We start from the raw sequence: 60,948 nt of genomic DNA on the forward strand, positions 1-60,948 counted from the left end.
GGCCTCCCTGAAGTTGAAATAGTGGTCATGTGTGTTGTGTGCAAGGTTCAAATGAAAGGAGTGTAATTGGCTAAGTAAACTCTTGCAAATCAGGTAAATCCCATAGGTTAACCAGGGAACCCCCATATGGTTTGAAAATTGGTTCCACAAAACATTTTCAACACACCAAATAGTTGTTAAATTTTAAACTGTGTGTGAGGATTTGGCAGTGCATGCAGGTGTGTGTGTGTGTGTGTGTGTTTGTGCGGATGTCCTTCAGCCTCTCTGAGTCAGCAGACAGTGTGTCCCACCTGCTCTTCCACTGTCATGCTGATACTGGCATAGCTGAGTCATCCTGGAGTATGGCCATGTTGGTTATTCACAGCAAAGTGGCAAATCACATCAACAGAAAATTAAGGATTCTGTGAATGAATGACCTGAGTGAACGAGGTTGATACATGTACCAGGTATTCCTGTCAGGAGGCTGCACATATTTATTATGATTTTAATAGGATGTTTTACATTGTCCTGTCAGAAGAAATCTGTCATGTAAATAATGCTTCCAAACAGCAGAAACACAATCTTGAACGTACATAAATTACGCAACAGGTTGGCTTTGTGGTTTCAGCATTTCTTCATTGACAAGTAAACTTGATGGGTTAAAATAGAGCCACAATGGAGTAGCTGTTTCATATGAGCAAATCAGTAATTGCCTTTGTCACGTAGAAACCCAATTTCACTATATTCATATGGGCTATTGTGATGAGCATTAGCGTGGTTGAGAATAACCATCATTTCACCTTATATTAAATTCTCAGGATGAAATACATTTGGAGGGAGGATGTGTAAAATGGGAAACTGTGACTCTGAGAATTCCGGTCGGTCTGTTTAAGTCTGACTAAGACAAAGCCAATCCATCATCACGGGAATCTAATTTCCGCTCTTTGTCCGATGCAAATGAACAATGTTCCCAATCACCGTTGTCTTGCCAATACTCCAGGAGAGGTGGGAAAAATGTCAGACCATCCGTCTTCTGTTTAGTAAATAGCGTGGGTGTTCAACACGAGAGCTCACATCTCATCTGCATAACTGAACAGACACAACATTTGCTCTCTGTTATCACAAGTACTTAGTTTATCTGCTAAAGATGCTATTTAATGTTCATTTCAGAAGTAGCTCATCTTAGAAGAGAAATCTGCACACTTCTATTGCTAGTAACAGTGTTGTTTATTGAAGAAATAGCCAATCTGAAATACATTATGTCATCTGTAAATGACAATTTAGAGTGCATTTTTGAAAAGCTCTGTACACATGATCTGTGTCATGCTCCGCCTTGTAGACACATCACAGAACAATATGAAAGAGCTGAGCAAACGTGTCTTCCTGCTGAAAATATACTGATATCATAATTTCCCAAGAATTTTCCAGAGGGCGGCGCACCCCTAATTGCTTAAAAGGATTGAAATAGAAGTTGAATGAATTATGCAGCCGTGCCACAGACAGGAGATTTCAGATATAGAGATATGTGAATAATAGCAACACACTGGAGATCCAGAGAGACAAATACACACACAGTTTGAAAACACAAACTCCTCCATATACTGTACAAGCAAATACCGTACTAATAGGGTATGACATCTCCTTGGTCTTCTGTCTTCTCATTCGTCCTGTTTTCATAGGTTTGTAGGGTACAATGCAACTTATTCCGAGGACACTGTCCTATGGTGTCAAGTAATGATGGATGAATAATAACAAAACATCAATTCTGAAGTTGCACATACAGTTGGTAAAGCCAATGTCTTGTTTTTCAGCCAAACAAGCCAAATACTCCAAACATGTTGTTTAGACTGTTAACACACACCCCGACAACTAGGGGGGTCGTGTTTTACAAGGCTTCTCTGAGCCTGAAAATCACATTAAAAGTACTTTGTATACAAATGATGTTACCTTAAAGTTAAAAGTAGGGGGTTGTTATAAAGCTGTTGAAGAATAGGAAGGGCTCTTGAGAGTGGAGTTAAGTGTACTTTTACTACAGTAGATCTCTAAAGGAAATATTACCATGATGAATCAGCCAACCAACCCCAAAGCTGCAGTTGGAATTGCAGTAGAAGCCATCTGTAATGTTTCATGAACATAAAGAATTAACGAGGATTCTTGCGTACAAAGATCATTTGATTCTTTCTGGATTCTTTCTTTCATATGTTTGCTTTGCTTTATACTGTAATATGAAACAATTTAATTATAATTCAAAAATATATATTATTTGATAACTGTTGTTTTTCTTGATTAGCCTAGAGGTTTGTAAAAGCAGCTACTATCTTTTTGGAAGTCAATTCTAGATCTGTTGTACTAACACTCAACCAACATTATCCTAAAAAAGGTAGAGGGAAACTCAATAATAACTAAATCATACCAAAAAAACTATAAGCCACATTTTTCCTCATTGTTTCTCTGTACTCTCTCTCACTCTATCTCAGACCAGTAGGCTGCGTGGGTAAAATCACTGAGGAAGCCAAGACAGTAAAAAAGACATTTTACAACCTATGTTGTGATAATTGAGTTGTTTGCTCAATAACCAATTAGTCACCGTGATATACAAATAAGTTTGAGTTTATTTACTCTTGCTCTCAGATAAAACTGAAGAAATGCTGAAATTACATTACTAATAGTTGCAAAACAATAATTTTAAAATGCATAACACATAATACGTGACATAAATAGAATATTGAACAATTGAAAAAAAAGGACATTTTAATGATGGTGTCACGAATATTACCGAAGGTGGCTCCCCTTCTTGTTCGGGTGGCGCTCAGCGGTCGTCGTCGCCGGTCTACTAGCTGCCACCGATCCTTTGTTCTGTGTTCGTTTGGTTTTGTCTAATTGGTTTCACCTGTTCATTGTTTGGTTGTTAGGGTGGGGTTATTTAAGTTCGTTTAGCCCGCTTCTGTTTGTGCGGGCTTGTTCTTCTGTATTTGTGAGAGGTATTTCACATCAGGGTACTATTTTGTTTTATAGTTACACCTGTGTTGGGTATAACTATTTTGTTCCTGTGAATTTTTGGACATTAAAGTGTGTTTTTTCCCGCATCCTTTGCTCTCTGCGCCTGACTCCACACCCATTCACTCATTGAGCGTTACAGATGGAAATGTAAATATTAAAATGTGATTTAAAAAATATATAATTTTGGGGTGAACCATTTAAGAGCTAGAGTTATTATACAGTCTGATAGCTGTGGATAGAGTGGCGTTTCGCAGGTGATTCGTACGGGCAGTTAAACAGGACAGTTTGTGGCTATTTCTCAGGAGCCCGGTGGTGCAGTTACATCTTTTTGGAGGGAGCAGGTCATTCAGTGGATGGTCAAGAATGTGCATGTCCTTCAGGCTATGAAAACAAAAAGAAAGCAAAAAGACAAGTCACACAGTGGCTGAACAGTGGCTGAATAAATTCGACGACACATACACTGCCGTTCAAAAGTTTGGGGTCACTTAGAAATGTCCTTGTTTTTGAAAGAAAAGCTTTTTTTTGTCCATTAAAATAACATCAAATGAATCAGAAATACAGTGTAGACATTGTTAACGTTGTAAATGACTATTGTAACTGGAAACGGCTGATTTGTGACGGAATATCGACAGTTGAAGTCGGAAGTTTACATACACGTTAGCCAAATACGTTTTACATTTAAACTCAGTTTTTCACAATTCCTGACATTTAATCCTAGCAAAAATAGTAGAGAGAATGATTTATTTCAGCTTTTATTTCTTTCATCACATTCCCAGTGGGTCAGAAGTTTATATACACTCAATTGGTATTCGGTATTATTGCCTTTAAACTGTTTAACTTGGGTCAAACGTTTCGGGTAGCCTTCCACAAGCTTCCCACAATAAGTTGAGTGAATTTTGGCCCATTCCTCCTGACAGAGCTGGTGTAACTGAGTCAGGTTTGTAGGCCTCCTTGCTCACACACGTTTTTTCAGTTCTGCCCACAAATGTTTTATAGGTTTGAGGTCAGGAATTTGTGATGGCCACTCCAATACCTTGACTTTGTTGTTCTTAAGCCATTGTGCCACAACTTTGGAAATATGCTTGGGGTCATTGACCATTTGGAAGATCCATTTGTGACCAAGCTTTAACTTCCTGAATGATGTCCTGAGATGTTGCTTCAATATATCCACATAATTTTCCTTCCTCATGACACCATATATTTTGTGAAGTGCACCAGTCCCTCCTGCAGCAAAGTACCACCACAACATGATGCTGCCACCCCGGTGCTTCACGGTTGGGATGGTGTTCTTCGGCTCGCAAGCGCCCCCTTTTTTCCTCCAAACATAACGATGGTCATTATGGCCAAACAGTTAAATTTTTGTTTCATCAGACCAGAGGACATTTCTCCAAAAAATACTATCTTTGTCCCCATGTGCAGTTGCAAACGATAGTCTGGCTTTTCTATGGCGGTTTTGGAGCAGTGGCTTCTTCCTTCTTCCTTATGTTGATATAGGACCCGTTTTACTGTGGATATAGATACTTTTGTACCTGTTTCCTCCAGCATCTTCACAAGGTCCTTTGCTGTTGTTCTGGGATTGATTTGCACTTTTCGCACCAAAGTACGTTCGTCTCTAGGAGACAGAATGCGTGTTCTTCCTGATCGGTATGACGTGTGTGTGGTCCTTTGGTGTTTATACTTGCGTACTATTGTTTGTACAGATGAACGTGGTACCTTGAGGTGTTTGTAAATTGCGAGGTCTAAAGCTTCTTTTTTTTCTGAGAACCATCTAAAGTCATGATATAATTTTTGGGAATATTCCAAGCTGTTTAAATGCAGAGTCAATTTAGTGTATGTAAACTTCTGACCCACTGGAATTGTAATACAGTGAATTATAAGTGAAATAATCTGTCTGTAAACAATTACTTGTGTCATGCACAAAGTAGATGTCCTTACCAACTTGCCAAAACTGTAGTTTGTTAACAAGAAATTAGTGGAGTGGTTGAAAAATGAGTTTTAATAACTCCAACATAAGTGTATGTAAACTTCCGACTTCAACTGTACAAAGGTGTACAGAGGCCCATTATCAGCAACCATCACTCCTGTGTTCCAATGGCACGTTGTGTTAGCTAATCCAAGTTTATCATTTTAAAAGGCTAATTGATCATTAGAAAATCCTTTTGCAATTATGTTAGCACAGCTGAAAACTGTTGAATACTGAATACAGCTGAAGACCTTTCTTCTGAAACTCGTCAGTCTATTCTTGTTCTGAGAAATGAAGGCTATTCCATGCGAGAAATTGCCAAGAAACTTAACATCTCGTACAACGCTGTGTATTACTCCCTTCACAGAACAGTGCAAACTGTCTCTATCCAGAATAGAAAGAAGAGTGGGAGGCCCCATTGCACAACTGAGCAAGAGGACAAGTACATTACAGTGTCTAGCTTGAGAAACAGACACCTCATAAGTACGCAACTGGCAGCTTCATTAAATAGTACCCGCAAAACACCAGTCTCTGCCTTTTAGGCAGAGTTCCTCTGTCCAGTGTCTGTGTTCTGTTGCCCATCTTAATCTATTCTTTTTATTGTCTGAGATATGTATTTTTCTTTGCAACCCTGCCTAGAAGGTCAACATCCCGGAGTCGCCTCTTCACTGTTGACGTTGAGACTGGTGTTTTTTGGGTATTATTTAGCAAGCTAGCTATTGTGAGACATCAACACAAGCAGACCAGAAACAGACACGTTTTTCTGAAAATGACGCTTTGCTTTTTGCTTGCTCTTTTGGTCCAGACAGCATCAGATACATACACTTGTGAATTGACGGAAAATTATGAAAACACATAGATAATTATTTTATAATTGTAATTTTTTTATTGGAAACAATTAGGTAATACACGCCACTGTCTCAGACTATAGCAGAGGGATATTTATGAGACTCCGATCTGATATATCTTCCTAGAAGCCACACATTCACACATACACACACACACACACACACACACACACACACACACACACACACACACACACACACACACACACACACACACACACACACACACAGACCTGGGAGACAAACTGGAAAATTGAAAGATAGTGGCGGCACTGTTGACGCTGAGGGATGAGAAAGCAATAAAGCTGCACACACACACACACATACCACCCCCACCACATCAACTGAGGTGCACCCCTGATCTAATCAAAAAGTGACAACTGGGAGAGAGAGGGAGGGATAGCACAGAGCCAGGAAAGGGGAGATACACTTGTAATCAGTGAGAAGGCAGTGGGTATTAAGTGGCGTTTTAAATGTGTTTAATCCAGATGATAATTGCTGGTGATTGACGAGCCTGGGTGTGTGTGTGTGCATGTGATTGGGTAATCTTAATTGCATGCATGATCCAATGTTACAGTATTTTTTTATCCTTGGTCATTCTTACAGTTTCAAACTGCATGACAAGGTGAGGAAGTGAGAGGAAAAGAGAGACCGAGAAAGAACAGGGGGGGGGGGGGTCCCCTTCATATTATGGTCAGTTAGGTGCTTGTACATTTCCACACATATGTAAGATGTTAATTTGATTACCCTGTTGCAGAAGAACTTTCCAGGAAATGTAAAACTTGTAGTGTATTTTAGGTTTAAAAAGGCTTCAGAAGTTTGTTTCCACTTTACAATTTCAGGCTTAATTTCCCCTTACAAACAATGTATCAACCCCTACAAAGATGTCAATTAATTATAATACACATTATAATTAACATTTCCTGTTGCTACAGGATTATTTTCCTGCTGTAGCAACCTGACTCAAATTAAGATCCTGCATCTGTAGCCCCTAAGATGTTCTCTCTCTGTAATTGCTGTCCCCAGTTATAATAATTAGTATATTGTAGCTGGGCTGCGCTGGGTTGTATTGAGCTGTCTTCTATTGTTATACCTACTGGTATAATGAAGACTAGCATTAGCTAATGCTAATCTTTCAATTAGCAGGTCATGGAGAATTGTGTGTGTGTGTGTGTGTGGCTACTGGTGTATTTCTGAAGGTGCCAACCTGTCTCTGTTCTCCAGATCTTTTCAATGAGCTTTCATGTGTCTTTACAGGAGTCAGTGACAGGTTTGAAGGATCAGTGCCTTATTCATGACTAAATGCTTCAAGTGACAGGCATAGACAGATAATTCGAGTTCGAGACATAATGCAGAGATTATTTTGACTTCAAAACATTAAGGAATGAAGTACAGTCGAATCCTCATAAGTGCACATTGGATACATTCCAACTCACTGACTGGACTTTAGCAGGGTCTTGCTGTGTACAGTTAATAATGAGAGACACAGACAGCAGGTGAGAGAAATTTGGCTTGTCATCTAAAACACTCTCAAACTTTTACAGATGCGCAATCGAGAGCATCCTGTCGGGGATGTATCAAACACTCTCAAACATTTACAGATGCGCCTGCGAGAGCATCCTGTCGGGGATTGCCTGATATGGCAATTGCACCGCCCTCAACCGCAAGGCTCTCCAGAGGGTAGTGCGGTCTGCACAGTGCATCACAGGGGGCAAACCACCTTTCCTCCAGGACACCTACAGCATCCGATGTCACAGGAATGCCAAAAATATCATCAAGGACAACAACCACCTGAGCCACTGCCTGTTCACCCCGCTATCATCCAGAAGGCGAGGTCAGTACAGGTGCATCGAAGCTGGGACCGAGAGATGGAAAAACAGCATCTATCTCAAGGCCATCAGACTGTTAAACAGCCATCACTAACATAGATAGAGAGGCTGCTGCCAACATACAGACTCAAATCTCTGGCCGCGTAAATAAACTTAAAGATAGGGCTGACTACTGCCCCCTTTGGAGGAATTGCGTGCCCATAGTAAACAGAAAAAGAAATCTGTCAAAAATTGCTAATATATGCATATAATAATAATTATTGAATAGAAAACACTCTAAAGCTTCTAAAACCGTTCAAAATATGTATGTATGTGAAGCAGAACTCTCAGGGCAGCCATTCTCCCAAACTCTCTCTTGCCATCATGAAAGTTGGGCCAACTTTGACGTCATCGCCCCCACCCTTCCCAACCAGCTAGGGATCTGGGAACAGTTCCTGTCTCTTCAGCGCGATGTCTCCTTTCAGTGGGGCCTCTCATTGTGAGAATCTCGCGCTCCCTCGAGCTTTGGCGGGCTGAAACCTCCGGGTCACGCGAAAATACATGTACTTTCATGCGCGCGTCTGGTCCGGAGCTCTCTTTCTTCCAGGATTGACCAAACGATTTCGGTTTGTCTGTTCGAGCTAAGGATTGTGTTGCATGTTTAGAACATGCTAAAGCTTGATTCTGCACTTAGTTTGACCAGTTTAGTCGACATATAATATGTAATTTTGAAGTTTAGATGCGCATCCACTAGAATTTTGGCTGCATTTCAACCGGAATTTGTCGCGTTTGATAACCTAAAGACACAGACTTGAAAACCAAACGCAGTTTTTGGTAAGTATAACTCCTTCCACGTCTTCTGATCGAAGAACATCAAAGGTAAGGGAATATTTATGTGTTAATTATGGGTTTCTGTGGACTCCAAGATAGAGGAGACATAATGCTAATTTCTGAGCGCCGTCTCATATTATAGCCTAGTGAACGAATTCTGTAATGTTAAAAATAAATGTAACACAGAGGTTGCATTAAGAAGAAGTGTATCTTTCTATCTATATGTAGAACATGTATATTTAGTCAAAGTTTATGATGTGTATTGCTTGTTATCTGATGTTATCTGCCGGAGCTATCATCATTTCTCCAGACATTTGAGTAGCATTTTGTGAACATGCCGTCATTGTAAACAGAGATTTATGGATATAAATAGCATATTATTGAAAAAAACATAAATGTACTGTGTAACATGTCCTATTACTGTCATCTGATGAAGATTTTCAAAAGGTTAATGATTTCTTTTTCTTTTAATCCTGCGTTTGTTGATTGCATTTTTTGGCTATTCAAATTAGCTGTGTCTTTGGTGGTGGTTTGACATAAATATGTGCTATGTTTTCGCCGTAAAACATTTTAGAAATCTGACTTGCTGGCTAGATGAACAAGGTGTTTATCTGTCATTTGAGCTATTGGACTTGTTAATGTGTGGAGGTTAAATATTTCTAAGAATATTTTTGCATTCCGTGCGCCACCGTTCCAGCTGAACGTGGGAGGGGTCGTTCCCAAAAGGGAACCCTACCCCGTCAACAGGTTAAAACGTCTTGTGGCTAGGGGTTCCGCTAGCGGCACCCCTCAACAACATTCCGCTGAAAAGGCAGTGCGCGAAATTCAAACATATTATTTAGAAATATGTAACTTTCACATATTAACTTCTTGTTAATCTACCCATCATGTCCGATTTCAAAAAGGCTTTACAGCAAAAGCACAACATATGATTATGTTAGGTCAGAGCCAAGTCACAAAAACACACACAGCCATTTTTCCAGCCAAAGATAGGAGTCACAAAAAACAGAAATATAGATAAAATTAATCACTAACCTTTGATGATCTTCATCAGATGACACTCATAGGACATCATGTTACACAATACATGTATGTTTTGTTCGATAAAGTGCATATTTCTATCCAAAAATCTCAGTTTACATTGGCACATTACGTTCAGTAATGTTTTGCTTCCAAAACATCCGGTGATTTTGCAGAGAGCCACATCAATTCACCAAAATACTCATAATAAACGTTGATAAAAGATACAAGTGTTCTTCACAGAATTAAAGATAGACTTCTCCTCAATGCAACTGCTGTGTCAGATTTCAAAAAACTTTTATGGAAAAAGCACACCATGCAATAATCTGAGTACGGTGCTCAGAGACCAAACCAGCCAAATAAATATCCGCCATGTTGTGGAGTCAACATTAGTCAGAAAAAGCATTATAAATATTTACTTACCTTTGATGATCTTCATCAGAATGCACTACCAGGAATCCCAGTTCCACAATAAATGTTTGATTTGTTCGATAAAGTTCATCATTTATGTCAAAATTCCTCCTTATTGTTAGCGCGTTTAGCCCAGTAATCCATCTTCATGAGGCGCGAGCACTAGGTCCAGACGAAAAGTCCAAAAGTTCCGTTACAGTCCAAACGATGTATAGAATCAATCCTTAGGATGTTTTTAACATTAATCTTCAATAATGTTCCAACCGGAGAATTCCTTTGTCTGTAGAAAAGCTACCTCTCACGTGAACGAGCGTCACGAGCTTGTGGCACTCTGCCAGACCACTGACTCAAATAGCCCTTATGAGCCCCTCCTTCACAGTAGAAGCCTCAAACAAGTTTCTAAAGACTGTTGACATCTAGTGGAAGCTTTAGGAAGTGCAATTTGACCATATAGACACTGTTTTTGATAGGCCAAACTTTGAAAAACTACAAACCTCAGATTTCCCACTTCCTGGTTGGATTTCTCTCAGGTTTTCGCCTGCCTTATGAGATCTGTTATACTCACAGACATCATTCAAACAGTTTTAGAAACTTCAGCGTGTTTTCTATCCAAATCTACTAATAATATGCATATATTAGCAACTGGGACTGAGTAGCAGGCAGTTTACTCTGGGCACACTTTTCATCCAAACGTGGAAATGCTGCCCCCTATCCCAAACAGGGAGGTATCACTAGTCACTTTAAATAACGCCACTTTAATCATGTTTACATTTCCTACATTACTCATCTCATGTATATACTGTATTCGACACCATCTACTGCATCGTGCCTATGCCGCTCATCCATATATTTATATGTAGATGTTCTTATTCATCCCTTTACATTTGTGTGTATTTGTGTGTATAAGGTAGTTGTTGTGAATTTGCTAGATTACTTGTTGGATTTTACTGCACAAGCATTTCGCTACACTCACATTAACATCTGCTAACCATGTGTATGTGACCAATATAATTTGATTTGATTTGAGATGCCCAGTAGACAGCTCCTGATTCTTCCTGATCATGATTTGCTGCCCCTGTTAGGAAACATGATGGACGCTAACACATTGAACTATCATGTCCTGTCCTCTTAGCCCCTCCTATCTTTACTAGATAGACCAACCCAATTTCCTTTATAAAAAAAAATTAAAGTCTTGATTGCGTGTGTCTTTACACCCTAGAGTGAATACTTGGTGGAAGCAAGCAGCTGTGAATAATGTTTAATAATATTATACCAACTCTGCACAACTCTTAGGGCAACATACTGTGTTTGCATTGTTTCTGTCAAAATTGCTCAAGCTTAGTAAATTCAGTTGGGAATCATTGATGGACAGCAATATTCAAACCATATCTCTGATTTTCAAGCAAATTAAGTCAGGACTGAGAGTGGACAACTCATGAACACTCAACACCTATTGGAAAGCCATTCTAGTGTGTCTTTGGCATACGTTTCTTTTGTAGTTGTGTTGCTGAAAAAATAACTAGGTTTTTCCTCTAACTTTTTCCCTAGGCTTTGATACCTTCGTAATTATTTTCATCCTGACAATTTCCCCCATCCCTGCCAATGACAAGCATACCCATAACATGATGCTGCCACAATACTTGAAAATACATAGGGTTTCACTTTGTGTTGTATTGGATTGGGGACGTACTTGTGAACATTTTTTTTTTAAGTTTAAGCATCAGCCAATCAAAGGCTACATGCTAGCTGTTCCCATTACATAACCTGGCCCATTTAGACCAATGCTATCCTCACGAGGTGGCCATGATTATATGCGGTTCAAATTCCATAACAGACAATTAAAATCATTGACATAGTTGAACGTGCTAGAACACTTATCCATGAGACCGTCCTTAACAGAGGTCAAACGGCACCATCTGCTAATAAAGGCTACTAAAGCACACACCCATTTTCACTGGTGATTTTCACCGTTTGCAGCTAGTAAGTCGGAAGTTTACATACACTTAGATTGGAGTCATTAAAACTCGTTTTTCAACCACTCCACAAATTTCCTGTTAACAAACTATCATTTTGGCAAGTCGTTTAGGACATCTGCTGTGTGCATGACACCAGTAATTTTTCCAACAATTGTTTATAGATGGATTATTTCATTTATAATTCACTGTATCACAATTCCATTGGGTCAGAAGTTTACATACACTAAGTTGACTGTGCCTTTAAACAGCTTGGAAAATTCCAGAAAATTATGTCATGACTTTAGAAGCTTCTGATGGGCTAATTGACATAATTTGAGTCAATTACAGGTGTACCTGTGGATGTATTTCAAGGCCTACCTTCAAACTCCCAGAACGACAGTAAAGGACCTTGTGAAGATGATGGAGGAAACAGGTACAAAAGTATATATATCCACCGTAAAATGAGTCCTATATCGACATAACCTGAAAGGCCGCTCAGCAAGGAAGAAGCCAATGCTCCAAAACCGCCATAAAAAAGACACACTAGGGTTTGCAACTGCACATGGGGACAAAGATCAAACATTTTGGAGAAATGTCCTCTGGTCTGATGAAACAACAATAGAGTTGTTTGGCCATAATGACCATCGTTATGTTTGGAGAAAAAATGGGGAGGATTGCAAGCCGAAGAACACCATCCCAACCATGAAGCACCAGGGTGGCAGCATCATGTTGTGGGGGTGCTTTGCTGCAGGAGGGACTGGTGCACTTCACAAAATAGTTGGCATCATGAGGAGGAAAATTATGTGGATATATTGAAGCAACATCTCAAGACATCAGTCAGGAAGTTAAAGCTTGGTCACAAATTTCGAGTCTCATAGCAAAGGGTCTGAATACTTATGAATAAGGTATTTCAGTTTATTTTTAATACATTTGAAAATATTTGTAAAAACAGAGAACAGAGAACAGAGAACAAGCCCGCACAAATACCCAGCCGGCCTAGTGCCCTTAAATAGCCTACAAACAAACACTAACTCAAAACAGGTGTACCCAATTAAACCCAATAAACAGAAACAAACGGAAAGGGAATCGATGGCAGCCAATAGGCCGGCGACGACAACCGCCGAGCACCGCCCGAACAGGAAGAGGCACCATCTTCGGCGAGATTCGTGACACATTCAAAAGATTAGGGAACTGACCCTGGATGTATGACGTAATGTCGTGTCACATTCATAGCGTGTTTTCGACTCTGGTCGCTTGCCCTCTCATCACCGACCATTGCCATGTGCCCTACCATTGCTGTCTGTCTCTTCGTGTCATCCTTACATAAAAAATGACTGGTCGCTCATAGTTAGGTTGCTGAGTTAAACAGACACACTCACTGAAACACAAAGTATAACACACAGTAACTGTGGAAACCCTGATAATAGCGTCTGAACGTTTAGGTGTGTTTCCATGGTGATGAGGTCATGTCTCCCATGGTTGTACACAACAGGGCAGTGTTATGTAAGTGGTGGGGATGGGGGTTGAATACAACATAGGCAACATGGTGCAAGGCAAAGCAGTGGAAAGAGAAACTTGTGTGTTTGTGTGTGTGAGCATTCGTGTGACCTAACAGTAGAGATGAATTAGGATTATAATTGATGTAGGGTGCTAAAAGTGTTTAAGATATATGTCCATATTTGGCCTGTCAATCTGCCTTATTGTCGACTCCCCACAGTTGCCCGTTCAGTGCGCATACAGCACTTTTCACGACTTCATGCAGCTATCAAACACAACCTTTCAGTACATACTGACTCAATGAGGGTTGATACATACTGTAAATCCATGGTACATTTGCAATCCTTTTTATTTTTATGATTCATTCACAAGTCTGGATGTGGTACTGTATTTAACTGGTTTCAAATGTATAAGAAAATATTTAGATGGTGGTGGTAATGTATCAAACTTAACCCAGAATCCATTAGATCAAATTGGTTATCCTCGCATTGTGATAGCTACTGTAAGTGATCAAATCCAATACATTGTATATATGCGCTGGGGTCTTGCATTATATTTGTGCAAGCAGCCCCTCTAAGACATAGGCCAGCGGCGTGTTCAGTATGACTGAGCGGTGTGAAATGCTTAATTAGACAGAAACAAAACGGTCCTGTAGGCCTAGTGGATGACCAGTTGAAAGACATTGTGATTATGGTGGCCCAGAGGGTGATTGTGTAGGGTGTGTTGCACTTTGATACTTTTGCGATTTCAAATGGTCACACCCATATTGATCAGGCCACAAATTGCCACATCCACCAAAACGGGTGCAAACATACACTCTTAGAAAGAAAGTGCTATATAGAACCTAAAAGGGTTCTGTGGCTGTCCCAATAGGAGAAACCCTTTGAAGAACCCTCTTTAGTTCCAGGTAGACATACACACACACACCGACGCACAAAAACAGACACACACACACACAGTCACACACGCACACAAACAAACCAGGTATGTAAGTGCTAACGAAGGCATGTTGCAATGTAGACAATCGCAGTCTTTAGGAATTGTCTTATTTTCTTTGAACAATAGTGCAGTTATGAAATCTATGCCATCCTCTTCGGCCTCCCAGCCTGTTGATGTCTATGTAAGTACAGGATAGACAGATAGACACGGTGTGTATGGTAGTCAGGTAGGCTGACAGAGACACAGCTTGCAGGCAGTAGTGAAGGCAATCCCAGTAGGGCCCACTACTGGTGCATTGCAGTAGGACCATTGCAGTAGGCAGGCAGTTCGGCCCTGCAGAGATAGTGGCAATAAGCACAACACAACACTCCCCTCGCCTACGCCACCCACAGGTTTGCGTTTTTGCGAGTACAAATAATTGTGTGTGATGAACAAAAAAAAATTGTGTGTGTGTTGGGTTGGAGAGTGTAGAGGTGTATGTGTGTTTCTAACTGTGAGTGAGTGAGTGAGTGAGTGAGTGAGTGAGTGAGTGAGTGAGTGAGTGAGTGTCTGTGAGCGTGGGTGGGTGGTTTTTATTTGAATTTATTTGATCCGATGCCATCTGAGTAAATACATAATGTGAGCCCATTACCCATGGCAGCAAGCTGTATTATATAGTGTGTTATGAAAACACACACACAAACAAGTTGACCATAGAAAGATATTGATCAGATAAGCCTCTGAAAATCATATCATCCTCGGTCAAGCAGAGGTGAGATTGATCATCATAAGCTCTTATCTGCTCTGTGTAGCTGTGTTGGTCCTGGATCGATGGGTTAAGTGCATAAGTGCTGAATACCTCTGTTGTGGTTCCTTCTGCTGAGGTGAAATAGTCGCTCGCTCTATCCTTAACATGAATCCATGCACTCCTACACACAAATACAAATATAGTGCCAGTGTATGGTGTGTGTGGGACCAAACAGAAGAATCTCCAGATTAGTATTTAACATAAAGACACTTTATTATCTTATGCATACATCTCCTGATATGATATTTATAGATATAACACCAGTACATCAAAAATAATAACTGTCATTGTTTTATATATATATATATCTATATATCTAGAAAACTAAGAAGATATACACTACTCTTGACTTATCTTATTTCTATCTTAGTTCTATCACCACAAATGTATCAAGTCACAGGGAGGCGAGGTTATACAGCAGTCCGTTAGTAGTAATGAAATGTGTGTATGTGTGTGTGGCCCCGCACATATCACATGAATTGAGGATAGGATTTTGATATGTTTGCTCCACAGCCATTGTCATATGAGCAGGTTGAAACCAACGTTTGTGAATTTCAAAATGTATAATATGGGTCAATATGATGCAATCTTCTCAGTTGAACTTTGACACAAGGTTTATGTACTGTACTGTAACACTGGTTGGAACTTCACACAAAGCTGAAAGGGGAACAGAATATTGCACTGTATTATGGAGAGCATGTGTTGGTCTGTAAAGGGCCCATGGCCTACAAGTCTTGTTCCTTTCTCTTTCATCAGGTTTCATTCTCAAAGGAGGTAGGACTATTCTGTTGGCAACAGACAGATTATCATATCTCACTGACAGCAATATTCATTTGGCAATCATGGAGTGTTTGGCTTTGCCTCTAAAACCATAATGTTTCCTCTATTTGAAGTCAAGAAGGATCATGGCTGAAGTCAGAGTCACCCTCGTCTTTCATTCTTTCTTTGTATCTTTCTGCCCGTCTCTCTTTCTCTCTCTTTATTTATCTTGAACTTTCTCTACTGCAACTGTCTTTATACTGTTTCTCTCTCTCTCTCCCCCTTCCCTTTAGAGACTCTGGTCACAGCAGCATGTATGACTGAGGCTTGTGGTGGTCAGGAGGCATCAAAGCTGAAAGACAAGAATGGAAAATGGGTATTACCATTACTGTGTATGCATGTGTGCGTGCCAGTGTCCATGCGTGTGTTTGTGTTTGTGCGCATGTGTGTGTGAGCCTGTGCTCAGCAGAATGAGGAGAGCAAACCTCTCTAGGTAACCTGAGGGCTGATATATTCGGCCATTAAAAGTGCTTCATCATTAAATATTAACCCAGCCCATCACTCACCCTACAGGCAGCACATTAAGACTGGGGTCAGAGCAGAGGGAGCCCAAATACAAGCACACGACTACACGTACACACACACACACACTCAAGACACATGAAATTGTCCATTGTCATCAATCTCTTTCCCAAAAATATTTGTGCAGTATGCCTGTGAGCGAGCGTGTGTTTGTGTGTGTGCATCAGTGGTGGCTGGTGGGAGGAGCTATAGGAGTACGGGCTATTTCAAATGGCGGGAATGGAATAAATGCAACATAGTCAAACGTGGTTTCCATATGTTTCATGTGTTTGATACCATTCCATTCATTCCATTCCAGCCATTACAATGAGCCCGTCCTCCTATAGCTCCTCCCACCAACCTCCACTGGTGTGCATAACTGTGTATATATGCCTTACCTGTCCCAAAGCTTCACACTCCTACAGGTGTTGGTGCAGCAGCCAGCAGATATGAGAGCTGCAAACCACATCAATAAATATGATACATAATTTATATGACCAAGGACAAGCACAACATCCTGATGACAATAATACAAGCAAATAATAGAATAGAACATATTGAAAAGAGTATTGTTGTAATGTCTGTTAAATGACTAAATTGTTACGGTACAAGACAATGGGGAGTCTTGATTCCCACAGTATATCCATGTGTGTGTGTGTGTGTGTGTGTGGCCATAACAGTGAGTCATTGTAGTAATGACAGTCATTAGGTGGAAACCAACCAACTAATTCAAGTGTTTTGTAATATAGCAGAATCACTTACAATGAGAGGGTCTGCTGGTTTAATTAGCTTATAATGATAATCTTAATTATGCTTGATATACTGAGTAAGAAGAACACACAGACAGACACAAACACACACACAGTGCCCTCTGACACAGTGCCCAAAGGTGTGAAGAACATCTGTGTTACACAAAGGTGTGAAGACCCACAGTGAAAGGCTCAGATGTGTGGTTGGGGCATAAATTAAGTGGATGTATGAGAGTGATGTTACTCTCAGATCTCTCTCCATGTCTGTTACAGCATGGATGACCCCAGCCTCTGGGCGCCACTTCCTGTTGCCCATCATCCTCTGCTTCAGTGTCTGTCAACATAGCACTGTGTATCTGCCTGGGAGTAAGAGACGAAGCGGTCTTCTGGTCATTCGCACGAAACTGAAAGCGCATTCGCACGAAACTGAAAGCACGAACTACGGCTTTTAACCAGGGCAAGGTGACCGGAAACATGACCGAATACAAACAGTGTAGCTATTCCCTCTGCAAGGCAATCAAACAAGCATCAGTATAGAGACAAAGTAGAGTCGCAATTCAACGGCTCAGACACAAGAGGTATGTGGCAGGGTCTACAGTCAATCACGGATTATAAAAAGAAAACCAGCCCCGTCGCGGAACAGGTTGTCTTGCTCCCAGACAGACTAAACAACTTCTTTGCTCGCTTTGAGGACAATACAGTGCAACTGACACGGCCCGCTACCAAAACCTGTGGATTCTCCTTCACTGCAGCCGACGTGAGTAAAACATTTAAACATGCTAACCCTCGCAAGGCTGCAGGGCCAGACGGCATCCCCAGCAGTGTCCTCACAGCATGCGCAGACCAGCTGGCTGGTGTGTTTACGGACATATTCAATCAATCCTTATCCCAGTCTGCCTTTCCCACATGCTTCAAGAGGCCCACCATTGTTCCTGTTCCCAAGAAAGCTAAGGTAACTGAGCTAAATTACTACCGCCCCATAGCACTCACTTCCGTCATCATGAAGTGCTTTGAGAGACTAGCCAAGGACCATATCACCTCCACCCTACCTGACACCCTAGACCCACTCCAATTTGCTGGGTCTAGACGCAATCGCAACCACACTGCACACTGCCCTAACCCATCTGGACAAGAGGAATACCTATGTGAAAATTCTGTTCATCGACGACAGCTCAGCATATAACAACATAGTACCCTCCAAACTCATCATCAAGCTCGAGATCCTGGGTCTCGACCCCGCCCTGTGCAACTGGGTACTGGACTTCCTGACGGGCCGCCCCCCAGGTGTTGAGGGTAGGTAACAACATCTCCACCCCGCTGATCCTCAACACTGGGGCCCCACAAGTGTGCGTTCTGAGCCCTCTCCTGTACTCCCTGTTCACCCACGACTGCGTGGCCATTCACGCCTCCAACTCAATCATCAAGTTTGCAGACGACACTACAGTGGTAGGCTTGATTACCAACAACGACGAGACGGCCTACAGGGAGGAGGTGAGGGCCCTCGGAGTGTTATGTCAGGAAAATAACCTCACACTCAACATCAACAAAACTAAGGAGATGATCGTGGACTTCAGGAAACAGCAGAGGGAGCACCCCCCTAACCACATCGACGGGACAGTAGTGGAGAGGGTAGTAAGTTTTAAGTTCCTCAGCGTACACATCACGGACTAACTGAATTGGTCCACCCACACAGACAGCGTGGTGAAGAAGGCGCAGCAGCGCCTCTTCAACCTCAGGAGGCTGAAGAAATTCAGCTTGTCATCAAAAGCACTCACAAACTTTTACAGATGCATAATCGAGAGCATCATGTCGGGCTATATCACCGCCTAGTACGGCAACTGCTCTGCCCACAACCGTAAGGCTCTCCAGAGGGTAGTGAGGTCTGCACAACGCATCACCGGGGGCAAACTACCTGCCCTCCAGGACACCTACACCACCCGATGTCACAGGAAGGCCATAAAGACCATCAAGGACAACAACGACCCGAGCCACTGCCTGTTCACCCCGCTATCATCCAGAAGATGAGGTCAGTACAGGTGCATCAAAGCTGGGACCGAGAGAATGAAAAACAGCTTCTATCTCAAGGCCATCAGACTGTTAAACAGCAACCACTAACATTGAGTGGCTGCTGCCCACATACTGACTCAACTCCAGCCACTCTAATAATGGAAAAATGTATGGAAAAATGTATCACTAGCCACTTTAAACAATGCCACTTAATATAATGTTTACATACCCTACATTACTCCTCTCATATGCCTACCATCTACTGCATCTATACCATCTACTGCATCTTGCCATGTTTATGTAATACATGTATCACTAGCCACTTTAAAAACAAACCAGTTGATTGCAATGAAACCAAACATGACTGGAAAAGTCATGTTTCGTGTGTGTATTTACATCGAATGTGTCGTCGAAAATGGAATGAGACGGAATTCACGATACAAGCGGTTCACAAAATGTTTCGTGTTAGGCTATAAAAATGGATTTTATCAAACAAAAGACCATTCATTGTGTAACAATGAACATTGGGATTGCAAACAGAGGAAGATCGTCAAAGGTAAACAATTTATTTTATTGCAGTTTGTGATTTTGTTACGCCTGAGCTGGTTGAAATAGTTGTTTTTTATGGGGCTCTATCCTCAGATAATCGCATCGTATTCTTTCGCAGTAAATCATTTTTCAAATCTGACAACGCAATTGGATTAGCAAGATTCTAGGCTTTCGAAACATGTGAGACACTTGTATTTTCATGAATGTTTAATATGACTATTTATGTAGCGATCACCGTATGTTGTCGAATTTCATCCCGCTAACGGGTTCTGTGCGCAGAGGTTAAACAATGCCACTTTTATGTTTACATACCCTACATTACTCATCTCATATGTATATACTGTACTCTATACCATATACTGCATCTTGCCTATGCCGTTCTGTACCATCACTCATTCATATATTTTTATGTACATATTCTTCATCCCTTTACACTTGTGTGTATAAGGTAGTTGTTGTGGAATTGTTAGGTTAGATTACTCGTTGGTTATTACTGCATTGTCGGAACTAGAAGCACAAGCATTTCGCTACACTCGCATTAACATCTGCTAACCATGTGTATGTGACAAATACAATTTGATTTGAGAGAGATGTGATCCTTTTTGGCTTTTCTGTCTGTTCCTCACACATCACATCTATTTCCTTATCTCTGTCTTCTTGTATGTGAATCTAGCTCCACCCTGGTCTCTATCCTTCTTTCTCACTCACTCACTCACTCACTCACCTCACTCACTCACTCACTCACTCACTCACTCACTCACTCACTCACTCACTCACTCACTCACTCACTCACCCCCACACTCACTCACTCACTCACCCCCACACTCACTCACCCCCTCTCACTCACTCACTCACTCACTCACTCACTCACTCACTCACTCACCCCCTCTCACACACTCACTCACTCACTCACTCACTCACTCACTCACTCACTCACTCACTCACTCACTCACTCACCTCCACACTCACTCACTCCCTCACTCACTCAGTCACCCCCACTCACTCACTCTCTCTCTCTCATCTCTGTCTCCCTATCTTTCTCTCTCTCTCTCTCGCCATAATAAAGGTGTTATTCTGTTAGGACTGAGATATCGGTTGTATGTTCAGTCACACTAGATCAGGCACACATGCAGGCACAAAAACACACACACACAGCCTACACACGCATAGCGACAAATAGCATTCCATTTAGCCATAAATCACTTACACATTTTAACTGTGACCCTAGGCGTCTTTAACTAGAAATTACCATTATTGAGTATCAGTTGCCATGGTCACACTTTGGCTTTGAGCTAAACTGATTGTCAACCAATGACAGGACTACATATGAATGTCCTTGGGAAGGGGCAGAGATAAAGGCAAGGCACTGCTTTGAAAGCAATTATCAACACACATACCACTACACTGACTCTCTATGTGGAGCTAGGTACTTAAAAACCCAATACCTGGGTATCAATGGTCAAAATAACTCCTTAAAGCACTATTACTTCAGCATGTGTATTGTCACATCCACTCACATTCCACTACAACACCATGGTACTTGCATACTGAGCAGCAAGGGGAACTATGCTCAAACCCTACACCCCAACCCGAGTACTCTGTTCTGCCACCTCTGGCCTCTTGGCCCTAAGCATCACTCTCTAAGGGAGGGCAGCTCGCGCTCAGCCCAGTCCAAGCTCTTCTCTGTCCTGGCACCCAATGGTGGAACAAGCTTCCCCCTGACACTAGGACAGCAGAGACCCTGCCTATGTTCCTGAAAACGTCTGAAACCCTACCTCTTCAAAGAGTATCTTAAATAATCACACAGCACCCACCCCCATTTTTGTCCCTACTACCACTGACTTTGCTGATAACTACTTTATTGAGTGAAAATGTATTTACTATGACTGAGATATGTGGTTGTCCCACCTAGATATTTTGAAATGAATGCACTAGCTGTAAGTCGCTCAGGATAAGAGCGTCTGTGTCATGCCCTGACCTTAGAGATCCTTTTAATTCTCTATTTGGTTAGGTCAGGGTGTGAATAGGGTGGGAAATCTATGTTTTCTATTTCCTTGTTGGCCTGGTATGGTTCCCTATCAGAGGCAGCTGTCTATCGTTGTCTCTGATTTGGGATCATATTTAGGCAGCTTTTCCCACCTGTTGTTTGTGGGATCTTGTTTTTGTGTAGCTGCCTGTGAGCAGCCCAGAATATCACGTTTCATTTTCTTCTGTAATGTTTTTGGTGAGTTTCATATTTATTAAAGATGTGCCTTGGTCCATTCATTCAAACGATCGCGACAGTCTGCTAAATGACTAAAATGTAAATGTAATGTGTTATCGATATTAGGCAGTAAATTTGTACCATTCAGAGCCCTCAGCCATCTTGGTTATTCATGCAGGACCAGATCAAACTTCCAGTGAGCATGTGGCAGAACAGGTGTTCAGAAGGAGGGGCAGGAAGAAAGAAGAGTTGACGAGGGACCACGGTCATACATCATCTGTCATACACATGGAGTGTGTTTGTGTGTGTGAGCGTGCATATGAGTCTGCGTTTACTAAATACATCCCTTTTGAGCAGAGAGACCCTGGTCCTCTTGCCCCTCTCTGTCCCTATTGACCTGCTTCCTCCTGCACTCCCATTGGTCCAGCCAGAGACGGGGACAAAGACCTCCGGCTAGTCCACAGCTGTCTGCTCTGCCTTGCTGCACCTGTGTGTGTGTGTGTGTGTATGTGTGTGTGTGTGTGTGTGTGTGAGAGGGTGTGTTTTGGCTCTCCTTTGTTAGGGTCCTCTGAGGCATAGCCTCATTGTGAGGGGAAGATAGAAGGGAGGATAGAAAGAAGTGACTCTTTGATCAACAGCACCGTGCTTCTATGAAGATTTTCAAGAGTAAACACACACACACAGACAAACACACATACCAAGGTGAAGACACACACACCGACCCACACGCAAAAGAACACACACCACATCAACAATATTCATTATGTTCCTGAATACCTCCATGGCAGCCAACAGACACAGTGTCTGTGAAGGTCTGTTCTGAATCTGAACCCCTGCATTAGGCTATTTCCCTTGTGGGCGGCCAAAAAGCTCTAAGCACCGGGAACAACCCCTAAGTGTTGCTTACACTAGCAAATAAACAGTGCATCTATTTGATTACATAACCCAGTGTACACTAGGAACAGTCAGCTGACGTGGATAGGGGAGTGTGTATTATAATTATAATAATTTGATGGGTGCTTATATTTGTCCAATTTACACAAGTGTGTATTATACACGTGCAATTCATTTTTTTTTGCATACCCTAACTACCCCTGAGACACCCTCAGAGATTCAAACTAGTGACCTTTAGGTTACTGGCCCAATGTTCTTACCGCTAGGCTACCTGCATCCCAAACCATTGCCCAACTTGGGACATGTGTGTGTGTGCGTGCGTGCGTGCATTGCACAGACAGATATTCGCATGTATGCATGTGTACGTGAGTACATGCATCTGCTCATGAAAGTGTGTGTGTGGGTGGGTTAACTTCACACGTAAGCAATTTATATGTCAAATATTCCCCTTCAGAAAAAAATGCTTCAAAGTGGAAATGTAAATGAGAAGCCAGGGAAGCAGCTGTTGGCCTAGATTAGGAGCTGTCCCCAGTAGAGGACCTATGATCACTATCACACACACATGCACACTGGACGAGGTGTTGTAGCTACACTGCATTGCCAAAAGTATGTGGACATTGTCATGCTGAAACAGGAAAGGGCCTTCCACAAACTGTTGACACAAAGTTAGAAGCACAGAATCTTCTAAAGTGTTGTTGTACTTTACAGTTGCCACTATGCATTTGGGCAGGTAGCGTTCTCCTGGCATTCGTCAAACCCATATTCGTCCGTTGGACTGCCTGATGGTGAAGCAGGATTCATCACTCCAGGGAACGTGTTTCCACTGCTCCAGAGTCCAATGGCGGCAAGCTTTACGCAAGCCAATGCTTGGCATTGCGTATGATGATATTAGACTTGTGTGCGACTGCTGGGTCATGGAAACCCATTTCATGAAGCTCCCGACAAACAATTCTTGCGCTGACGTTGCTTCCAGAGGCAGTTTGGCCGGTAGTGAGTGTTACAACCAAGGACTGACGATTTTTACGCGTTGCGAGTTTCAGCACTCGGCGGTCCCGTACCGTGAGCTTGTGTGGCCTACCACTTCATGGCTGAACCGTTGTTGCACCTTGACATTTCCACTTCACAATAACAGCACTTACAGTTGACCATAGCAGCCCTAGAAGGGCATACATTTGACGAACTGACGGTGCCACATTGAAAGTCACTGAGCTCTTCAGTAAGGCCATTCTACTGCCAATGTTTGTCAATGGAGATTGCATGGCCGTATGCTCGATTTTATACACCTTTCAGCAACGGGTGTGGCAGAAAATAGCCGAATCCACTCATTTGAAGGGATGTCCACATACTTTTGTATATATAGTATATATGGTAGTAGAATAGTGGCCTGAGGTCACACAATGTGTTTTGAAATCATTTGTAAAATGCATTGTAATGTTTTTAAAATTGTATTTAACTGCCTTAATTTTCCTGGACCCCAGGAAGAGTTGCTGCTCCCTTGGCAATTGAACGACATCAATTGAAAAACATCTATTTCAGGATAAATCAGTGTTAAAGTGTACCTAGCTGGCCATATATGGATGCTAAATTTTACTTTATGGATTGGTTATGTAGGCGTCTTCTGACCCATCGCTTTCTACTACTCCAGTAAATGTTATTCCCCTTAATCTTCAAGAATAAGACTTGGAAATATGGAAGTATGGATAAGCCAAATTGTTTTACCTGAGCATGACCCCAAAACTAAGGACTTATTGGCCAGCCCTACTCTGTTTATGATTTTGTTGTCATGGAGGACCGATTGGGCTTCATTGATTCGAGTTTAAAAATAAATCAAATTTAAAAATAAATAAATAAGTGTACATCTCATGGAATTACGTGCTTTTCCAAGAGTGTGCAAAGCTACTATCAAGGCAAAGGCCGGCTACTTTGAAGAATCTAAAATCTAAAATATATTTTGATTTGTTGAACACTTTTTTGGTTACTACATTATTCCTTATGTGTTATTTGATAGTTTTGATGTCTTCTCTATTACTCTACAAAAATAAAGAAAAACCCTTTAATGAGTAGGTGTGTCCAAAGTTTTGACTGGTACTGTATGTATAATTTATACATCAAAACATGGATGTAGTAAATACAGATTGCCCCTTTAGGTCTATCAAAAGTGTGCAAGTTTGAGCATGTGTCCATTAGGCCTATGGATTTTCAGCATGAATTAGATTGAGCAAAAAAAGCCCCACTTTTATTCCATAAGCTTGGATCCGCACTATGCAGCTGTTGCAAGAGCGCATTTTTCACTGGCTGTCCACCGGTTTCAAAAATAATGATTGATAGGCAGTTTAAACTTCTTGAATTCAACCATTATTGGGTTCAAATACACATTTAGATTTGTGAACAGCCATAAAACAACAGCCACAATCCGTAAGCAGCAAATAGCTAAATGATAGAGTAGCAGTGTGATTCACATTAATGCGCTATGTAGATATCAATAATAAGTGCTATCCGTATCGCTGAAGACTACACCACTACTGTCATCCTTACCTCCAAGCGTTCATTCAAATTGGATAATCTTTGGATGCCTTCAGCAGCCGCACCATTGGAAGACATAGCTTAGATTGTAGCCTACAAAAGCCTGTTCCTCATCTTTTCCCACAAACCATCAAACACATTTGGTGTGTCATCATATTGGTCGCTGACATCTGGTCAGACTCGCTCAGGTCGAACAAACTTAAACTTGCTCCTTTTTTCAATGCTGATTTGAATGTCATTAAGAAAACAGAAAAGTGTCAAAATAGTTTTTTTTCCCGCAAACATCCTTTCTGAATTTAAAAGTAATCCTCGAAGTAATCATCTAGTTTTTCAAAAGAATCGGTAATCTGATAAAAATATTTTGGCTGGTAACGTAACGGATTAAAGTTACAATTTTTTTGTAATCCTTTACATGTAACACGTTACTCCCCAACCCTGCACACAGACAGGCAGACAGACAGACACAAAGAAGAATGATTGCTGGCACTGGCTCTTGCCTCACAGTCCCATGGACCTCCCCTGACCTCCTCCAACATCCCATAATCCAACAGCACCCCAGGTCAACACAATGAGTTTCTTACCAAATATCTGTGGTGGGCTTACCACCTTATTGGCCTACTTCCTTCCTGCTAGCAACCAAAAGAGCAAAAAATACCCAACAGTGGCAGCACATACACACTCTCACACTTCCAAACACACTTTCCAGTTGTAGTTGTTTTTTGTTTCCTAGCGCTCACAGCCGGGAGCCAAGAGACGGAGCCTAGAGATGGAGTAAATGTAAGTGATTGGAGCACGTCAGGGAATCAGCGCTGTTAGGAGGATAAACTACTATTTAAAAACCCTATGATCAAACACACTCACACACTGATGCTGTGTGTGTCGTCTCTGGAGGCAAATTAGGCTTACCCAGAACATCCACCCACCACAGAGCAATGTTCTCACTCTTCTCTTCTCTCAGTAGAAACACAGCAGGGGTACTGGAGAACACTCAATACAATATATAAAGTCCTGGTCTAGCTACTGTTTGCCTGCCCTGGTACTGAGAGGTAGTGTGGTAAAAAGCATGTGTTGGTACGTTATATACTACCACAGAGAATTAATCAGAATTGGTACCAAATGGTACATAGAGTTGAAGTCGGAAGTTATACATACACCATAGCCAAATACATTTAAACTCAGTTTATCACAATTCCTGACATTTAATCCTAGTAAAAATTCCCTTCTTTAGGTCAGTTAGAATCACCACTTCATTTTAAAAAGAATTATATTTGGTAGCATTGCCTGTAAATAGTTTAACTTAGGTCAAACATTTCGGGTAGCCTTCCACAAGCTTCCCACAATAAGTTGAGTGAATTTTGGCCCATTCCTCCTGACAGAGCTGGTGTAACTGAATCAGGTTTCTAGGCCTCTTTGCTCGCACACGCGTTTTCAGTTCAGGCCACACATTTTCCATAGGATTGAGGTCAGGGCTTTGTGATGGCCACTCCAATACCTTGACTTTGTTGTCCTTAAGCCATTTTGACACAACTTTGGAAGTATGCTTGGGGTCATTGTCCATTTGGAAGACCCAAGCTTTAACTTCCTGACTGATATCTTGAGATGTTGCTTCAATATATCCACATAATTTTCCTACCTCATGATGCTATCTATTTTGTGAAGTGCACCAGTCCCTTCTGCAGCAAAGCACCCCCACAACATGATGCTGCCACCCCCGTGCTTCACGGTTGGGATTGTGTTCTTCGGCTTGCAATCCTACCCCTTTTTCCTCCAAACATAACGAAGGACATTATGGCCAAACAGTTCTATTTTTGGTTCATCAGACCAGAGGACATTTCTCCAAAAAGTATGATCTTTGTCCCCATGTGCAGTTGCAAACCGTAGTCTGGCTTTTTCATGGCGGTTTTGGAGCAGTGGCTTCTTCCTTGCTGAGCACCCTTTCAGGTTATGTCGATACAGGAATTGTTTTACTGTGGATATAGAGACTTTTGTACCCGTTTCCTCCATCATCTTCACAAGGTCCTTTGCTGTTGTTTTGGGAATGATTTGCACTTTTCGCACAAAAGTATGTTCATCTCTAGGAGACAGAACGCGTCTCCTTCCTGAGCGGTATGACGGCTGCGTGGTCCCATGGTGTTTATACTTGCTTACTATTGTTTGTACAGATGAACATGGTACCTTCAGGCGTTTAGAAATTGCTCACAAGGATGAACCAGACTTGTGGAGGTCTACAATATTTTTTCTGAGGTCTTGGCTGATTTCTTTTGATTTTCCCATGATGTCAAGCAAAGAGGCACTGAGTTTGAAGGTAGGCCTTGAAATACATCCACAGGTACACCTCCAATTGACTCAAATGATGCCAATTAGCCTATCAGAAGCTTCTAAAGCCATGACATAATTTCTGAAATGTTCCAAGCTGTTTAAAGCACAGTCAACTTAGTGTATGTAAACTTCTGACCCACTGATATTGTGATACAGTGAATTATAAGTGAAATAATCTGTCTGTAAACAATTGTTGGAAAAATTACTTGTGTCATGCACAAAGTAGATGTCCTAACCAACTTGCCAAAACTATAGTTTGTTTACAAGAAATTGAAAAACAAGTTTTAATGACTCCAACCTAAGTGTATGTAAACTTCCGACATCGACTGTTGTAGTATTGTTGCTCTACATACACCAGAAACACATACACACATAAAATCAAATACATACCAGACATAGTCCATGCATCAATTACAAAAACATCTTCCTTGTCACTATGCTGTTGGTTTGTGCAACGCTATATTGAGTTCAGCACTAATGCTATTCTGAAATGTTTACACAGGTTATCATTTAAAGTGAATGCAGCCCAGTTAGCACGCCTGTCATGACAACAGGAAGTGTGATTGACAATTAAAACAGGATGTAGAGCATATGCTGACATCATATCCTCTTTCTCAGCGTCTTTATTCACAGCTAGAGCAGGGCTCAAATCTCAGGCCTAAAAATAGCCCAAGCACAATACACTATATGAGACCCTAGAGAATAACACTTTCTTTCCTCTATTCGCTACTCCAATCTCTCTTTCATGCATGCTAGAATGCACGCACGCACACTGCCATGAGGAGAGGTAGGTGTGGTTAACCCTTTATTGAAGGAGTGGAGAAGCCATGTTATCAGTTATGTAGACAGTCTGCCTCAGGAGCTTTTCTGCTCACTCTATAGGACTTCCCGTTAGAACTTCATGTTGATCAGGTGTAGGGCTGTGGCGGTCATGACATTTTGGCAGCCGGTGATTGACAAGCAAATAACTGCCGGTCGCACAGTCATTTACTGTTATTTAACCCTTTAGAACCCATAGTTGCCATCAACGGCATTTTTTTAAATGACTGTAGTGGCCGCGAATGGCCTTGTTTTCTAACAATATCTGTGTCAATACAGCAAATGAACTTGCTAACAACGTGTTCTTGTATTCACATGGCTGTTGTCATCAACCAGAAACAGGAAACAGGGATGCTGTCATTTGTATTTTTTAAAACTATTTAACTATTACTATTCTCGTAATTTGGAATATTTTTCGTCGTTGTCAGGACCGCAGTTTCCGGTGGATTTCTCAACCAAACGTGAAGTACAAACGGAGGTATTTCGGCTATAAAAATAATCTTTATGGGACAAAATGAACATTTGCTGTCTAACCGGGAGTCTTGTGAGTGAAAACATCCAAAGCTCATCAAAGGTAAACGATTTAATTTGATTGCTTTTCTGATTTTCGTGACCAAGCTGCCTGCAGCTAGCTAGGCATAATGCTACGCTAGGCTATCGATAAACTTACACAAATGCTTGTCTTGCTTTGGCTGTAAAGCATAATTTCAAAATCTGAGATGACAGGGTGATTAACAAAAAGCTAAGCTGTGTTTCAATATATTTCACTTGTGATTTCATGAATATGAATATTTTCTAGTAATATTTTTTGCGTTATGCTAATTAGTGTCAGTTTATGACAATTCTCCCGGATCTGGGAGAGGGAGTTCCAAGAGGTTTTTAACAAAGTTAACCATTTTCATTGTAGTGTCCAAAACGTCGATCAAGCTGTCAGGCATTCCCTTGGCAGCAAGAGCCTCTCAGGTGGATGCTGCAGTGTACCCAAGTGGTGTCGGGAGAAACTGCTTGCATGAGCGTTACCACTCCACTATGTCTCCCTGTCATGGCTTTTGCACCATCAGTACAGATACCAACATGAGCAGCAGCTACGTTTGGCTAAATACGGACCGTTAGTGGAATTCCCGTAAGAGAGTAACGGTTAATGTGATTGGATGTTAATTATTTGACTAGGCTACTTGTATTTGACATTGGGTTGTTATTTCGCTGAACACTAGATGGTTTCATTTTATTTTTGGCAGTGAAACGAGGCTACTCAGGCGAGAATAAAAACCTTACCCAAATGCATAGCCCTGTTGGAAAATATAAATGGCCCATCTGAAAATGTGAAGAAAAAAAAATGCCGTCACGTGATCAGGTCCTTCTGATAGGCATTTCAGGTGAGCTACAAGTGAATGAAGAGACACATTGTGGAAGTAACTGTGCGTGTCCCTCTTATCGAATTCCGAGGCGCATATTGAAGATATTAGAACTGTCCACAAGATGAGTAGGCCTGACGAACAGCAAAAGCACCAGCCTATGTCAATCTACTATCCCCATAGTACAAAAGTTGATCTATTCTGTTGGTCAACTTGTCCTTCTGTGCAAGAAAAAAGAATGGCGACAGAGGGGATTGCTGCCTTTTTACATGCGCCTAACCAATTTTGCTATTTTGTGTGTTTTTTCGCATTGTTTCTAACTTATTTTGTACATCATGTTGATGCTACCGTCTCTTATGACCGAAAAGAGGGTCTGGATGTCAGCGATTACTCACCTTGAACTGGACAAAGGGGCCTGTCCCAGACAAGGCCCAAATCCCCGTCATTCGCAAGAAGAAAATAAGGAAATACAGGGGGCGTAGATCACGGTGCCTTGTGAGAATTTGTCGGCGAGTGGGTACCACGCCTCTACAGTATGTTCAATGAGCCAAAACACAATCACTGGAGAGAATAAACTGGATGAGCTCTGTTTGAGACTATCCTAACCATGAGAAATAAAAAATTGTCATATCTTATGTTTCACATAAGTTGGGCTGAACAACGACATGGTTAATTGGGTTTCCCGTTCATCGGCAGGAGAGAACAGCTACATCTGGTAAGATGAGGAGTGGGGGTGTGTGTCTATTTGTCAATAACAGTTGGTGCGTGATGTCTAATATTAAGGTAATCTCAAGGTATTGGTAGACTACCTCATGATAAGCTGAAGACCACACCATCTACCAAGAGTTTTCACATATATTTTTCTTAGCCGTCTATTTACCACCACAAACCGATGCTGGCACTAAGACCGAACTCAACAAGCTGTATAAGGCCATAAACAAACCAGAAAATGCTCATCCAGAAACGATTAGACAGCCTATAAGGAGGAGGTCAGAGACCTGGCAGTACAGTGCCAGGACAGCAACCTGTCCCTTAACGTGAGCAAGACAAAGGAGATGATCGTGGACTACAGGAAAAGGAGGGCCAAACACGCCCCCATTCAAGTTCCGTACAGCCCATTACATCACTGGGGCCAAGCTTCCTGCCATCCAGGACCTATATAATAGGCGGTTTCAGAGGAAGGCCCAAAAAATTGTCAAAGTCTCCAGTCACGCAAGTCATAGACTGTTCTCTCTGCTACCACCTGGCAAGTGGTACCAGAGTGCGAAGTCTGGGAGTAGAAGCTCCTTTAACAGCTTCTGCCTCCAAGCCATAAGACAGTTGAACAATTAATCAAATTGCCACCTGGACTATTTGCATTGACAAACCCACCCCTTTGTTTTTACACTGCTGCTACTCACGGTTTATTATCTATGCATAGTCACTTAACCCCTACCAACATTTACAAATGACATCGACTAACCTTTACCCCCGCACATTGACTCGCTACTGGTACCCACTGTATGTAGCCTCATTATTGTTATTTTATTGTGTTACTTTTTAAAATGTATTTTATTTTTTACTTAATGAATATTTTCTTAACTATATTTTCTTAACTGCATTGTTGGTTATTAAGGGCTTGTAAGTAAGCATTTCACGGTAAGGTCTACTACACATGTTGTAATCGGGGCATGTGACAAATAACATTTGATTTGATTTGAAATACATGTTCCAAAATTACTCTGGGACAGTTCTGGGATGCGATAGATGTAACGCCAGGTGAGTGATGGGTGTGGAGTCAGACGCAGAGAGCAGAAAGTGAACGGGAAAAAACGCTTTAATGTCCTCTTTCAAAGTAACAGGTCCAAACTTGGGTGAAGCCCTAAACACAGGTGCAAACAAACCCAAAACCACTTTTACAAAAACCCGGACAGCGAAAACCCAAAAGACAATGATACACCACTAACGTAACAATAACAACAAGCCCGCACAAACACCAGCGGGCTAAACGGACTTAAATAACACCCATCCCAAAACCCCAACAAGGAACAGGTGAAAACAATTAGACAAAAACAAACGAAAAGGAAAAAGGGATCGGTGGCAGCTAGTAAACCGGCGACGACGACCGCCGAGCGCCACCCGAACAGGAAGGGGAGCCACCTTCGATGGTATTCGTGACAGTACCCCCCGCCTGACGCGCGGCTCCCGCAGCGCGCCGACACCAGCCCCGGGGACGACCTGGGGGGGCGAGGCGCAGGGCGATCCGGATGGAGGCGATGGAACTCTCCAATATATCCCCCACCGGGACCCAGCACCTCTCCTCCGGCCCGTACCCCTCCCAGTCCACGAGGTACTGCAGGCCCCACACCCGGCTTCTGGAGTCCAGAATGGACCGTATCGTGTACGCCGGGGACCCCTCGATGTCCAGAGGGGGAGGAGGGACCTCCGGAACCTCAACTTCCTGCATGGGACCAGCTACCACCGGCCTGAGGAGAGACACATGAAACGAGGGGTTAATACGATAATACGAAGGGAGTAACAATCGATAACACACCTCGTTTATTCTCCTCAAGACTTTAAATGGCCCTACACACTGCGGACCCAGCTTCCGGCAGGGCAGGCGGAGGGGCAGGTTTCGGGTGAAGAGCCAGACCCTGACCCCGGTGCAAACATGGGGGCCTCACTGCGGTGACGGTCAGTGCTCCTCTTCTACCGTCCACTCGCCTGACGCAATGACTCCTGGACGGCTCTTCAGGTCTCCTTAGAGCGCTGCACCCACTCCTCCACCGCAGGAGCTGGCTCTGATGCCATGGTGCCAGAACCGGCTGGTACCCCAACACACACTCAAATGGTGACATGTTGGTAGAGGAGTGGCTTAGTGAGTTCTGGGTCATTTCCGCCCAGGGGATGTATCTCGCCCACTACCCTGGCCGGTCCTGGCAATACGACCGCAGAAACCTACCCACTTCCTGTTTCACTCTCTCCACCTGCCCATTACTCTCCGGGTAACCTGAGGTCAGGCTGACTGAGACCCCCAGACGCTCCATAAACGCCTTCAATACTCGAGGCGTAAACTGGGGACCCCGATCAGAAACGATATCCTCAGGCTCCCCGTAGTGCCGGAAGACATGGGTGAACAGTGCCTCCGCAGTCTGCAGGGCCGTAGGGAGACCGGGCAACGGGATAAGACGGCAGGACTTCGAGAACAGATCCACAACGACCAGGATCGTCGTGTTCCCCTGGGACAGGAGAAGATCAGTAAGAAAATCCACAGATAGATGGGATCACGGCCATTGTGGAACAGGGAGGGGTTGTAATTTCCCTCGTGGCAAGTGCCTAGGAGCCTTACTCTGAGCGCACACCGAACAGGAGGAGACATAGAATCACACCTCTCTCACCAAGGTAGGCCACCAGTACTTCCCTCTAAGACCTCGCACCGTCCTCAAAATACCCGGATGACCTGACGATGGTAGACTATGAGCCCACCGAATCAATTGATCACGAACAGCGAGCGGCACGTACCTACGACCCTCCGGGCAAGGTGGAGGCGCAGGTTCCTCCCTTAGTGCCCGCTCGATGTCCGCGTCCACCTCCCATACTACCGGTGCTACCAGCTTGGCATCTGGAATGATGGGAGTAGGATCGATGGACCGGTCATCAGTGTCGTATAGGCGGGACAGCGCGTTGGCCTTAGCATTGAGGGAACCTGGTCGTTCTGAGATCGTAAAACGAAATCGGGTGAAATACATGGCCCACCTTGCCTGACGAGAATTCAGTCTCCTAGCTGATCGGATATACTCCAGGTTACGGTGGTCAGTCCAGATGAGGAAAGGGTGCTTAGCTCCCTCAAGCCAGTGTCTCCACACCTTCAGGGCCTTAACCATGGCCAACAACTCCCTATCCCCCACATCATAATTCCGCTCCGCTGGCTCGAACTTCTTCGGAAAAAAATAACAGGGGCGGAGCTTCGGTGGCGTACCCGAGCGCTGGGAGAGCACAGCTCCAACCCCAGCCTCGGATGCGTCCACCTCTACTATGAATGCCAAAGAAGGTTCCGGATGCTCCAACACTGGCGTGTCGGTGAACAGCGCCTTCAAATGACGGAAAGCTCTGTCCGCCTCTGCTGACCACTGCAAACGCACCACCCCCCGCCTTCAGCAGTGAGGTAATAGGAGCCGCTACCTGGCCAAAGCCCCGGATAAACCTCCGGTAGTAATTTTCAAACCCTGAGGACCGCTGCACTTCCTTTACCGTGGTCGGAGACGGCCAATTACGCACAGCCTTGACGCGGTCACCCTCCATTACCACCTCCGAGGTGGAAATGCGATAACACAGGAAGGAAACGTCTCGTTTGGAAAACTCACATTTCTCCGCCTTCACATACAGGTCATGCTCCAGCAGTCGCCCAAGAACCTTGCGCACCAGAGACACATGATCGGCGTGTGTAGCGGAGTAGATCAAGATGTCGTCAATATACACCACTACACCCTGTCCGTGCAGGTCTCTGAGAATCTCATCAACGAAAGATTGAAAGATGGCTGGAGCATTCTTTAACCCGTACGGCATGACGAGGTACTCATAATGGCCAGATGTGGTACTAAACGTGGTTTAATCTCCCTCCCGAAAACGCACCATATTATACACGCTCCTGAGGTCCAGTTTCGTGAGGAATCGCGCCCCGTGAAATGATTCCACCACCGTAGCGATGAGAGGTAGTGGGTAACTAAAACTCACAGTGACGGAATTTAGACCTCGATAATCAATACACGGATGCAAACCACCCTCCTTTTTCTTCACGAAAAAGAAACTGTCCCAGGGCTTCCATGACATATGTCTCCATAGCCAACGTCTCCTCCTGGGACAAACGTTACACGTGACTCCTGGGTAGTGCAGCGTTTACCTGGAGGTTTATCACGCAATCCACCTGTCGATGGGGTGGTAATAGGGTCGCCTTCTTCTTACTGAAGGCGATAGCCAAATCGGCATACTCAGCAGGAATGCGCACAGTGGAAACCTGGTCTGGACTCTCCACCGTTGTCATACCGATGGAAACTCCTAAACACCTGCCCGAACACTCATCAGACCACCCCTGGAGAACTCCCTGTCTCCATGAAATCTTTGGATTGTGAATAGCCAGCCAGGGAATCCCCAGCACCACCGGAAAAGCAGGTGAATCTATAAGGAGACTAATCAGCTCCTTATGATTCCCCCGCATAATCATCTCCAGAGGCATCATGGCCTCCCTGACCAGCCCTGACCCTAACGGTCGACTATCTAAGGAGTGCACGAGGAAGGGGAGGGTCTACCTTAACTAACGGTATCCTCAACCTCTGGGCGAGTCCGCGATCTATACAATTCCCCGCTGCGCCTGAATCGACTAGCGCCTTATGCTGGAGAGAGGTGAAAAACTTCAGGAAACAAATTATCAAAAACATGTGACCAACAGGAAGCTCTGGGAGAGTGTGGTGCTGACTCACCTGGGGTGACCGAGGAGTATTCTGCCTGCCCTCTCGACTCCCAGATAGACTCCTCCGGCACCGACCGGAAGTGTGCCCTCTCCGGCTACAATGGGTACAGGAGGAGCCTCCTCCGGTCTCCCTAGATGCAGCCCCTCCTAGCTCCATCGGGATGGGAGCGGGGTGGCCAGGAGGTGGGACTGACAGGACCCTTTCAGAACGTCCGCGAGCAGCCAGAAGATGATCCAGCCGGATTGACATGTCGATCAGCTCATCCAAGCTGAGCGTAGTGTCCCGACAAGCCAGCTCCCTGCGGAAGTCCTCTCTTAGGCTACACCTATAATGGTCTATCAGGGCCCTGTCGTTCTACCCCGCTCCAGCGGCCAAGGTCCGGAATTCCAGAGCGAAGTCCTGTGCGCTCCTCGTCCCCTGCCAGAGATGGAGCAACCTCTCACCCGCCGCTCGGCCGTCCGGTGGATGATCGAACACAGCCCGGAAACGGCGGGTGAACTCCAGGTAGTGGCCCCTCGCTGAGTCGGGCCCATTCCATACGGCATTGGCCCACTCCAGGGCTCTACCCGTCAGGCAGGAGACGAGGACACTCACGCTCTCCTCGTCCGAGGGAGCCGGCCGAAAAGTGGCCAGGTAGAGCTCTATTTGTAACAGGAATCCCTGGCACACCGCCACCACTCCATCGTGCTCCATCGGAGGCGTGATGCGCAGAGCGCTGGGACCAGATCCCGCTGGAGGAGATGGTAGAGTTGCTGGTGGGAGGGTAGGTGGGGTAGTAGTGAGACCACTCCTCTCCCAACGCTCCATCCTCTCCATAATTTGATCCATCGCTGATCCGATGCGATGGATGTATGATGGGGAGAGGGGTGGTCCATCGTGGGGAGAGGGGTGGTCGCTGCTCCTGCTGACTCCATATGGTGGTGCGGGCTTCTTTAACGCCAGGTGAGTGATGGGTGTGGAGTCAGACACAGAAAGCAGAAAGTGAACGGGAAAAAACGCTTTAATGTCCTCTTTCAAAGTAACAGGTCTAAACTTGGGTGAAGCCCTAAACACAGGTGCAAACAAACCCAAAACCACTGTTACAAAAACCTGGACAGCGAAAACCCAAAAGACAACAACACACCACTAACGTAACAATAACAACAAGCCCGCACAAACACCAGCTGGCTAATCGAACTTAAATAACACCCATCCCAAAACCCCAACAAGGAACAGGTGAAAACAATTAGACAAAAACAAACGAAAAAGAAAAAAGTGATCGGTGGCAGCTAGTAGACCGGCGACGACGACCGCTGAGCGCCCCCCGAACAGGAAGGGGAGCCACCTTCGTTGGTACTCGTGATAATAGATCCCAAGTTAATACAACCACTCGTATCAAACACTTTTAAAAGCAATGATGCTGATGCAACAGATCAGAATGTTTAGCTTAAAATGTTGATAAACTATTAGGCTATTTCTTTACATTATAAGTGCAACAATGCACACACAGCAGTAGGCTATAAGTGTAAATGTTCCAAAATGCAATCAATTGCCATAATTTTTTTATAGGAAGTGGCAGCAAATGTGATTACGCATGTAATGCTTTATTATAAAGGTGAATTTTTATGGTGAAAATGATCTTCCCCAAACTTGAAACTCACCCGCAACCTAGTTATGCCAGTTAGACTCTACACTGTTTATAAAGCAGATTAATGTGCTCAATTTTAAGACGTCATTTGGCCACTTTAGTGATACAAACCTTATCAAAATAGGCCTATGGGCTAGGCTACATGAGGTGTGTGACTATGATTTGAAAAAAAGTCACACAAAAAAAGGAATGCGCTGTTTCTTGCCATACTGCACAAGCTGGGAATTTTTTTATTTATTTTTTTATTTCACCTTTATTTAACCAGGTAGGCTAGTTGAGAACAAGTTCTCATTTGCAACTGCGACCTGGCCAAGATAAAGCATAGCAGTGTGAGCAGACAACAAAGGGTTACACATGGAGTAAACAATTAACAAGTCATTAACACAGTAGAAAACAAAGGGGGAGTCTATATACAATGTGTGCTAAAGGCATGAGGAGGTAGGCGAATAATTACAATTTTGCAGATTAACACTGGAGTGATGAATGATCAGATGGTCATGTACAGGTAGAGATATTGGTGTGCAAAAGAGCAGAAAAGTAAATAAATAAAAACAGTATGGGGATGAGGTAGGTGAAAAAGGGTGGGCTATTTACCAATAGACTATGTACAGCTGCAGCGATCGGTTAGCCGCTCAGATAGCTGATGTTTGAAGTTGGTGAGGGAGATAAAAGTCTCCAACTTCAGCGATTTTTGCAATTCATTCCAGTCACAGGCAGCAGAGTACTGGAACGAAAGGCGGCCAAATGAGGTGTTGGCTTTAGGGATGATCAGTGAGATACACCTGCTGGAGCGCGTGCTACGGATGGGTGTTGCCATCGTGACCAGTGAGCTGAGATAAGGCGGAGCTTTACCTAGCATGGACTTGTAGATGACCTGGAGCCAGTGGGTCTGGCGACGAATATGTAGCGAGGGCCAGCCGACTAGAGCATACAAGTCGCAGTGGTGGGTGGTATAAGGTGCTTTAGTGACAAAACGGATGGCACTGTGATAGACTGCATCCAGTTTGCTGAGTAGAGTGTTGGAAGCCATTTTGTAAATGTAGGAATCATTCACAAGTGATAATACATAATTCACAAGTGATAGGCTAATATTATCACCCATCAGACTTTTATTAATTTAATGTTGTCTTTACATATACTAAATAATATATGTGTGTAATTAGTTTTGATTTAGAATGGACCATTATCATGCACCTGTCTAGGAACAGTGGCATGGGAAAAAGAACACATCAATACACTTAAAATGTGAATGGAGGATTTTTTCCCCGTGGTTGATTTTTGCTAGCTAGGTAGGTTATACTCCTGTTGGAAAGCAAAGCAAAGTGCTTAATATTAGGAATATTTATAAATAAATATAGCAGGCCTATCCTATAGTAAGCTGATGGGACCCTCCTCTTTTTAATAGAGGCCATCAAAACTGTTTTCTTGCACAATTGCATAACCTATAGAAATGTTGTGCAACATGAGCTTATGGGCTCTCATGAAGTGTTTGGTTAGATTTTCAATTACATTTGCATTTATTTTAGAGTGGTTAGAGGGGCAATAGAGTGCTGAGTACCAGGTAGTTAGCTAGTTTGGTAGGCTACTAATGACCATCAGCAGCATCAGAAGTCTAATTGCTGGGACTAAACGGTCACTTGGAATTTGACTGCCGTCATGACTCGTGACCGCCGGTATGGCAGTAATATGGTATCGTAACAGCCCGAGTCAGGTGACACATTGCCAACTAGAGGTCGACCGATTAATCGGTATGGCCGATTAATTAGGGCCGATTTCAAGTTTTCATAACAATCAGATCTTTTTTTTACACCTTTATTTAACTAGGCAAGTCAGTTAAGAACACATTCTTAATTTCAATGACGGCCTAGGAACGGTGGGTTAACTGGCTTGTTCAGGGGAGGAACGACACATTTTCACCTTGTCAGCTCTGGGATTCAATCTTGCAACCTTACGGGTAACAAGTCCAACGCTCTAACCACCTGCCATCCACGAGGAGCCTTCCTGTTACGCGAAATGCAGTAGAAGCCAAGGTAAGTTGCTAGCTAGCATTAAACTTATCTCATAAAAAACAATCAATCAATCAATCATAATCACTAGTTAACTACACATGGTTGATGATACTAATAGTTTATCTAGCGTGTCCTGCATTGCATTAAATCGATGCAACGCTGGGGGATGATTTAACAAAAGCGCATTTGCGAAAAAAGCACAATCGCTGCCCGACTGTACCTAACCATAAACACCAATGCCTTTCTTAAAATCAATACACAGAAGTATATATTTTTAAACCTGCATATTTAGCTAAAAGAAATCCAGGTTAGCAAGCAATATTAAACAGGTGAAATTGTGTCACTTCTCTTGCGTTCATTGCACGCAGAGTCAGGGTATATGCAACAGTTTGGGCGGCCTGGCTCATTGCAAACTAATTTGTCCGAATTTTACATAATTATGACAACATTGAAGGTTGTACAATGTAACAAGAATACTTATGGATGCCACCCATTAGATAAAATTCCGTACGGTTCCGTATTTCACTGAAATATTAAACGTTTTGTTTTCGAAATGATAGTTTCCGGATTTGACCATATTAATGACCAAAGGCTCGTATTTCTGTGTTATTATGTTATAATTAAGTCTGATTTGATATTTGATAGAGCAATCTGACTGAGTGATGGTAGACAGCAGCAGGCTCATATGCATTCATTCAAACAGCACTTTTGTGCGTTTTGCCAGCAGCTCTTCGCAAGCACAGCGCTGTTTATGACTTCAAGCCTATCAGCCTAATGGCTGGTGTAACCAATGTGAAATGGCTAGCTAGTTAGCGGCGTGCGCGCTAATAGCGTTTCAAACGTCACTCGCTCTGACTAGGAGTAGTTATTCCCCTTGCTCTGCAAGGCCCGAGGCTTTTGTGGACGATGGGTAACTATGCTTTGAGTGTGGCTGTTGTGGATGTGTTCCTGGTTCGAGCCCAGGTAGGGGCGAGGAGAGGGACGGAAGCTATACTGTTACACTGGCAATACTAAAGTGCCTATAAGAACATCCAATAGACAAAGGTATATGAAATACAAATGGTATAGAGAGAAATAGTCCTCTAAATACTATATTAACTACAACCTAAAACCTCTTACCTTGGAATATTGAAGTCTCATGTTAAAGGGAACCACCAGCTTTCATATGTTCTCATGTTCTGAGCAAGGAACTCAAACGTTAGCTTTTTTACATGTGCACTTTCACTTTGAAGTTAAAATAAGTGTTCATTCAGTATTGTTGTAACTGTCATTATTACAAATAAATGTTTTTTTTTAAATTGACCGATTAATCGGTATCGTTTTTTTGGGTCCTCCAATAATCGGTATCGGTGTCGGCGTTGAAAAATCTGAATCGGTCGACCTCTATTGCCAACCAACACTATTATCACGGGATGAATTCATACTTCTTATAGGGACACCAACATCCAGATTGGGAGCCAGTTAATGTGCATAGTACTTGCGCAAAAAGGAAACATTTACCAGGATTGGGATTCAAATGGGTGAGGTTCGTGCAAATTTCCATTGGGTGTGTGGATGTTCTCTCTCAGTGAAAACAGCGAGTCAAGGTCCTGTCTTTGTGTTCTTTGCTTAGCCAAGCTTCTTCAGCTGTGTTTTTTTGTCTGGGTGAACAAGTTCTCAAAAGAAGAGCCTGAACAAAGAATATCGCTGATAACAATAGCAGAAGAATCTAGAGCAGTGTGTGTGTGTGTGTTCATGTGCACACAGCCAGCTCCTGAAAGACAGAATGATATTCAGCTTGGCATAACAGTGGCAGAGACCACAAAGAGTACTTCAAATACAACTGCTCAGTCTTCATCATTCCCTCTATGTGCATCCCACACTCACAGTGAGCGAACACAGTCCATTGCAGTAGCTGGAAACTGCAGTTTTTTTATGGAATATCTACATATCTACAGGCGTACAGAGGTGTTAGCTAATCCAAGTGTATCATTTTAAAAAGGCTAATTGATCATTAGAAAACCCTTTTGCAATTATGTTAGCACAGCTGAAAACTGCTGATCTGATTAAATAAGCAATAAAACTGGCCTTCTTTAGACTAGTTGAGTATCTGGAGCATCAGCATTTGTGGGTTCGATTACAGCCTCAAAATGGCCAGAAACAAAGACTTTCTTCTGAAACTCGCCAGTCTATTCTTGTTCTCAGAAATTAAGGCTATTCCATGCGAGAAATTGCCAAGAAACTGAAGATCTCATACAGCGCTGTGTACTACTCCCTTTTCAGAACAGTGTAAACTGTCTCTAACCAGAATTTTTTATTTTTTTATTTCACCTTTATTTAACCAGGTAGGCTAGTTGAGAACAAGTTCTCATTTGCAACTGCGACCTGGCCAAGATAAAGCATAGCAGTGTGAACAGAATAGAAAGAGGAGTGGGCAAGAGGACAATTACATTAGAGTGTCTAGTTTGAGAAACAGACACTTCACAAGTCCTCAACTGGCAGCTTCATTAAATAGTACCCGCAAAACACCAGTCTCAAAGTCAACAGTGAAGAGGCGACTCAGGGATGCTGGCCTTCTAGGCAGAGTTCCTCTGTCCAGTGTCTGTGTTCTTTGCCCACCTTACTGTTTTCTTTTTATCGGCCAGTCTGAGATACAGCATTTTCTTTGCAACTCTTCCTAGAAGGCCAGCATCCCGTAGTCGCCTCTTCACTGTTGACGTTGAGACTGGTGTTTTGCGGGTACTATTTAATGAAGCTGAAACAACGTGCCATTGGAACACAGGAGTGATGGTTGCTGATAATGAGTCTCTGTACAGCTATGTAGATATTCCATTAAAAATCTGCCGTTTCCAGCTACAGTAGTCATTTACAACATTAACAAGGTCTACACTGTATTTCTGATCAATTTGATGTTATTTTAATGGACATAAAATGTGCTTTTCTTTCAAAAACAAGGACATTTCTAAGTGACCCCAAACTTTTGAACGGTATTGTACGTAAAGCTCAATAACCTGATGCTTTTACTACTTCCTTCAATGTAATATGGTCCAAGTATGCAAAGTCTAGAATGGCCACAGTGAAAGAGCAGAGACATCAGAGTAATGTGCGCCCTCTCATCAAAAACAAAAGAGTTTCCTTCTGTTCAGAGCAAACTCTTCTTTCAACCTATGAACAAACAATGAGAGTTAGGCAAGCTGAGACCCAAACAGCAGTGCTTTCACTAACGGCACTGTAAAGCACGTACACACAGACACATGCGTTCATAATCATATTCTCTGTGACAGACACACACCACCCACGCACACACACTGTCACATACACACATAACATTTCTCGCTCAAACAAATGGAGCAGAATCTGTTGCTGCTCACGTCACTTCTGACCCCTACTAGAGGCCTTCACATTTCCGAAATTAACCTGGGGCTTTCCCACCCAGACTCGTTATGCATACATTTGTTTTTAAAATATAAAGACCCATTCTGAATGGACCCGAGGACAACTAGACCCCTTCAGTATAGACCTGGTTGGATCCAGACCCTGTCTGATACGGTACAAGTGAGGGAAGCCGCAGAAAAGTCAATTTTTAAGTGACTTTATTAACCAGAGATGAAAAAGTGTGAGGGAGAGGAGGTAGAAAGAGGTGACAGAATAGCGAGGGCCGTGCTGTGTGTTGTGGCTACTGTAAGTGTGAGTGAGTGACATGGGGAGGAGGGAGGGAGAAACGAGAGCAACAAACCAGGCCGAGACGCGCTATAGTAGACTGATAGCTGCCATAGCTAGGTTATTTAACATCCGATATGATTATGTAGTACCTGTCTTGACAGCATCAAACCGGGAGAAGCTAGTTAAGCTATCTAGCAGCTAGGCTTATTGAGGCTGCTTTCTCGTCTTACATAGTTGCTACTCACTGGGCACAGACGTCTATTCAACATCTATTCCATGTTGGTGGAAACAATGTTAATTCAACCAGTGTTTTCACACCCTGATAAGTTTCACCTGTCCTTGTGATTGTCTCCACCCCCTCCAGGTGTCGCCCATCTTCCCCATTATCCCCTGTGTATTTATACCTGTGTTCTCTGTGTGTCTGTTGACAGTTCGTCTTGTTTGTTGCGTCAACCAGCTTTTTGTTCTCAGCTCCTGCTTTTCCCAGTCTCTCTTTTTCTCGCCCTCCTGGTTTTGACCCTCCTGACTCTGAGCCCGCCTTCCTGACCACTCTGGCAATGGTACTGCCTGCCGTCCAGTACCGTTGCCACACCCCTGGTTTACTGACCCTTGCCTGCCTTGACCTGTCTATTGCCTGCCCCTGTTGGATTATTAAACCAGTGTTAATTTGACAAGTCTGCATCTGGGTCACACCTTGATTCCTGATAGTGTGCCCAGCGGGAAACTCCATTCAGAATATTAAGTAGCAGCATACCTGTTGGCTCCTGGTTGTTGTAGCCTATCCTTCTCCTTTAACTTTTAATAAAATAATTTTATTTCCATCTTCCACTGATTAGATATCTCCTAACTTTTGCCACACACGGACCGAGGCTCTATGACTGTAGCCTATTTCCGCTTTGATGACTTGTGATTGGCCACCAACAACAACAAGCTACACGCGCCATCACGTGAAAAGCAAGAGCAGCAGCATAAATTATAAAATGTCCCTCTCTCTCTACTGCAGCAGCTGCGTTTGGATTTGTACAGGTCCTCCCAGACGAGTCAGTTAAAATTACACATACCCGAGACCTGTGACAATCATATCATATCCGACCCAGACCCATGACATTCTTTAGAATTCTAGATCCCACTCCTGTCCCGGATCGGGTCTCGGTACAGGTGCATCCGTGAAGACCTCTAACCCCTACAAATAAACAGCAAAATATCAAATATGTCAGTGTTTTGGTTTTAACAAAACACACACAGACACACACTTCTCCACATAAAATCAGTCATCCCTTTCCCATCCATACAATCACTATCTAAAAATACATATTCAAAATAAAAAATAAACGTAATTAATTATGCTATTTGAGGGCTGACAGAATAAATTAAAGCTGTGATTAATTAATTCACACACACACACACACACATACACTTTAACATTGAACAATAATATAATGGTCTCTGCAGCAGACAACTACCATAGCAGAGATGAGTATTTGACAGATAGTCATGCACTGTCTCTGACAGACTGATAGATCTATAAGATTAATAATGTCTGTTGAGAGCTACAACACATAGCCTACTTGAGCTGGGATTCAATCCAATCCACGTTAGCACATGTGCAGCACATACCAGTGTCCACATATGTGAAAAGAACACATTTGGTTTTTTAAAAGTGCAATTTGATGTCATCTAAAGTAAAAACATTTTAAAAAACAGCGATTTTCAAACACTATGAGATTTTTCGGGGAGAAGTAATTTTTCCCAAATTAAAAAATGGTCTGTAACACAATTTTTTGCATCATTATATGATGCAAGGGACCCCTTTACAAAATACAAAGCATTACTAGATTTTTTACCATAGAGAATCAGACAGAAATGTAGGCTACACTATTGCCTTCTTTGCATATCTCAAAATACAAAACTGCCCTTATAAGGTCCCTCATAGCCTATAACATTTGCAACATTACAATTACAACCAAATAATTTTTATGTCTTTAGAAAATAATTCCCTCCAGGGCTCGGAATTAAGTGCGTCCCATCATCCTTGAGAAAAAACAGAGTCTGGGACAGTTCTGGGATGACAGATCCAAAATTCATACAACCACTGCACAGTTGCCGGAGAGGAAGGAAACCACTCTGTCATTTCACCATTAGTTTAATGGTTGTGGTAGGAGAAAACTGTGGGTGGATCAACAATATTGTAGTTACCCCACAATACTAACATCAATTGACAGAGTGAAAAGAAGGAAGCCTGTATAGAAAATAAATATTCCAAAACATGCATCCTGTTTGCAAAAAGACACTAAAGTAATACTGCAAAAAATGTGGCAAAGCAATTTACTTTTTGTCCCGAATACAAAGTGTTATGTTTGGGGCAAATCCAATACAACACATTACTGAGTACCACAATCCATATTCCCAAGCATAGTGGTGGCTGCATCATGTTATGGGTATGCTTGTAACCATTAAGGACTGGGGATAAAGGACTTTTTCAGGATAACAAATTACTTGAATAGAGCTATGCACAGGAAAAATCTTAAGAGGAAAGCCTGGTTCAGGCTGCTCTCCACCAGACACAGGGAGATGAATTCACCTTTCAGCAGGGCAAAAACCTAAAACACGAGGACAAATCTACCCTAGAGTTGCTTACCAAGAAGACAGTGAATGGCCGAGTTACAGTTTTTACTTAAATCTACTTGAAAATCTCTGGCAAGAACTGAAAATGGTTGTCTCAAATTTTGAAAAGAATAATGGAAAATGTTGTACAATTCAGATGTGGAAAGCTCTTAAAGACTTAACCAGAAAGATTCACAGCTGTAATCACTACTAAAAGGTGCTTCTACAAAGTATTGACTCGGGTGTGAATTTTTATGAAAATTATAAATGTAAAAAATGCATTTTGATGATGTCATCAAGTAGCACTTATCAAAACGTTTATTCTTATCTTTTTAACTACAGAACATAGAAATGTGCAGTTTTCACATATGTAAACATTTGCATGGTGCTGGAGATAATGATTATGAGGTTAAAAAGCGGTGGAATTACCCTTTAAGAGGGCAGTTAAACATAGAATTAGAGTAATACCATCTGGGATGTATTTTACGCTACATTATTCAAATCTGGCAAAATCCTCATGCCCTCCCTGTCCCCTCCTGCCCCTCCACTGGCACTCCCCACAGGACAGATCCATGGGCAGCAGCAGTGAAGGGGTTGTAACACGGGAACACACACAAATGGCACTGCAGAATGCCTGGACCAAGGACTGTATGTGACTGAAAATATTCAAACATATCTTATTGTGAGGTTGCTGGACTCTCATTCCTCTAATCTACTGTTTTACCTCTCTTACACACCTGGGAATGAATAGAGACTCAGGTGTATGAAAGTAAATTTCTTCAGAATTTCACCACAAAAAACAAGGGCTATCCTGGCAATGCTTTATGGGGGATTCAGCCAATGCTTTTTCACTCTCCCTAGTCCCACTTCCATATGGAATATGAATGCAGCTCTGGTAATAACAACATTGGCCTTTTTAAATGAGCCATAATAGGCCTGTCAGACTGATGACTCCCTACCGTGATATCAGACATGTTCATCCTTATTGGACAACTGCTAATAGCATTGTATGCATTGGACCACCTTTATTAAAATCCCTAGGTATTTTGAGACACTGGTCAGGGTGTTAACAAGCAAAGGCGGAAACATGGCCCTACTGCTCAGTGTACCAGACGGATTATTCAGAGAACTGGGCTTCCTCTTACCAACAGCTGGGCACATAAGAGAATGACTCATTTTCTCAGGGAGATGGAAGGAAGGGAAGGAGAGAGAGAGTGAAAGAGAGAGGGAGCAAGAGAGCAAAAGAGGCAGAGAAACAGCTTGATGCTAAAGCAACCGATGTGTACCCTTTTACACCACCACCCCCTCCCCCCAACACTCAATGAAACCCATAGAGCAATTCAAAAGCCCTCTAAATTCAATTAGTTAATAATGCAATATAAATGTCCTAAACAGAAAAGAAAAGAACAGGACAGACCAGAGCAGTGCGGTGCGGTGATGTCACATCAGGCCCAGAGGTACAGGAGCAGGATACAGGAGGGGAAACCTACGGATCATGAAGCAGCCTGAACATTCAGCAGGGCATGTTGGGTGTCACATCTCCAATGCTAATGCCTCTTACCCTGGGCACACAACATGGAGAATGATGCCCTATTTACACAGTAACTGACACCACGCCTCACTGACTGACTGGCTGACAGATTGAGATCCCTCCACTAAGGCCCACAGAATATTAAGTAAGTGCTCTCATCTATAGTGCTACTCTAGGGCTGTATGGCTGTAGCAGAACATTGATTTGTACTGATATGTTGTTGTTACATTGGCCTAACAATACAATTGTGTCCTTATTACACCTGTGGGTCAATATGAATTGTCGTGCGTCGTAAAAACTAAATGGAAATCATATGCAGTGCATCATGTACCCCAGATAAACCCAGTATTGCATTGTTTCCTTTGAGATCAATAGTGTTATATTGTGTCATTAGTCCGAGGTGTACACCTATAGGGAAAGGACATACTGGCTATCAAGCACCAACAAAACTATACCCACACTCCACAGGAGGTTGGTGGCCCCTTACTTCGAGAGAACGGGCTTGTGGTAATGACTTGAGAGGAATCAGCATAGTGGTATCAAATACAAAAACAGATGGTTTCCAGGTGTTTGATGCCATACCATTCGCTCCATTCCATTATTATGAGTTGTTATCCTCTCAGCAACCTCCTGTGGCAGACACTATACCTAGTGAATAAATAGGAATGTTATGGTGCTATACTAACTGTGGATGACAAGCAAGAGCCATGATGCAAATCGAAGGGGACAAAGAAGAAGAGACACTTATTATGATGTTGTGTTTGGAAGTAGGGCTGGGAATTGCCAGGGACCTTACATACGTAGGTGCCGATAAGATACGTACTGCGATTCCCACGATTTTCATAATTCTATATGATTCGATACTGTGATTTTATTGCGATTTGATGTTCCAAACATATTGCTCACTTTATAGTTTGTCTGCTACAGAGAGACAAGAGAGAGCATGAGAAAACTCATTTTGATCAGTCAGGGAAATAAAAGTGTTGAAAACATGTTGGCTCACTATTTAAAAACAAGATGGAGATCAAGCTATAGGATGAAAAATAATTAACTTTTGGCACAGTTACAGACGACTATGTCACGCCCTGGTCGAAGTATTATTGTGTTTGTCTTTATTTATTTGGTCAGGCCGGGGTGTGACATGGGTTTATTGTGGTGTGTTTGTCTTGGGGTTTTGTTAGGTATTGGGTGTGTGGCTTAGTGGGGGTATCTAGCAAAGTCTATGGCTGTCTGGAGTGGTTCTCAATCAGAGTCAGGTGTTTATCGTTGTCTCTGATTGGGAACCATATTTAGGCAGCCATATTCTTTGAGTGTTTTGTGGTTGATTGTTCCTGTCTTTGTGTTCGCACCAGAAAGGTCTGTTTCGGTTTTCACATTTCATTATTTTGTAGTTTCTTCATGTATAGTTTTTTCCTTCATTAAAATATCATGAATCATCATCACGCTGCATTTTGGTCCGACTCTCCTTCACCACAAGAAAGCCGTTACAGACTAGCCTTAGCTATCACTGCCTTCAGTACAGTAGCAATAAATAAAAACATAAATAAAATAAAAAATTCTTGTTCTCTTTTGCAAATCAATACTTGGAGTCAAATATCTATATAATATCGTCCAAAATCAATATCATAATATGTAACTGTAACAGTGTCAGATTAATGCAGGGGCTTACCCTGGGGCCAGGCCCGTGGGGTGCCCAAGAGGCAGCAAAAAAATGTAATATATTTTTTAAATATATACATTATATCTTATCTATCCAGTATATATGTAGAATTGTATGTTGTTGTTTTTTTTTTACTGAAACTGTCAACAACAGGAGGACTCAGGAGCCTGCTCTCTGCCTGTTGCCGTTCTGCAAATCATCAGATGGGGGCAGGAGAGGAGGTAGGGGGCCCATGTGGGTAACTGGAGGGCCCTGCCTTGATTGATTAATAAAAATAATAAACTGCTTAATTAATTAATTTAAAAAATGAACTGCATAATAAATAAATGAAAATCAAACGTATCAATGTTCTGCTTTACTGTGCTGTATTGTAGCCAAGGCCGTATTTCATTTGTTTATTTAGAGAAGACACACATGCCTATAATCCCATGCATAGCTAAGCTTTCCCTAAAGTAAATGTAATGAAATAGCAAAAATGGTATAGCCTAATTATCCTACTCCTGTCTATACAGAAATAAATACAATCATTCAAAATAGCCTACCAAAGCATGATTTGGCTACAGAGGAACATTCACTTCTTTAAAAATAATAAAGTGTATTGTTTTAAATCGCATTGCCTAAAGTTGCAAGGCAAGGCAGCGTGCACAATATGGGAAGATTATTGTTGAGTTGCGACTGTCAGTGAAAAGTAAAGGCCCAGCCAGGCATATCGCAATGTTTCCAAATATAGTCGCAGGAAAACATAGTTTGGAAAGCAAATGGCAATTGCGGCAAAGAGAAGGCAATGAAAGGACTCCAATTTGTCTTTTAGTTATAAAATTAAGTGAGCGAACAACAGTATAGCCAATCTTACTGACACCAGCAGAGAGCATCGGCTATATACCAGGTGAATGCGTACTGTGCATATTCACTATCATTGTTGGGTAAGTGCCACCAAAAGTTTGTTTTTGGGCAATAATTTCCTCCTCCAGTTTAGATGAACCTCATATTATATTTGTGTCTCCCCTTCTTGTAGGCCTATTATGTGGACAACGTCGTTTTCATTGACATGTTTGTCAGTGTCAACAAAGGGGACTACCTGTAATAAAAAAATATTCTACTAATGCCTCTGGCATGGCCGATTAATTAGGGCCGATTTGAAGTTTTCATAACAATCAATAATTTTGGACACCGATTATGGCTGATTAAATTGCACTCTACAAGGAGACTGCGTGGCAGCCTGACCACATGTTACGCGAGTGCAGTAAGGAGCCAATGTAAGTTGCTAGCTAGCATTAAACTTACCTTCTAAAAAATAATCAGTCTTAACATAACCACTAGTTAACTACACATGGTTGATGATATTACTAGTTTATCTAGCTTGTCCTGCGTTGCATATAATCAATGCGGTGCATGTTCATTTATCATTGAATCACAGCCTACTTCGCCAAAATGGTGATGATTTAACAAGCGCATTCATGAAAAAAGCACTGTCGGTGCTAACCATAAACATCAATCCCTCTTAAAATCAATACACAAGTATATATTTTTAAACCTGCATATTTAGTTAATTTTGCCTGCTAACATGAATTTATTTTAACTAGGGAAATTGTGTCACTTCTCTTGCGTTCTGTGCATGCAGAGTCAGGGCATATGCAGCAGTTTGGGCCGCCTGGCTCGTTGCGAACTGTGTGAAGACCATTTCTTACTAACAAAGACCGTAATTAATTTGCCTGAATTTTACATAATTATGACATAACATTGAAGGTTGTGCAATGTAACAGCAATATTTAGACTTAGGGATGCCACCCTTTCGATAAAATATAGAACAGTTCCGTGTTTCACTGAAAGAATAAACGTTTTGTTTTTGAAATGAAAGTTTCTGGACTTTATATTTCTGTGTGTTTATTATATTATAATTAAGTCTATGATTTGATATTTGATAGAGCAGTCTGACTGAGTGGTGGGAGGCAGCAGTAGGCTCATAAGCATTCATTCAAACAGCACTTTCCTGTGTTTGCCAGCAGCTCTTCGCTGTGCTTCAAGCATTGCGCTGTTTATGACTTCGAGCCTATCAAGTCCCGAGATTAGGCTGGCAAAACTATAGTGCCTATAAGAGCATCAAATAGTCAAAGGTATATGAAATACAAATGGTATAGAGAGAAATAGTCCTATAATTTCTATAATAACTACAACCTAAAACTTCTTCATTGGAAATATTGAAGACTCATGTTAAAAGGAACCACCAGCTTTCATATGTTCTCATGTTCTGAGCAAGGAACTTAAACGTTAGCTTTTTTACACAGCACATATTACACTTTCTTCTCCAACACTGTGTTTATGCATTATTTAAACCAAATTGAAAAAATATCGGTATCGGTGTTGAAAAAAATCGGTCGACCTCTAGCCATATAAAGTGTAGTAGAATTGCATAAAATGTGTAAAAATATTTTCTGTGCAGAGAAAGAAGAAAGGTAGGCTATCTGATATAGCCTATAGCCTAAGCTATATGCGCTCAGCCATGCATTGAACGGTATTTTTTGCAAAAAGTTATTGTGTTATATATATTATTAGCCTAGATTATGACTATCCAATCTACTCATCACATTACGAATAGTGGGCTCTTACATACTGTAAGTCTGCAAATGTGATGATGAATGGAATGCTTTGCAGGGTGTGCAAAGTGATTCTGGGCTTATAAAACAAGTGTCACAAGCAGGAGCAGTGTGTTGGTTGCTATTTTCTTGGCCAAATATCACATAGCCTATGAATGCATTTCTAACGGGTAATAGACCAAACAATGCAATTATTTGGAAGGTGCTTATTCAAGGTAGTCCAGGTCACAGCCCATGTCCTCTCAGATGAGCACCCTAGCACTGGATTAGTTGCCCCTAGGGAGAGTGAGTGAGTGTGTGTGTGTGTGTGTGTGTGTGTGTGTGTGTGTGTGTGTGTGTGTGTGTGTGTGTGTGTGTGTGTGTGTGTGTGTGTGTGTGTGTGTGTGTGTGTGTGTGTGTGTGTGCGCACCTACGTGCGTGCATATGTGCATGTATGTTAGGGTAGAGGGCAGATTCAAGGGGACGCTGTCAGGAGGTATGCGCTGTGCAGTTACACACAAAATGACACACACACACACGCAAACACATCCCTGACTCCGGTAGCACTTTTCTAACTGGGATAAAGGTTAAAGCCCCCCAGGGGCAGTCCCAGGGAGGTGTGTGTGGAGCTGGTCTGACCTGCACAGGCCCAGCTGATGTCCATAAAGCAACTACAATGCATTAAAAAAACTTACCATTCGGAAATGTTTACTGATTGCTAGAAGGCTGGCCTTCTCAATTATTGAACACAGCACAGCCATAGTGTTGACGGCCATCATTTGTTAAGGTGCTGGCTCTTGTCGACAAAGCTCTGTTTTATAATGAAGATTTACCCATGCCAGAGACTATGGCACATAATGCCATGCTGAATGTACATGTACAGTTGGTTCTTTGGAAGAGAGAGGACATTGCTGACCTGAAAATGAAAATCTAAGTAGAAGAGCTGAGGAGTAGCAGGCAGGACAGATGGAGACCAGAGAGAGCACAGACACACAGACATGGCTAGAGCCCATGGAAACCATACAGACAGGAAGCATGTTACCTTCAGGCTTTTGAAAAATGTGATGAAGCATTCATTAATTGCTTGTGATTAACCATGTTATTTACCACTATGGCAACATTGGACAAAAGTCATGCCAATACAATTGAATTAAATTTGATAGAGCACAACACAGGGCACACACATTACACACAGACATAGGGAACCGGATTGTCACCGACACAAGTAGCCTAGTGATTAGAGTGTTGGTGTCACGCCCTGACCTCAGAGATCCTTTTTATGTCTCTATTTTGGTTTGGTCAGTGCGTGAGTTGGGGTGGGCATTCTATGTTTTGTGTTCTATGTTTTCTATTCCTGTGTGCTTGGCTGGATGTGGTTCTCAATCAGAGGCAGCTGTCTATCGTTGTCTCTGATTGAGAAGCATACTTAGGTAGCCTTTTCCTACCTGTGTTTTGTGGGTAGTTGTTTTGTGTCTGCACCAGACAGAACTGTTTCGGTTTCGTTCGTTCTCGTCGTTGTTGTTTTTGTTATTTCAATGTTCCAATAAAAAATCATGAACATGTACCACGCTACACCTTGGTCCTCCTCTTCTTTAAACAGCCGTTACAGTTGGACTAGTAACCGAAAGGTTGCAAGATTGAATCCCCGAGCTGACAAGGTAAAAATGTGTCATTCTGCCCCTGAACAAGGCAGTTAACCCACTGTTCCTAGGCCGCCATTGAAAATAAAAATTTGTTCTTAACTGACTTGCCTAGCTAAATAAAGATTTTTACAAATAAAAACTTAGCCTGGCTGGTGTTCTGCCATTGTAACTGGTGCCTCTATGTGCCTGAGACCAACAGACCAAGCCACACACAGTATGTGAGAGCCCAATCACTTCTGCAACATTAAGAGAGGGCTGGAGAAAGAAAGAGGGGGGGCAGAGGGGGAGAAAGAAGAAAGCGCTGGGAGGAAGAGAGTGAGGTAGGGTGATTTGAGGCTATGGGGTGAGAAGATGAAGGATGGAAGAAGAATAGGGATAAAAACATAGAGGCAGAAGGATATAGAGAGCAGTGTTAAGCGGCGGAGCTCCTGAAAACTGTTCTCCCATCGTTTTCTCATGGTGCTAGAGGGGTGAGTGAGCACCAGACATTAATTTCCCAATAAACTCCGCTTCCACAGCAGGGAGGGAGGGAGGGAGCAGTAAGAGTGAAAGGCTGACAGAAAAAGAGAGAGCAAAGGATGAGAGAGAGAGAAAGAAATATGAACACACTTCAAGCCCTTCATACTTTACTGTACACCCTGTTCTGACAGGGATGTGATTTCAAAGCAAATAAACTATAGTGTACACAGTAACACAGGCCCACTTCTCAATTATACTCTAATCCCTGTTCAATATGCCTCTAAATGATCAATCCTCTCATAAAAAATGGATCTTAATGTTAGGCTTAGTGAAATTACATTGCCATGAGCAGCACCGGAGATATTGAGATGAGCGAGATTCACCACTTCGCTCTCACACAGTATCTGCTCAAGTGCACGGGCACCAAAACAGCAGAGAAGTTGAGCCTTGCGCTTCAACGCTCTATGTTGGCAATTTGAAGGCACAGAGATACCGTGACGAGATCCTGAGGCCCATTGTCATGCCATTCATCTGCCGCCATCACCTCATATTTTAGCATGATAATGCATGGCTCATGTCACAATGATGTGTACACAATTCCTGCCCAGTCATGTGAAATCCATAGATCAGTGGTGTAAAGTACTTGACAACATTTATTTTTACTTCACTACATTCCTAAAGAAAATAATGTACTTTTTACTGTATACATTTTCCCTGACACCCAAAAGTACTCGTTACATTCTGAATGCTTAGCAGAAAAGGAAAAGGGTCCAATTCACAAGCTTATCAAGAGAACATCACTGGTCATCCCTACTGGCGGACTCACTAAACAGAAATTCTTTATTTGTATATGATGTCTGAGTGTTGGTGGGTGCCCCTGGCTATCCATTAATAAAATAAAAAAACAAAAAAATGGTGTCATCTGGTTTGATTAATAATATAAGGAATTTGAAATTATTTACACTTTTACTTTTGATACTTAAGTATATTTTAGCAATTCAATTTACTTTTTATACTTAAGTATATTTAAAACCAAATACTTTTAGACTTTTACTCAATTAGTATTTTACTTGGTGACTTTCACTTTTACTTGAGTCATTTTCTATGAAGGTATCTTTACTTTGACTCAAGTATGACAATTGGGTACTTTTCCACCACTGCCATAGATTAAGGCCGACTGAATTTATTTCAATTGACTGATTTCCTTATATGAACTGTAACTCAGTAAAATCTTTGAAATTGTTGCATGTTGCGTTTATATTTTTGTTCAGTATATATTGTAGTGTCTTTCCTACCGAGTAGACAGTAGTGTGTAAATGAGAGTGTAGTTCTGTGGTGATAAGTGCAGTGTCAGGCTAACTGATCACCTCCAGGACTCAAACCCTGTGGCCTTACAAACAGCATCCACTCAGCACTCTACAGTAATCTTTACCAACTCAGGGCTGCACGCACACACACTTACTCAGTCTCTCTCTCTCTGTCGCTTTCTCTCTCTGTCTCACACACATTTAAACATGTGTACATTCATTCTTAAAAGGCAAGACACAATCACATAATTTATCCCCAAAACATGCATACTACCTGCTCCCACTCCCCATCTCAGGCGCTCGAGGGCGCCAGGCTACCGTTCATTAAGCACACCTGTCACCATCATTACGCACAGCTGCGCAATATTGGACTCACCTGGATTCCATTACTTTGTTGATTACCCCCTCCATATATGTCTGCTCCCCAGTTTGTTCCCTGTGTCAGCATTGATGTCATTATTTTTCCCCTGTCCAGACGCTGTTCCTGTTCTGTTTCATGTCCTTGTTTCATTAAATGTTCATTCCCTGTACCTGCTTCTCGTCTCCAGCGTAGATCCTCACAGAATGCTGACACCACTAAAGGAAGCATCAAGGAGTTTGTTTTTTTTGTTTCGGTTGGTGAGGTAGCGTCCAGGTGCCGTCGCCGATGGAACCAGGGCTGCCTCAGCTAGCTTGTCGGGATTCCACGCCCTAGCTGGCTCGAGAGGTCTTTTTGCCCTGGTTGGCTCGGCAGACTGCCACCCCACATCATGCTTCAGCCGGCCCATCAGGCTCCCACGCCTCAAACGGTTCATCAGTTCCCACGCCTCAACCGGTTCATCAGTTCCCACGCCTCAACTGGTCAGCCGGGCTCCCACGCCCCAGCCGGTCTGCCGGGCTCCCTTGCCTCAGCCCGCTCGCCGGGCTCCCACGCCTCAGCCCGCTCGCCGGGCTCCCACGCCTCAGCCGGCTCGTCGGGCTTCTACGCCTCAGCCAGCTTGTCCTCTCTGGCATTCGTGGGTGCCAGGCTGCCCTTCATTACGCACACCTGTCACCATCATTACGCACAGCTGCGCAATATTGGACTCACCTGGATTCCATTACCCCCTCTATATATGTGTGCTCCTCAGTTTGTTCCCTGTGTCAGCATTGATGTCGTTATTTTTTCCCTGTCCAGATGCTGTTCCTGTTCTGTTTCATGTCCATGTTTCATAAAATGTTCACTCCCTGTTCACTCACGTACTTCTCCTCTCCAGCATCGATCTTCACAATATTTGTACGTATAAATTAGGCTTTTACTATGAAAAGAGGAACATTTGTCTAGGTTATTATAAAAATCAGTTTGATGTAATGTTATTTAAATGTAAAATAAAAGCCTCTTATTTAACTAAGTGGACAGCCCTACTCCCTCTCTCTCTCTATTTATCCAAGACACACAGTCCTGCAAAATAACCCCCTGAACTCTTAGACACACACACAAATGCCCCTGGAACAGTGGGTAAAAATAAATAAAAGATGCTGATAATAATAATAAAAATGAACCAAGGAGGCAGGACCCTGCTGTGCTTAGTGGCACAACTGCAGGCTGTGTGTGTTGCCTGACTCACAGCCCTGAACGCACACGACTGTGTTACCTGTGTTGACTTCAGACACCCTGGGGAGTGTTACATCATATGCCCTCCCCCAATCACTCATACACACACGAACACACACCCATGCACTGCACAAACTCCACCACAACTCCACAGAGAGAGAATCCCACAGAGCGGTGACATCACTGCTGATTTGCTAACACTGTAACTACTGCTGAACCACATTGGTGATACCACCAGCGATGGTACTGTTTCTGTATCATACCGGGGTATACGGTATTACTGAAAATGCACACAAGGGGCGCTAATAAAACATTTTTAAGTACAAACTACACTATATATACAAAAGTATGTGGACAGCCCTTCAAATTCGGCGATTCAGCTATTTCAGCTACACCCCTTGCTGATAGGTGTATAAAATCGAGCACAATGCTATGTAATCTCCATAGACAAACATTGGCAGTAGAATGGCCTTACTGAAGAGCTCAGTGACATTCAAAGTGGCACCGTCATAGGATGCCACCTTTCCAACAAGTCAGTCCTTCAAATTTCTGCCCTGTTAGAGCTGTGCCGGTCAACTGTAAGTGCTGTTATTGTGACGTGGAAACGTCAAGGAGCAACAACAGCTCAGCCATGGTGGTAGGCCACACAAGCTCACAGAATGGGACCGCCGAGTGCTTAAAAGCGTAGAGTGTAAAAATCGTCTGTCCTCTGTTTCAACACACACTTCCCGAGTTCCATACTACCTTTGGAAGCAACATCAGCACAATAAATGTTTCCTGGGAGCTTCATGAAATGGGTTTCCATGGCCGAGCAGCCGCACACAAGCCTAAGATCACAATGCACAAAGCCAAGAGTCGGTTGGAGTCATGTAAAGCTAGTCGCCATTGGACTCTGGAGCAGTGTAAATGCATTCTTTGGAGCGATAAATCACACTTCATCATTTGCCAGTCCGACAGATGAATCTGTGTTTGGCAGATGCCAGGAGAACGCTGCCTGCCTGAATGCATAGTGCCAACTGTTGTGCCAAAGTTTTGTGGAGGAGGAATAATGTTCTGGGGCTGTTTTTCATGGTTCGGGCTAGGTCCCTTAGTTCCAGTGAAGGGAAATCTTAACACTACAGCATACAATGACATTCTAGACGATTCTCTGCTTCCAACTTTGTGTTGCAATAGTTTGGGGAAGGCCCTTTCCTATTTCAGCATGACAATGTTCCCGTGCAAAAAGTGGGGTCCATACAGAAATGGCCTGCACAGAGCCTTGAACTCAACCAAATTTAACACCTTTGGGATGAATTGGAACGCCAACTGCGAGCCAGGCCTAATCGGCCAACATCAGTGCCCGACCTCACTAATGCTCTTGTGGCTGAATGGAACCAAGCTTGATCTTGAAATGTAGCCACTTAGCTAGCAAGTTAGCAAACCAAATGCATAGCTGGAGCCCTGAGGTGGATATAATTTAATTGATAGATTTGAAATTTCTTATAGTTAAACTTAACTTAAAGTTATAAGCAGTGGCGTAGCACGCTCCCACGCACCCCCCGCAAGTTTTTTGTTTTTACGATATAAATAATCATACCATCAGTATTTCGAAATACCCGGTATATAGTATAAACTGTATATCGCCCAAGCTTAGATTCCACGGTGACTGATCCTGCCACAGCCTAACCTACCCATTGGCTACTAGACACAAATTGCAAGGACAGTTTTGTTACACATGCCTAGTCAATTTCCCCCTGTCTTTGTGTACATATCTACCTCAAATACCTTGCAGTATCACAGTGATTTGGTATTGGTACTGCTACTCCCTGTATATAGCTTAATTCTTGTGTATTTTATTCCTCTTTTGTTAATATTTTGCATTATTTTTAACTCTGCATCATTGGGAAGGGCTCGTAAGAAAGCATTTCATGGTAAAGTCTATACCTTTTTGTATTCAGTGCATGTGACAAATAGAATTTTATTTGATTTAAACGGTTGACCTAGCCATATACAGTGGTCATCAACTTTAGTCCTAGAGGGCTACAGGGTGTGCTAACCCACATAGCCTGCACACCAAAAGACTGTGTAAGCACACTGAGCTAAAGCCTAGGCATGAGTATTATGTCTCAAATGGGGTTAATGTCTCAGACTCATCACACAAGTATAGTTCCTTGAACCATCTCAGCTACATATTGTCCTGTATAAAAAAAATTTTTTTAAGCATTATTACTATTCTGGATAAAAACTCACCGTTCATGCCACTGTAGATGCTGCCATTGTGAGGGGACAACTCATCTCCAGTGGTCCTCATCTGTCCCCACTCCCTGCCTGCTGGGGGGCTGCTGCCGTACCTCCCCTTCCAGTGCTCTGAACTGGGGCTGTGGTTGTGGTGTCGTAACACTTCAGGGCTCCCCACAATCACCCGACCCTTCCTCAGGTGCTCTGGCATCCCCGTCAGTGCCTGTTTGGGCTCAGGGGTCCAACATCCAGCCCCAACCCCGACCGCATTAACCCTGTGTCTCTGTGAGAGGTCAGGACTTGACTGGCCTGAACCTTGGTTTGGCCCTATCCCTTGCCCAGACCCCAAAAGCGGTTTCTGGGCCAGCATGCCAGCACTGTTGGGTTTGGAGTGGGCCTCAGCCGCCAGTCGGGTAGGGAATATGCCGTGTTTCTCTGGGCTGCAGGGCCCCCGGAGGCCCCTGGGATCAGGGCTGGTGAGGGACCCCCCGCGGGGCCTGCAGGCCTGGGGGAAGGTGTGGTAGTCCGGGGTGGAGCTGTGGCGGCGGCCTGTAGATTCGGGGCCCGGGCCTTCTGGTTTGTCATGGTTGGAGCCAGGTTTGGAGCCCAGGCTGGAGCCCTGGTAAGGGGGCTTGCGGAGGGGGTGGTCGGGGCTATCCGTGCTTCCCGTACTCGAGGTGCTGCTCCCATCCCCCACGTCTCGAAGCAAGCCCAGTGTAGCCCCCCCAGTTTGAGACAGACTACTCTGGCTGTCGATGGAGCTTCTGCAGCCTGCACTCTGCCCTGCTCCTCCCCCTCTCTCCTCGTCCAGTAGGATACACAGCTCTTTGAGCTCCAGGTTCTCTCTGATCACTTCTCCCTGGCGCTGCTCCAGCTCCTTGAGTTTCTGCAGGTAGAGGGCCACCTCTTTCCTCATGAGGCCGGCGCTGTAGCGGCCCAAACGCTGCCACTCCCGAGACACACGCTTGCCCTTCTGACGGTCGTCATCAAGGAAACAGCACAGGTCCCGCAGCTCCTGGTTATCCTCCTGCAGCTTCTGGTTCACATCCTGGACACACACACACACACACACACACAGGTGTTATATAATTTATCATATGGGATTTCTGATAAATAATGTTGAGCATGCAATTATTTATTGAGGGGGAGCATGTGTGTGCGTGTGATGGTGATGTATTTTATTGATGATTTACTGTGATTTTGAAACAAATCATAGGCTTTCCAAAATGTACTTTTTGGTTGTGTTTAAATATCCTCAGCAGTTCCATCTGTAATAGGAAAAGCATAAAGGCAACAAGTGGATCTTTGGGTTGGATTATGATATAGGCTACTTGCTACCTTCGAACCACCTACCTTCATTATTTTCAAGGAGTTTGTAGAGGTAACACTATAGGCTACAGCTTTTTTTAAGGCATGATTAGTCCATTTCTTTTTGATTTGGAAACATGCCTACAAAGTCTACACAACATGAGACCGTTAGACATCCATAGAGCAGTGCGCGCCCGGCATTATCACACCTGCCTCACCTTCAAACCCCGGATCTCGGTCAGGTGCTGCTGGAGCCGCCGGTTCACCTCCCGGATCAAATTCCCGTGGTCAAGCATAAAGCCCATCTTCACTGCTTCTGCCCTCCGTAGCCGCCGCACCAACTCCTCTTTGCTCCACTTGAGCAGCTCCTCATCGCTTATCTTTGAGAGCTCCTCCGTCGGACTCTCTGCGCTATTGACCATCACCTGGGGCTGCGTCGCCTTTTCCATCCTTGTACTAGGCTACTCCAATGGGAGGATAAAAGTATCTATCCTACAACGGTCAGTAACCTACGAATTCAGTGCACGGTCCAACCAATCCTAACTTCACACATGGACCCAAATATACACTCTTTATCTAACGTCCATATAATTATACCAAATTCATGTTTGTTCTCTTACTCACACGCCCATTTTGAAGCTCTCTGAAAAGAGCGGTGTTCTCCTATATTCCCGCCTTTCTCAAAGTCGTCTGCGCGCGGTCTCTTCAGCAGAGCCGGCTTCTGGGCATGCCTGCCTCCTCGCGCATACAGCTGTTGCCTAAGGCACTCCCGGGTTTCGGCCAAAAGGGAGAATAGGGAGTGGCTGCTGCAGATGCATAGCAGCTCGCGCTGGGGAGTCAAGAAGCAAGGGTGCGTGACTGCAGTTCTGAGAAAAATTTGGCTGACTGGAAAACTCGTGCCCCTCTCTCTCTCCCTCTTCGGAGTGGCGAGGACGCGTTGTCTTCTTGCGCCATCTGCTGTATGACTCTCTTAAACTTTAGGAGGAGCATTCTGTTTTTGTGATGACAGATGGCAGGATTTAGTCAAGGGATGCCATGTACCCCAAACATCAGAGGAAGCACAAAGTATGACAGGATGGCAGAGGGGGGGAGAATTTTGCATTTTTAATAATTATACTTAATTCTATGTAAACAAAAATAGATGTATATTTTTCTGCATATCTAAGCGCCTCTTGAGATGACAACTAACCCTGAAAAAATTAAAACATGTTTATTTTTCTGCATATTGCCAGCAGACATGCCAGCAGACATGCCAGCTAAGTGAGTTGGCATTTTTGTAGTGTATCTCTAACTCTACTAGTCACCTAGCAATTTTATGAAGTTGGCTTTAGCTAGCCCAGATAGCTTCCCCAATCTCCCAACCTCATATATACAAACATATGTGGATACCCCTTTAAATTAGTGGATTCAGCTATTTCAGCCACAACAGCTGCTAACAGGTGTATACAATCGAGCACATAGCCATGCAATCTCCATAGACACACATTTGCAGTAGAATGATCTTACTGAAAATTTTTGTGACTTTTAACGTGGAACCATCTTTCCAACAAGTCAGTTTGTCAAATTTCTGCC

At 43.0% G+C, this 60,948-nt stretch overlaps 1 protein-coding gene across 1 annotated transcript; it reads right to left on the reverse strand.

The window, feature by feature from the left end:
- Positions 1-15,232: 15,232 nt before the first annotated feature.
- Positions 15,233-60,238, reverse strand: LOC109899105 (coiled-coil domain-containing protein 85A-like). The gene is made up of 4 exons (XM_020494160.2): positions 59,595-60,238; positions 58,081-59,116; positions 16,757-16,814; positions 15,233-16,149 (listed from the first exon to the last, which is right to left on the reverse strand). The coding sequence occupies exons 1-4, from the start codon at positions 59,823-59,825 to the stop codon at positions 16,134-16,136; spliced, it is 1,341 nt and encodes a 446-aa protein (XP_020349749.1). The 5' UTR covers positions 59,826-60,238; the 3' UTR covers positions 15,233-16,133.
- Positions 60,239-60,948: the final 710 nt, after the last annotated feature.

Source organism: Oncorhynchus kisutch, linkage group LG11 (assembly GCF_002021735.2).
Source record: "Oncorhynchus kisutch isolate 150728-3 linkage group LG11, Okis_V2, whole genome shotgun sequence".
NCBI lineage: Eukaryota > Metazoa > Chordata > Actinopteri > Salmoniformes > Salmonidae > Oncorhynchus > Oncorhynchus kisutch.

Excerpts from the sequence above, each read along its gene's own strand:
- LOC109899105 (XM_020494160.2), bottom strand. The coding sequence starts at position 59,825 with ATGGAAAAGGCGACGCAGCCCCAGGTGATGGTCAATAGCGCAGAGAGT. Across the intron at positions 59,117-59,594 it reads CCGAGATCCGGGGTTTGAAG|GATGTGAACCAGAAGCTGCA; the intron begins GTGAGGCAGGTG and ends GTGTGTGTCCAG. Across the intron at positions 16,815-58,080 it reads CATCTACAGTGGCATGAACG|CTCTCATATCTGCTGGCTGC; the intron begins GTGAGTTTTTAT and ends TGTGGTTTGCAG.